This window comes from Calonectris borealis, unplaced genomic scaffold, assembly GCF_964195595.1.
Source record: "Calonectris borealis unplaced genomic scaffold, bCalBor7.hap1.2 HAP1_SCAFFOLD_35, whole genome shotgun sequence".
NCBI lineage: Eukaryota > Metazoa > Chordata > Aves > Procellariiformes > Procellariidae > Calonectris > Calonectris borealis.
Window position 1 is genome coordinate 1253161 of NW_027441451.1, and position 69710 is coordinate 1322870.

General features: G+C 52.5%; 5 protein-coding genes across 5 annotated transcripts in view; 1 reads left to right on the plus strand and 4 right to left on the minus strand.

Annotated features, from left to right (window-relative positions):
- Positions 1 to 7221: 7221 nt before the first annotated feature.
- LOC142076143 (olfactory receptor 14J1-like) lies at positions 7222 to 8250 on the minus strand. The gene has a single exon (XM_075138522.1). It carries the CDS (start codon positions 8179 to 8181, stop codon positions 7222 to 7224), a length of 960 nt encoding a protein of 319 aa, XP_074994623.1. The 5' UTR covers positions 8182 to 8250.
- A 13503-nt stretch (positions 8251 to 21753) lies between these two features.
- LOC142076198 (olfactory receptor 14A16-like) lies at positions 21754 to 32973 on the minus strand. Its single transcript, XM_075138578.1, has 2 exons — positions 32967 to 32973; positions 21754 to 22547 (listed from the first exon to the last, which is right to left on the minus strand). Exons 1-2 carry the CDS (start codon positions 32971 to 32973, stop codon positions 21754 to 21756), a joined length of 801 nt encoding a protein of 266 aa, XP_074994679.1.
- A 913-nt stretch (positions 32974 to 33886) lies between these two features.
- On the minus strand, positions 33887 to 34477 carry LOC142076199 (olfactory receptor 14J1-like). The gene has a single exon (XM_075138579.1). The coding sequence runs from the start codon at positions 34475 to 34477 to the stop codon at positions 33887 to 33889; it is 591 nt and encodes a 196-aa protein (XP_074994680.1).
- A 10889-nt stretch (positions 34478 to 45366) lies between these two features.
- Positions 45367 to 46302, plus strand: LOC142076200 (olfactory receptor 14A16-like). The gene has a single exon (XM_075138581.1). The coding sequence runs from the start codon at positions 45367 to 45369 to the stop codon at positions 46300 to 46302; it is 936 nt and encodes a 311-aa protein (XP_074994682.1).
- A 23390-nt stretch (positions 46303 to 69692) lies between these two features.
- The window catches only part of LOC142076201 (olfactory receptor 14A16-like), a 939-nt gene continuing 921 nt past the window's right edge, over positions 69693 to 69710 (minus strand). The window contains exon 1 of the mRNA XM_075138582.1: positions 69693 to 69710. This exon is cut by the window's right edge and continues 921 nt beyond it. Within this exon, the coding sequence (XP_074994683.1) occupies positions 69693 to 69710 (18 nt within the window).

Consider the following 69710-nt stretch of genomic DNA (forward strand, 5'->3'; position numbering starts at 1 on the left):
GATGAAGATGTAGGGAAGTCAAGACCCTGTATGTCAGACTGGCAGTCTTTGTCCCTACCTCCAACCCCACCATTTCTCCCATCAGCCCCCTGGGACTTACAGCACCTTTGTTCAAACCTGAGCTTTCTCCACTACAGTCCGTAGCTGCGTGTTTCAGCCCATTGGCACCAACTCCCACCCGCTTTGCTTGGAGAATGAGCTGCACGCAGACACAGAAGGATGTTTCTTAATTCCAGCAAACAAAACCAAATGAAGGTATGGTTCAATAAAAAATAAACCACACTCCTCTGCTGTCTATTCAGTCCACCTTACCTCCTCTGACGTCCACTTTCCACCGTGGATGGCCTTAGACCAATAGAAAACACATTTTTCTGTCATGCACACATCCCAAAACCCCCAGAGCGCTCCCTGGCCCAGACTGTGTTTGTCCATATTTGCTCACAAGAAGTCACACGCTGAGGTCATGAGCTCCCTCGATTCACCGAGGGAAGCAAAGAGGCAAAGTGAATGGAATGCCTTTTTTGAATAGCCAAATCTGCACTAGTCCCAACATAGCGGGGTTACAAGAGCGTCTTCAAGTAGACTCTGCAGCACCTAGACCCACTCATTTCTCATTCTCCTCCAGTGCTGGACACCTCAGGTGGATTTCTCCAGGCTTCCCTTCCTACTCAAGGGAGAGAAAGGAGTTGTCTCAACTGAGATACTTTGGCCTACCCTGCCTGTCCACAGCTCCTGCTCCAGAAAGGCTCCAGCCCTGAGTCACATTTCCGAGTCCGATGTGGGGGCTTCAGAACTTTGAGGGTTGTCTATAAATTCTTATGACTTTTTTCCTAGGACATGGACATGGACTGGCAAGATGATGACACTTTCCCTTCCCCTATGTAAATTTAGATTTATGCAGACATTTCCGAAAATGCATTTTCTCCCAACACTTGGAATGGAGAAGCTGACTTCAAAGGATATATTTGTATGAGTACACTTGACATCTACATTTCCTATCTAAAAATAGCTGGGAGCAGTGAAAGCTGGTGAAGTTGGATAGATCCCCCTGTTATTTCTTTGCTATCAAGCAATGGCTACACCTGCTAGCACTTCCCTCCTGTCATCCCAAATATTTATGGGGTTTACAGTGCCACAAAACCATGGCCCTCCAAGAATCAGACCCCAGCTGCAACACAGAGGCCCAGGGCACAGCCATATCACTGCAGGGCTTCTGCAGCCGGGCCCAGAGGGTGCTCACCATGCCAAGGCCCAAATTGGGCAGCTGGACCCTTCAGCTGATGCATGATCTTTGCCAGGAATGGGATTCATCCCGCCTGATTTTAAGGGTTGGATTAAGTTGCCCAAACTGAAAGATTTACATTTATGTGGTTGTTTATCAAAGCCTCCCTACACGGGTTAATGCCTTGAGCCATCCAACTGTGAGCTGCAGCTTGGACAGAAACTGTCCTGTGCAGCGGGGAATAACCACTTCCCCTGGCTGTGCTCCTGCTCATACAGCTGAGGATGCTGTTGGACTTCTTTGCTGATAGCTCAGGTTTTGTTCAGCATAACCTAAGGACCACAGGGTTATTGCATGCGGTCCATCCACCAAAAGGACAGGGCTTTTGATTTGTCCTTGTTGGATATTGTGAGGATCCTGTTGGCCCATCCTTCCAGCCTCTTTGTTCTTGGAAACAAAAATAATGTGGGGGATGGCGTTGAAAGCCTTGCTGGTGTCCTGGAGAACGACAGAGCTCTCCACTCACCCAGAGATGCGGTTCTTTCACCATAGGAAGCAATGAGGATGCTCAAGCATGATCAGCCCTGGGGTCATCCAGTCACTTGCTCCTTCAGATGCTCAGAAATTCAATCCAAGAGGACTCCCTCTGGGAGACGTTCCTCATCCAAAGTGCAGCTAAGCAGCCTTTAGCTCCCCAGCTCATCCTCTGGGTCCTTTTGAAAGATGCACGCAATATTTGCTTTTTGGCAGTTGTCGGGGAGTCCCCCCAACCTCCATGACTTTTCAGAGATGATGGGGACTGGCCTCACTGTGACATTGTCTTGCAGTCTCAGCATCCATGGATGGCCCCTGATATGATTCCTATCCACTTTTGGCTTTTCTACTCCAGAGTATTGCCTTGAGGCATCCGTTGGGCATTTTTGAAAAGTGTATGCAACATTTGGGTGCTGCCAGTTGTCAGGGAGTTCCCCCAGTCTCCATGGTCTTTCAAAGATGATGGAGAGTGATCTTCCTGTGACATCGGCCTGCTCTCTCAACTCCCTGGGATGCCGCCCCTTCAGTCCCACAGACTGTAAAAGCCTGAGTTTGCTTAAATAACCCCTGATTACTTCACCATCACTGGCTTCTACTCCAGAGTCCTGCCTTGAGGCACAAAGGTCTGTGAGACCTTGCTAGTGAAGGTTGAGGCAAAGTGAACATAGAGTATCTCAGATCTCTCTACACCTGCTCTTACTAAATTCAGCACTAGTCCCATATGATCTTTGTGTCTTCATTGACTGTTCCCGAAGTAGTGACAGATCTTTATGGTGCCCTTGAATTCCCTTTCTAGATTCAACTGAGTTTCTATCTGGACCATTGCTGAGCTTGGAGGATGCTGTCCTTGAAGACAAGCTGTGCTGAGCCCTTCTGCCCTTCAGTGCTGCTGACCATTGGATCCCCAGAAAACTCCCCAGAATAGGCCAAAGTCTGCTTCTCTGATGCTAAGACAAATCCTCAAAACCACAGACCTAGAACAGTAATTGTCACTTTTTCTGACACTTAAATATTGCTTGAGACATATCTCCAATGATCTGGCCAACCTGCATCAGTCTAGACCAAAATACATGACAAAAATATTTTCTATTCCTTCAAGCGAGTGGCAGCATGAAAAATCTCAAAAAAACGAAGAGAGAATCTTGACTCCAGCATTGCTACGCTGTGCACAGGTGTGGTGGGTTGGCCCAAGGCAGCAACTAAGCACAAACCCATTGCTCACTCGTCTCCTCCAGCAGGATGGGGAAGAGCAAAAACGACAGAACTTGTGCGTCTAGCTGAAAAGCAATTTATTAAGTGAAGCAAAGCTGAGCGATCAAGCAAAGTGAAATACGGAATTCATTCCCTACTTCCCATCAGCAGACAGATGTTTAGCCTTTTCCATAAACCAGGGCCTCAGCAGTTACTTGAGAAGACAAATGCCATAACCACAAACATCCTCCCCTCCCATGTCCTTTTCCTCAGCTTTTATTGGTGAGCATGCTGTCATACGATGACATTCTCTGGGCATAGTTTTTCTTAATTCCTCAGTTCTTATGTGGTTAATTAGAGTGGTTCCAGGCGTGTAGTCAAAGTGACAAGATTTCAATAATAAATAACAATAAGAAAGGCTTTTTCTAGTTTTCCTATTTTTTCTGCTTACAGAATAAGTGATATCAACAGTCTCTGATTGATGTTGTTCCTGAGGGTTTCTTAATGGAGTATGAACACGTACAGAAGTCAAGAACTGTTGGGGAATTTCTATTGTACCCCTTGAGGCAAATTAAACACACATTTGTGCTTAAATGTATATATATATAAAATAAATTAATGAACAATGCTTTGGGCAGAGTGCTATGACCAGGAGCGGTTCTTCAAGGAGTCTGCAAAGATGCATCCCAAACTGATTCCTTATATACACTTGCACCAGCACGAATCCTCTGGGTGTCCGAACCGGGCACCTCAGCCCAGCCTTGGGTCCATCCCCCAGCGCAGCTCTGCTGCCCAAAGGTGGTCCCTGAGTGCTCACATTCCAGGATGGCTACAAGGCAATACTGTGGCTTCTCATCTCGTCACCAAGGGAAACTTTATTCCCTTACAGGGAGTCCTTCTGTCCCTGGCATTCCCGCTTCCAGCCAGTTTAACCCCTTCTGCAGTTGGGCCTTCTTGCCCTCCGTGCCAGATTATTCCTTGGTCACAAATTACCAGTGCTGAGCAGTCACAATTTGAATTTCCCCTTCAGGTCTCCTGGACATGGCGCACCCTGTTACAGATAGGATCTGGCAGGAAAGCTCTCAGGGTTTCTTTAGTGTGGAGAAGGATGTGCTGCAGAGCAGGGCTTCCCTGCTGCACGGTCAGAGGGACAGGGCATGAGGGCTGCCTTCTGCTGGGGGGGACTGCAGGGGTGTGCGGGCAGGGGTGCCCAGGGCTGTCCTTGCGAGCAGGGTCCCTGCACCCCAGGGGCTGTGTGCTGGGGCAGGGACTCTGCCGCCTGCCAGGTTCAGCACTCAGCCTGCCCGGGGAGCTCCCCACGGCGCTGTGGGGAGAAGCTGTGGGTGGAAGGAGCGAGCCCCAGCAGGGCAGGGTCCTTCTGCTGTCCAGAGGGTGCTGCCTGGGTCAGGGCTGCTCACAGCTCCAGCTCACCACAGGACATTTCCAGGGGGACTTTTCAAGAAGTCTTTTCAAGGCAGGGGCTACCTGGAAGGAAAGGTGCTTTCCAGGGTCTGTGCTTTCAATTTCCTGCTGTGGTTGTGGGGGGAAATAGCAGATGTCAGTGTGTGTGTCAGTGGGTGAAACCACCAGCAAACATGAAACCAAAGCAGCCAGCTAGTATAAAAAGAGGCCCAGGAGCCAGTTATATGAGAGACCTTAAGTCTGGAGTGGATATTGGAGAGCCCAGAGAGTCTGCGAGTTGGCTACTGGATGGATAATGTGGCCTAAACCACCTCCTGGAGAAGCTGTGGGGTCTTGTGGGTCAGGTGCTGATAAAGCCATTGGTCTGAGCCTGGAGGGGAAGCTGCCCTTTGTGTGAGAGAGCAGCAGGAATGCGTGGAGCACTGCTGGATACGGACAGTCAGACAGTCGGCATGAGAGGGCAGAACGGTGTGAGCAACACTGGGGCGGGTGGATGTGTGCTGCAGACCTCAGGAAGGTGTGGTCAGGAGGAAGAAGTAGATGACGCCTTCTTCAGACAACTGGAAGAAGTCTCATGTTTCCAGGCCTTGGTCCTCATGGCGGGCCTAAGCTATCTCAGTATCTGCTGAAGGGGCAACATAGCAAGGTGCAAGCCAGCCAGAAGGTTTTTGGAGCTTATTTACAAAGTCTTCTTGACAAGGGTGACTGAGGAGCCCGTGAGGGGAGGTGTCCTGCAGGACATCATAGGTCAGGGATGTAACAGTCAGGGGTGAGAAAGTAGAGTTGGGGTTTCTGAGAGAAGGGAACAAGGCAAAGAGCAGGGCTTCAGGAGAGCAGGCTTTGGCCTGCTGAGGGACCTGCTTGATAGAATCCCACGGGACATGACACTGAAGAGAATTGGGGAGAGCTGTTTGATGGTCAAGGATGTCTTCTTCAGGCTCCAGAACAGTACACCTGGACACGCAGGGAATCAAGTAACATTGCAGGAGGCTGGTATGGATGAGAAAGGAACTCCTGACAAAAATCATGCCTGAAGAGGAAGCCCAGAGAAGGTGGAAGCTGGCTGCTTTCCAGCCTCAATGGCTCTGTGTTTCTGGGCTGGAGGGAGCCATTTGTGTGTGTGTGTGTGTTTGTCTGTGCGTGGGGGAACTGGAGGGATGAGGGGGTGCCAGGGCCAGCTCCTGGATAGATGGAGAGTCTAAGGTCAGCTTCTGGAGTGATCACTACTGTATGTGTGCCTATATAGGTGTATGTTTTCCACTAACACAGCCTAGCATCCAAACAGCCCAACCCTTGTTTCTCTTTTCTCCACTGACAGTGGTTTTACTTGGCCTAGAGACCTCTCCAGGTCCCTTCCAGGATGAGCGATTGTGCATTTTCTTCCACCACAGGTCTTTCCTTGATGACGGTAGGGAGAGCACTCAGGTTCCCCAGGACCATGGAAGCAAGCAGACATAAATTTAGAGCGATCAACCGTGGCTTTTTTGTCCCACTGAAGTCATTGACGCAGGGCTGCTAGGCAGGTAACCCCAAGCAGGTCTCATCGTATCTGAGCTTAACCTTTGGATTCCTTTTTCCTTCTTTTCCCTCCCAAATTCTTCTCTTTGATCATCCCCAGCTCTGCTCTTTCCCCACTGGCCCTGGCTTTGCTTGCTTTGTGCCTTCCTATAGTGTTTCTAAGAGGGTTGTCGTGCTGATTCCTACATCGGTCAGTACACAACTAGTAAGTCCTTGTATTAGCTGTAGTGTCCTGCAATTTCTTAGGCTGTGTTGATGGTTCACCACAATCAGGGTTAGCCATCTGCACACTAACATTAACAGGTGGCAAAATGGAGCTTCAGTCCAGGGTGACTTGGAGAAACTCTGGGATTCAGCCAACAGAAGCTTCTAAAGTTTTTCAAGGAGAAGTGGCCAGTCCTGCTTCAGGGGGAAGAATAATCCCATATATCAGGGCAGGCTGGGTCCTAACTGGCTGAGCAGTGACCCTGCGGAGAAGGACCTGGGCACTACGAGAGATACCATATGAGCCAGTGGTGCATGCTCACCAGGAACAAGGTCAACTGCATATGGGGCTGCATTAGGAGGAGCATGGCCACCCCAGACATCTTGAGTTTTCATCCCCCTCCAGTGAGCCGTGCTGTGGCCACACCTGGACTAGTGTGTCCCTCTGTGGGAATTCCTGCTCTAGACAGGTGGGGAGGAACTGGAGAGTGCCCAGAGGAGGTCTGCACATGTCCTACACTTTAGGCCCCAAACCCCGTCTTTGCAGACCTCTTCCATACCTACTGAATCCAAGGAACGTGCTGTCCCTGGAGAACCACTGTGCTCTTCAGGCAGCTCCAGATTCCCCTCCTAGAGGACGGGTGTCCTTAATGTCACCTCTGTGAAAGCCCTAGGTACATCCCTCAGTTACACTCACCATCTTACCTAGCATCAGACACCAGCTGGTGACTCATAAATCCAGTCCTGTGTCTCTAAAAGGTCACAAACAGACACTAAACTTTTTAGTTCTGAACACATGGAGGAAAAGGAGCTTCAGGGGTGCAGTTCCTCAGGCCTCTTTGGAGAAAGAGCCCAGCCTGAAAGCACTGCACCAGCGAGATCCCACTTTATTACAGAGATGACACGAGAGAGGCTAACTCTGAGCCAGTGTTAAACATACTTTTATCAGGGCACCAGGTGCACTTACGCATGCAAAGCAGGTACATGACTCAGATGTAGTGACGCAAATGCAAACATTTGTGTAGAAACATAATAACAATGAACAACAATAACAGCAGCAATAATGATAAATATAATGATTAAAAATACCAAACAAACAAGAAAAAGGGATGGAATCTGGTCTCTGGGAGTCATTTATGGAGAGAGGTCGTAAATTTCTCACTCTTGAAAAATGTCCATGAAATCAGTTTCCTAATGGCATCCTTGAGCTCCTGGTTCCTCATGCTGTAGATGAGGGGGTTCACTACTGGAGGCACCATTGAGTACAGCACCGCCATCGCTAGGTCTGAAAATGGGGATGAGATGGAGGGGGGCTTCAGGTAGGCAAACATGCCAGTGCTGATAAAGAGGGAGACCACGGCCAGGTGAGGGAGGCACGTGGAAAAGGCTTTGTGCCGTCCCTGCTCAGAGGGGATCCTCAGCACGGCCCTGAAGATCTGCACGTAGGACACCACAATGAAAACAAAACATCCAAAGACTAAACAGGCACTAACCGCAATAAGCCCAACCTCCCTGAGGTAGGAGTGTGAGCAGGAGAGCTTGAGGATCTGGGGGATTTCACAGAAGAACTGGTCCACAGCATTGCCATGGCAGAGGGGTAGTGACAATGTATTGGCCGTGTGCAGGAGAGCATAGAGGAAATTGCTGCCCCAGGTAGCTGCTGCCATGTGGACACAAGCTCTGCTGCCCAGGAGGGTCCCGTAGTGCAGGGGGTTGCAGATGGCAACGTAGCGGTCGTAGGCCATGACAGTGAGGAGAGAATACTCTGCTGTCATCAAGAAGAGAAAGAAAAAGACCTGTGCAGCACATCCTGCATAGGAGATGTCCCTGGTGTCCCAGAGGGAATTGGCCATGGCTTTGGGAACAGTGGTGGAGATGGAGCCCAGGTCGAGGAGGGAGAGGTTGAGGAGGAAGAAGTACATGGGGGTGTGCAGGCGGTGGTCGCAGGCTATGGCGGTGATGATGAGGCCGTTGCCCAGGAGGGCAGCCAGGTAGATGCCCAGGAAGAGCCACAAGTGCAAGAGCTGCAGCTCCCGCGTGTCTGCGAAGGCCAGGAGGAGGAACTGGGTGATGGAGCTGCCGTTGGACATTTGGTCCCTCTGGACATGGGGACCTGTCCATGGAAGAAAAGCCAGTGAGAAGTTAGGGGAGACATCTCAGAGAAAAAATCTATTCAATTGCCATAGAGACCCACCAAACCAGCTCTCCTCTTTCAGGAAGACCTTGGCAGGTTCTTTCTGTGCATTCTGTTGCTGGCTGTGGGTGCCCCATGGAGCAGGGGGCTCTGCTGTGGGCTCTGCAGGAGTCAGTCCTGCCCTACAGCAATAGGTAAATAGGAACACGGGGTGATCTCGGATTACGGCCAAATATTGAAGAAATTTTCAGCGTTGTCCCTCCCAATTCACCAAGCTGCAGAGCAGAGCTCTTGGGCTTTTGTTGTGTTTATTCTGTTCTAGTTGCCCCACCACACCTGAGGAGTGTTTCTAAGGCAGAAACACCTGGCATGTCTGCTGCACTCCAGGTGGGTGCTGAGAGGCAAAGGACTGTCCCTTAGTGCCAAGTGAGGACAGTCCGTCTGCCCATCAGTCCTGGTCTCAGCTGCCCTGTGCTGGCAGCTCTTTCAGCTGGGGGATGATCACACCCAGAGATTTCTCCAGAAAAGAAACTGGACACTGCTGAGAGCAGTGGATTCCAGTTTCCAAGTGCAGATCTTTAATCTCCTCACCTTGTTTCATCATACCTGAGGAGGATCTCAGCTCTCCCCTCCCAGTGAGGGACACTTGGGCTCCTTATAGCCACCCACATAGAGCTGCCCAGCAGCATTTCCACGGCCTTAGCACTGAGGTGTCTTCTCCACGAGGCTCTTGGGTAACAGAGAGATGCCATGGGACAGCTGCGTGGCTCTGTAGCCCAGCAGGACCCCCGAGGGAAAGAGTCAAATGTCTTACAGATGGTGTGTCCTGACAGGAGAGTCAGATCATTGCAAGCCCCACACACTGCAGCACCCAGAACCCCCCAAATTAGGAAGGGATTTGTATGCTTTTCATCCATGGATACATCTACAGAAGACCCGCAGCATCGGTGTGTGAGCTGCACGTGAAACCTCATCCCCACCAGCAGTGAGTCCAAGGGGAAGAACAGGGGCAGCAGGGACAATAGGAAACATGCCAAAGTATTCCTGCCAAGAGAGGCAGGACAGGGAGACACAGTCAGACACTCCAGCAGTTCTCCGCTTCGGTAGTCGAGCTGCTGGGAGGTAAACTCACGACAAAATCCCCGTGACATTAAGGGTGGGGTGCTCTCCTGGAAGGGAGAGGAGACCAGGGGGGTTCTCCAGGGAAGACGTCTCCACTGCAGGGGATGGCAGGGAAGTGCCCGAATGGGGGGATTCCCACGGCATTTCTGGGAGCAGCTCCCTCTCCCTCCCTGCCCAGGTCTCTGCTGCCTGGAGCTCTCCTTGCTGGGAGCTCTTTCTCTGTCCCCGTCTCCTCCCTGTCGGTGCTCCCAGACCCCGTCCCACCCGCTGTGTGCTCAGCTCTGCCCTGCAGACCCCTCCTGGCAGCCGGGCACGGCCCAGGGGCACCTCTGTGTGTGCAGAGGCTCAGGAGCAGCTCAGAGAAGTGCAAACTAGGACTGAGATCTCAGTGCCTTCTCTGGAATGGAGAAATAAATTTCCACCTCACACTGCCCACCCAGCCCACCAAGAGTGGAAAACTCAAAGCGCAGGCTCCTTCCCTTTCAGGTAGATGCTGCCTCTATGTACTACTTCAAAATGCACCCCCTCTGCAAATGTCCTGGGGGTGATGTGGACCTGTGAGCAGCCAGGACGGCCCTTGGCAGCCCTGCTTGCACACCCGGCTTCACACCCTTGGAGTCGTCCCTGGAAGAAGGGAGACATCATGCCCTGTTGCTCTGGTGGTGCAGCAGGGAAGCCCTGCTCTGCAGAATGTCCTTCTCTACACTATAGAGAAACTGTGCGAGTCTTGCTTACAGACCCCATAGGCTGTTGGATGTGCCAGCTTTAAGAGACCCCTCCAAACACTGCAGCTTCTTTGCCCTGCACCCGGAGACTTACTGTGTCGAGGGCTGTGAAGATTTCTCCTCCAGAGAGCTCTCTTCTGTCCTCCCACTCCTGACTGCTTTTAACCTCTCTCTGCCTCGCTCCTCTCCCGTCGGTGCCTGCAGGCAGTGCCCCCAGCCCTGCTGCGCTTTGCAGAGGAGCTGCTCCTGGGCAGAGCTGTCTCTCTGCAGCGCTGCCCGCTTGCCAGGAGCTCCCTCCATCCCAGGAGCCCAGCCCAGCTCAGCAGCAGAGGACCAGCCCAAGGCACCACTTGCTCTGCCCCCTCGGGGCTCCCTCCACGTGTCCCTGCGCCTCCAGGGAACCTGCTGGGAACAGCCTGAAGCCATCACTCATGGTCCCTCCCTCAGCTGCGGAGAGACACTTCTTTCCAGCAGGGACATTTCTCCCATCTGAAGAGGAGTCAGCTCCAGGAATCACCTTTTCATTGGCCCTTCTGTAGACAGGACACCCGGACAGGGACAGGGAAGGATCTCATTTAGCAGTGCCGGGGGAAGGGATTCAGCCCCCATTCCATGGTTGTGGCCCTGGGGCTAGAAGTGGGCTCAGCTGCCCCCCACGCACAGCACAAGCCCACAGGAGGTGGGATTCCTCTGGCCTCAGCTCAGGTGTGCACACAGCAGACACCTGCATGTCAGCTCCTTCTCTCAGCTCCCTGCTAATTAATGGAGATGGAGGCCAGGGCTGACGTGGTCACATGCAAAGACCTGGGGACATCTGGAGTGCCAGAGGTGGTCCAAGATACCTGGAGCTAGCTGCAAGCTCTAGTGGAGCAATGCTGAGAGACAGGGCAGCATCTGGGGGCATCTCCTTGGACGCTGGAGGTGAATTTCTTTGGCCAGTGGAAATGGCATCAGATGCCCACATTTAGGATGATGGAGCCTGTCTCTCTTCTTTATGTTCTGGGCGGCCTACGCAGGGATTCATCTGGTGGAGTCATGTACCACAGGGACAGCTAAGTTCCTCTCTGTCTTTTCCATCCGCCAGGTTGACTAGATCTCCATTGACTCTAATGGCGGTGGTGTCCTGAACATTCTCGCATTGCCCAATCCACTTCAGGGCAGTTATTCCATGTAAGGCCAGTTACAGGCCTGTAATGGTAGGTGAGGTGCCAAGGCTCTCACACACAGCGACATGCAGTTGGCAGGGACAGCGATGGTCCTACACAGGAAAGCCATCCCCATGCAGAGCGAGGGTGTGACAGACACCCAGGCAGCATTGCGACAGATCCAGTGCCTTTGGGCCAGAAACTGATTGCCACCCCTGCAGCGTGGCAAGGTCCGTCCCTTCTCTCTCCAGTAGAGGTAGGGCACTCCATGGATAGGAAGCCCATCACACCAGGGTCACCACGCGTGTGCCTACACCTTCAGACTTCTGGTTTTTCTCTCCACCAACCTTCACTCACCCCCTGGAGAACACAGTCAAGGACCAGACCAACAGTTGTCACAGTGGGCCTGTCAGGAGCACCTTGTCATTCCTGGAGATCAGCTTCGCCTCCACCAAAGGCCCTCGGGGACAGCAGAGACCCCACCGACAGCAAACCCATGTCTTGCCAGGGCTGCCCTTCCCAGCCCTGGTCCTCTCTGCCCTTGGGGACAGCAGGGTTTGCTCACTCTCTTGGCACCCAGGTTCAGCTTTCTGTTTCCACCTGCTCTCCACCCCGGCATGTCTCTGCTGTGAAGCAAAGCCTTTGCACACACGGGGGCTTGGACACTTGGTCCCAGGTTTGCTTAAGACAAGTGAGAGCTTGGCCTGGGGCTGCACCTGCAGTGCTACAGCCCAAATGTGCACTGATGGCCTCAGCCAGGGGCACAGCCAGGACGAGCTTGGGCCTGTGGTTTTTGACATGCATGGAGGAAGTGCCATGGCATGGTGGGACAAGTGACACAGCTTGGGGTGCTGCAATGGATGGGTACAGGCTTTTCAGGAGAGACAGGCTGGAAGGCTCAGGAGTGGGGTTCCCTCAAAGTGAAGAAGTTGTTTGGATGTGTGGAGCTCCTTCATGGGGCCAGTGAGATGTCGGGTGAGCCCTTGTGAGTGTGGGTCAGAGGAGAGGCCAGTAAAGGTGACATCGTGGTTGGAGATAAAGAACCCACAGTCAGGGTGGGGAAGTTGGCATAGTCTTTTCTGAGCTCCCCAAGGAAGTCTCTGGCTGCAGAAGCCTGGGTCTCATGGGGGACTTGAATGGCCTTGGCATTTTCTGGAAGGGGAACACAGCAGGATGCAAACAGTCCAGGCGGTTTATGTCTGGGGAACCACTTCTTAGCACAGCTGCCAGATGGGCCAACAAGGGCAATCCAAACCCGGACTTGAGACTCACAAGCAGTACAGAGCTGGTCAGGGATGTGAAGGTGGATGTAAGCCTTGGCCGTGGTGACCCTGAAATAGTGGGGTCCCAGCTCCCTAGGGGCGTGCGGAAGGAGAGTTAAAGACTGCACATGGTGGACATGGAGGAGAAGACTTTGGCCTGTTCCGGGGAGTTTTCGTGGGGATCCAATGGTCAGCAGCACCGAAGGGCAGCAGAGCTCAGTACAGCTGGTCTTCAAGGTCAGCATCCTCCAAGCTCGGCAATGGTCCATATCAAAACTCAGTTGAAACTTGAATGGGATTTCCAGGGCACCACGATGAGCTGTGACTACTTCAGGGACAGGTCAAGAAGAGTATGTGTGGCCACTGCTCCATTGAGTAAAGCAGGTGTGGATGGAGCTGAGATACTCGATGTCCTCTGTGCCTCAGTCTTCACCAGCAAGGTCTCCCAGGCCTCTGTGCCTCGAGGCAGGACTCTGGAGGGGAACAGTCAGGGCTGGATAGGAATCAAGTCCTGGCTTGCTTGAGCAACCTCAAATGTTACCAGTCCATGAGAATGGAGGGGCTGCATCCAAGGGTGCTGAGAGAGCAAGATGATGTCAGAGCGAGGCCAGTCTCCATCATCTTTGACAGGTCATGGAGACTGGGGGGACTCCCTGACGACTGGCAAAAGCAAAAGTTGCATGCCTGTTTCAAAAAGTGCCAGAGGATGAACTGGGGAGGGAAAGGCTGGTTAGCTTCGCTTTGGGTGAATAACATGTCCCAGAGGTTGTTCTGGATTGCATTTCTGGGGCGGACGAGCCCCTCCAAGTGACACAGCTTCGGGACTCCCTGGATGTCTTGCAGCTCTGCAGAATAATTTCTTCATTCAAAGCCTTGGGAGGAAATGTATTTTTGGAAATGGCTGTAGAAATCTGTATTTCCATAGAGGGAGAGAAAGGGTCGTCGTCTTGCTTGTCCATGGCCATGGCCATGGCCTATGACAAAAATCAGGAGAATTTATAGACCAACCTCAAAGTTCTGAAAATGAAGACTTCTCAACAGTCATTACACAGACCTCTTCTCTGGACATGTTTCAACTTTTGCCTAACATCTTCTTTCAGGGATTGATGCAGCTGCCAGCACAGAGGTGGCCACTGCCTCCAAGGTACATGGGGGTAGCTGAAGCCCTTCCGTGGGACAGGGAAATGTGACCCAGGACCTACAGGAGCCTTTCTGAAGCAGGAGCTGGTGGCCAGGCAGAGAAGGCCAAGGCACCTCGGTTGAGACACCTCATTTCTCTCTCTTGACTAGAAAGGGACCTCTCAGCAGTTGCACTCGAGGTGTCCAACATTAGAGATCACTCTCATCCCTCTCTTCACCTGCAGTGAAGTCATATGTAATTTACCTGCAGGCAATGAAAACTGAGTGGGTCTAGATGCTGCAGAGTCTACTTGAAGATGCTCCTGTAAGCATTACAGGTTCAGATTTATGCCGATTTCCATGTTCAGAAGAAAGCTTTTCATTCGCTTTGTCTCTTTGCTTCTCCCTGTGGCTCGAGGGAGTTTGTGACTCCAGTGTGTGACTGACGGGGTGCAAAGAGCAAATATGGGCAGAGTCAGGGGCAGGGAGTGCTTTGAGGTGTCTTGGCATGTGTGCTGGAGACAATAATGTGTTTTCCACTGGTGTATGGTCATCCACAGTGGGAAGTGGACTTCGGTGGAGGTAACATGGACTTGATATACAGCTGAGGAATGTCTTTTGGGTTTTTAATGAGCTGTGCTTGACTTTGGTTCTGCTTGTTGGCAATTAAGAAACACCTTTCTGTGCCTGTGTGCAGGTCGTTCTCCAAGTAAAGCAAGTGGGAATTGGTGCCAATGGGCTGAAACGCGCAGCTACAGACTGTAGTGGAGAAAGGTCTGATTTGAACAAGGCTGCTCTAAATCTCAGGTGGCTGATGGGAGAAATGGGGGGTGTTGGGGTAGGGACAAACACTTCCCATGGAGTGTCTGACATAAAGGGCCTTGGCTTCCCTGTATGTCCATACTCAATTAGGAGATGCTCAGGACCAGTATCAATTGGGGACTGCTGATATCCCTTAATGTGTAAGCAGAAAAAGGAAGAAAAGTTGAAAAAGAAGAAATCCTTTCTTATTGTGATTTTTTATAAAAATCTTTTTACTTTGACTACCCTTCTGAAATCTCTCTGATTAACCACATAAGAACTGAGGAATTAAGGAAAATTGTGCCCAGAGACTTGGCTTGTTAGGGAATTTTGCATGTTCAGGAGCCCTCTTGTGCCAAGCTCCTGAACTGCAGATACTGAAAGCAGATTGAACAAGGCTCTGGAGATCTAAAAGTCAGCACCAAGCCTCCAAGTTTCTGAGGGTGTCAGCGGGCCCCACTGAGGGCCATCACTGAAGAGACCATGGAGGGAACGACCAGACAAGGTGACTGTCCCTGGGGGCTGGTGAAGCAGGAGCTCAGAGGCCCTGGATACAGGTAGAAAAATGAACGTGTAAGTGGCTGTGAAAGGCCTTGATGTGTTTCCTTAAGGAGGATGGCCAAGCCCTGAGCCCAGTGCCCTAGGAATGGGGATTCTTCCCTCATGGGTGTCTCAGGGCGTTTTCTGGGGGCAGTGAGATGCGAGGGTTTGCGATGCTGAGTGCAGGTCAGTGGTAGGACTCCTCCCAGGCTCTACCAAGGGTGAGGAGGCAAGAAAGCACAGGGGCTGTATGGAACTGGTGTCCTCCCGTGGGCCTCAGCGGAAGAGACAGCAGCCATAGGCAAGAGGACATGGACCTCAGTTCTGTTGGGGGTCCCAGCCCTACCAAAGTCCTCAGCCATGCCCACCACAGACTCTTTTACACTGTCCTATGGCTGTGCCAGGGTCCCTGCAGATTTCAACCACCCTCCTGATCCCCTGACTCCCTCTGACCCCATGATGTCCCAAACTTTCCCAATTACTCTCTGTCCTCATTGACTATTTCTTCAAACACAAAGCTGTGGTTTTCCGAGGATTTGCCAATGTCTGTGAGTTCCCCACAACCCATCCGGCTACTTCCAAAGCCCTATTGTTCCTCTAGCACCCAAGACGACCTACCCCAGACTTGCTTGAATCCACGATTTCTCTTCATATCCCAGCACTGAAACGCACATCCTCTTGCTTCTGCGTCCTTCAAAGTCAACACTCAACCTTCTCCACCTCAGCATGACAGCCCCCCCACACCCAGCTGCTATTTCAGGCCTTGGTCCTGCCTTTATCACACTCACTGCCACACACGCACCGCTATCGCCCTGCACGCCCACGTGTCTCACAAAGCCTTCCCTCTTCCCCTGCAGTGATGGGACCTCACCCCAGGAGGTCTGTGTATCCTCCACACTCATGGATGTTTCCTGAGGTCCATCAAAGTTTGGGGAGTGAAGGAGGAAAAGAGAGCAAGGTCAGCTCCTGGGGCATGACCGAGGATGGCCACCCCCAGCAGCAGGCGTTCCCCGTCTCTAGGCTGAGGCATGCACACAACATCATAGAAATGTCTCTGTCACCCCTGATTTGCACGAGGGCCTTCCCTCCTGACACCTTCCCAGGACAAACCTCCTCCTCTTCCCCACCCACAGACACCCACTGCTTTCCATTTGGGGCTCAGATGTGGTTTCACAATTTGCTAAAGCCATCAGGCATCACTTTGCTTCTCACTGACATCCCCCACCCTCTCTCCCAGACCTACCCAGGGCCAATCCCTGCTGCTCGGGGCCACTCATCTTCAGAAGAGGCCTTGAGCTTCCTGGTGTTTATTAACTACCTTCCTGTCTCCATCTAGAGCTCATGGCAAACTTTTTTGTCTATAGCAGGGCCTTTATGACCATCACTTCTGAAACGGTTGTCTTCTTATGATCTTCTGTGCAGAAAGAAGAGTCACGGAAAAGCATCAAACACACCAAAAGGGGTGCCAAGTGAAGTGCCAGTAAGAACCAGTGAGCAACAGCCAGGGCTGTGGCTTCCTGGCAAGGAGTCTGTCCTGGGAAGGGGATCCAGCCTCTGCCACCTGGGGACACAGAAGGTGGCTCTTGCAAGATCTCCCTTCATCTGAACTGCCCTGGGTATGTCACTGAGGGTGCAATGTCATGACTTACATGGCAAATACTGACTCAAGTTGGCACTGCCCGGTGTTGCTACCACAGATACAGGGTGTTCTGTTCCAGACGTTTATGCTGAGGCAGAATAATGTTTATTTTTGGTAAATAATGATACTCTTGGGGAAATAGAAAAAAAAACGCACCTGAAGAATTATTGTAAGATTATTGACAGAAGCCCCAGCAGATTTGATTCTCAAGAAATGGGACGCCAGAGCCCAAGGGAAGGATGCTTTCGACTCTTTCATTGCATTTGGGAAACTGAAATATGCTCCCCTCTCCCCAACTCCCTGTTCTCCTCAGCGAGCTGTGTGAGAAACTCTGCCAACTAGGTCTGAACTCACAGTCGCGTCAAGTAGTTTATGTCTAACTTCAGCCAATGTTGTCCCAACAGCTCAGGATCTGAGCTTCCATTTGAGTCCAAATAATTTCAGGCCACACTACCTCCAGCTTCCCTCTGAGGGTGGCTGTTGTGTGACACAACTCTCCTGGATCTCCAGGAAGGACGGGCAAAAATTTGATGCCTGAACCGTACTGGAAATGTGAATGCAGCAGGCTGTATTCAGAAACCAACCTTCCCACAGGACCACCTAATAAAACATCCCACAGGCTGTGGGACTTTCTCTTTACTGACAGAGAGTTTGTGAGTCCGGGCGATACAGCTTCACCTATTTTTTCCTCTCTCTTTGTAACTTGTCTCTCAGCATTTATGGATTTCAGCTGCTTTGCCACTTTGCAACACTCTCTGAAATGTTCTGGTTTTTTTTTTTTTCATCCCAAATGTATGTGCAGCACAGAAGTGGGTTTCCATGTATGGAGCAGCTTTGCACACCGCGTGCTCCAAGAGGGGAAATATCTCAGCCTGCAATGGGAAATGGGTGAAGCTGTGGGGGATAAATGTGCTGCTTCAGAGTGTATTTGGTATGCATACAATACAAAAAGTTGTGAAGGTGAATGTGCATGAAAGAAACAGGAAAACTGCCCATCCAATGGAGATTTGCTGAAGGGAGATGGAACAGTACATAGCATGAGGTGATACAAGCGTGATCAGAGAAGACTCTCGATGGGACGGCTGTGCGAAGGAGCACCCTGACTTCACCCGGCTGAGAAAATAGAGACTGGGCAGTGTGCTGAAGTGACGGGGAGAAGTGGCCTGGCACTGGAAAAGAGCGTGGATGAGAGAAGGTTGGAGAGATTTTGGTTGCGGAGATTTGAGGTAGTCCTTTCATGATCTGAGCAGGCTGAGCTTTGGATCTGAGGAAAAATAAGGAATCTCTCAAGGGTGTTTTGGAATTAGTGGTGCTATCACTGATGACAGTAACAGGACAGTGTCCTAAGGGAATTCTTTCTTATTCTCGGTGATGATGAAATACAGGTCTTAAATTTCATCCCCAACTGTCATTCTTACTTGACAAAACAGCTGGATGTTTCCCAGTAGCTCACCTCCAGCATGAATTTTTTAGAACAATGTGTTTTCTCTCACTGCTAACGCTTTGTTATCATTTAAAGATTACCCCTCTTACACAGGATTGCCCTTACATCATCCCTCCTCCATATTTTTTCTCCGTATTTTGTGGAGGAGAGGGAGGTGGAATAGGGGGTTGTTTTGGTTTTAGCAAAGAAGACCAAGGGACATATCCCAGCGTATTGGGAAGGTACAAAGGAAGGCAAAACTTCCATGTGGGGTACCCTGACCCAGCCCCTTTACCTGCATTTCCAGTCTCTCAAGTGCTAACTCTGCAGCAGGGATCGAGGAAGCTCTGAGGTCCCTTCACCTGCCCTGCATGTCCGCATGCAACATGAACCTCACCTCCTCAAAGAGTTGGTGTGGATTCTCTGCAGAGCCTAAAGCACCACACAGGCCAGGGGACAGGCCAGGCATCAGAAGAGGACTCACTCTTCTCTGCACATAAAGCTCAGGTGTTCCCAGGAACGTCAGGGGGCATGGCATGCCGATTCCTGGTTTCAAGGAGCTGGTCAAGTGCCTCCTTTCTATTTCTGTAATGGTGGCTTTGATCCCTGGCTCATGCTGACATCCATTGTAACTCCATGCCCTTCTGCCCAGGACACTCCTCAGCCACTCAGGTCCCAGCCTGTCCTGATGCACGGGGTTATTCTGCCCCCAGTGCAGACCTTGACCCCTTCGCCTTGTAGAACTCCAGGAGGTTTCTCTTGGCCAAATCCACAAGTGTGTCAAGGTCCCTCCAGACTGAAACTCCAACACATCAGCAGTTAAGGTTTGTGGGCAGTGCCTCAAGCAAGATAAGAATATGGGGAATTGCAGGACACTACAGGGAAAGAAAGAAAATGATCTGCTGAATGGAATTGCTACCCAAGGTGGAAAATACCACAGAAACTATTTCAGAAATGCCATCAGAGGTCACAAAACAAGAACTGCATGGCCAATGGGGAAAGAATTAAGAGGGTAGGAAGTTCTTTTTGGAGGGCATTACAACAGTAAGAGAGGAGATCTTGGGTAGGGGGAAATAAAAACAGAAGCAAAGGATGTGGTCAGGGCTGTTTGGGGGCACCTGTGAAGCAGCCCTCTGCCTGATATGCATTACTGCTCTGGTCAGGGAGAACCTGAGAGCTTTGCCTAATTTGAAACCATGAAGAGGAAGGAAGGACAGCATCATTGAGGCTGGAATGGACCTCGGGAGGTGTCTGCACCAACCTCCTGCTCAAAGCAGGGTCAGACCAGATTACTCAGGGCTTTATCCAAACATGTCGTGGTCACTTTCTGGGATAGAGCCGATGCACACTCCCTGGGAAACAGCTTCCAGCATTTGACTATCCTCATGTTGGAAAACTTTCTCCCTATAGGTAGCCTGACTCTCTCTTGTTTCAGCCCATTGCCTCTTGGCCTTGTGTCTTCTATCACGGACATGAGCCTGACTCAGCCTTCCTGAAACAGTGCAACGCTGCTGCATGTTCCCCCCAAGATCTTCCTTCCTCCAGGCTGGACAAGCCCAGCTCCCTCAGCCTCTCCTCACAGGCACAGTGTTCCAGCCCTGACCATCTTGGAGGCCCTTTGCTAAACCTCTTCCAGTCTGGAAATCTGGACACGGTAACCTGCATCATCCCTTCCCTCCATCTCCTGGCCGTGCTCCTGGTCGTCCAGCCCAGGGCCCTGCGGTCCTCCCTTGTGCCAGGGCACACGGCTGCCTCCTGTCCAGCTCCCTGCCCACCAAGACCTTTCCCACAGGGCTGCTCCCAGCCAGGCAGCCCCCAGCCTGTGCCATTGCCAGGGTGAGTCCCCTGCCGGGACAGACACTGGCATCTGTCCTTGTGGGACTTCATGAGGTTCCTGCCAATACGTGCTCTCCTCCTCCTTGAACCCCTTCATTGAGCACAGAGGCCTGGAGACCTTTTCAGTGAAGACTCAGGCAAAGAAGGCATTGAGTCCCTCAGCTCCACCTGTGTCTGCTGTTATTAAATCACCCTCCCCACTCAGCAGCAGCCCTGCATTTTCCTTGGTCAGCCTTGGTTTCTAACGCAGCAATCAATGTTGTCTTTTTACACTTGACATTCCTTGCAGGCACCAACAGCAAATGTCCTTTGCCTTTCCTTCAAAAGTGCCTCTACCACACAGGCAATATATAGAAGTTCCTTCTTTGCAGCCCGTCCTTGTTGTCACCTCCTGGCAGCTGCTTCATGGCCCCTGTAAACCCCCTCTCCTTGTGCTGACCCAGCCCTACTGCCCCACACATGGTCCCACAGCCCCTCTGTGCAGGCACAGCGTGGGAAAGGGTACATTCCGGGGTGCGGAAAGTTCCCCCAGTTATGATTCCAAAGACAGCCTTCAGTTCAATGTCCCCCCAGAACCCCAACAAAGCATAACCCCATCACATAACTTTTGCAGCCTCCCCCAGTACCCGACCCTCTCCCAGCCCCAGCTATGTCCCACGTGGGGCTTTGCAGACAGCCCTGCCCTGGGGTCTGCTGGGGCATGGGCCAGGAGAGAGGCTGGGCAGGGCTGGCTGTTCCCCTGAACTGGCACTGAGCCCAGCAGGAGGATGGAGGTGGCTTTGCAGCAAGACTCACCCATGAACGTGAGGGGAGCAGCCAGTGCTGGACAGAGCTGCTGAGAGAGGCTGGGGGGTGACAGAGGTCCTGGGCCACCTCCCCAGCCTGTCCATGCCACCGAGAGCACAGACCGGCACCCTCTCTCCTGCGCCTGCATGTCTTTGGTCCCTTCCATGAGCCCTGGCTCTGCACCAGAAACCCCCTGGTGTCAGTGCTCACCCTGCATGCTCATGCAGCACAAGCTCTACACTGGTGATTTTCTCTCCCAGACACTTTCCTGCCCAGCCCAGCTCCTCCCCAGCTCTCCCCACCTCCACCGCCCCCTCCTCAGCCCCGCAGAGCAGCCCAGCCTGGGCTGGTCCCACGGCAATGCCCACCACAGGGTGCTGCAGAGCTCTGGGCACTCACCCCACGGCCCCAGCCCCTCTGAGGGGCACAGCAGCTCCTGGGGCAGAGAGGGGTCTCAGCCTCCCCATCAGCCCCAGGCCTGGGGCCAGCCATGGCATGAGGAGACGGAGGCCAGCGTCTCCCTGTGTCTGCTGCTCTTCTCTCAAAGAGATCCTTATTGCCCAATGCTGGCAGCCCCTCTGTGCCAGTCCCTCTACCGAGCACAAGAGCCCTGGCCTGGGGTCTCCCCAGGCAGCTCCTGCTGCACCAGTGAGAGAAAAGCCTGCCCCAACTGGTGCATGCAGAAATAGCTCTGATCTTGTCCAGGGATGTCACCTCGGGCCATCCCTGAGCTGGCAGGGCTGCTCTGCAGGGCAGTGGTGCCTGAAAGCCACAGGGACACAGTCCCAGGTCAATCCCTGCGGATCATCCATCATTTCCATTGGCACTGGGCACCCACATGTGAAGGGTCAGCACAGGCCCATTCCCTAAGACATCGCCCCATGTCCTCCCACCCTGAGCCCATGGAGAACCCAAGCACAGCATCACGGCTTCGTGGGGGCAATTTCTTCAGCCTATTCCTGACCTCAGCTTTGGAAGAAGAGCCCAAGCTCCAGACACAAGCACTGAGGAAATCCATTTTATTACAGAGATGCGACACAGGAGGCCAACTGGGCCATCCTGCCAGACACACGGACAAAGGCCCCTGGGTCAGACAGGCTGGGTTCATACCTTTGGAGAAGTGGAGGGGCTTATTGCTGCTGAAAGACAAGTGATTGAATCAGCTTCTTCAGTGCGTCCTTGAGCTCCTGGTTCCTCATGCTGTAGATGAGGGGGTTCACTGCTGGAGGCACCACCGAGTACAGCATTGCCACCACCAGATCCAGGGATGGGGAGGAGATGGAGGGGGCCTTCAGGTAGGCAAATATGCCAGTGCTGAGAAAGAGGGAGACCACAGCCAGGTGAGGGAGGCACGTGGAAAAGGCTTTGTGCCGTCCCTGCTCAGAGGGGATCCTCAGCACGGCCCTGAAGATCTCCACGTAGGACACCACAATGAAAACAAAACATCCAAATAGTAAACAGGCACTAACCACGAGAAGCCCAACCTCCCTGAGGTAGGAGTGTGAGCAGGAGAGCTTGAGGATCTGGGGGATTTCACAGAAGAACTGGTCCACAGCATTGCCGTGGCAGAGGGGTAGTGACAATGTATTGGCCGTGTGCAGGAGAGAAGTGAGAAACCCACTGGCCCAGGCAGCTGCTGCCATGTGGACACAAGCTCTGCTGCCCAGGAGGGTCCCGTAGTGCAGGGGTTGGCAGATGGCAACGTAGCGGTCATAGGCCATGACAGTGAGGAGAAAATACTCTGCTGAAATGAAACAGGCTAAAAGAAAGAGCTGTGCAGCACATCCTGCGTAGGAGATGTCCCTGGTGTCCCAGAGGGAATTGGCCATGGCTTTGGGGAGAGTGGTGGAGATGGAGCCCAGGTCGAGGAGGGAGAGGTTGAGGAGGAAGAAGTACATGGGGGTGTGCAGGCGGTGGTCGCAGGCTATGGCGGTGATGATGAGGCCGTTGCCCAGCAGGGCAGCCAGGTAGATGCCCAGGAAGAGCCAGAAGTGCAAGAGCTGCAGCTCCCGCGTGTCTGCGAAGGCCAGGAGGAGGAACTGGGTGATGGAACTGCTGTTTCTTGGCATAGGGGTACTGTTCAAAACTGGAATAGACAAGGAAAAAGTATGACAGACTTCTCCAAGCAAAGCCACTCCTTTTTTCATAGAAATCCAGCCCCCCTAAAATCGAAATGCATTTCCTTCTCTGGTTTGTGCTGGCTGAGTGTGCTGTGAGGAGCAGGACCTCTGTCCACGGCCAAGGAGCCAGCTTTTCTCTGCTGCAGTGGGTACCTGGCAGCTGGTTTGTGACAGCTCCAATGTTCCCAAGGGATGTCACATGTCATCCGCCCTTAATGGAAAAGATCAGTATCTGCACTCATGACTCTCAAGAGCGTGGGCTGCAGAAGAGAGGCGTAGTGTGTCCTTATAAGAATTTTGTCTCTGTTTTTTATTTTCCACCATCACATCTGGTGAGTGTTCTTTTTAGGGGTAGAAATGCTCATTTCTATGACTGAAAATGTGAAGAGTCTTGAGACAGGACAGGCAAAAGGGCTCAGCTCTCTGTGGCTTAGTGCAGTCAGGTGAGCTGCAGTGTCCATCAGTCTGTTACCCAGCTGCCCTGCTCTTTCCCTTGTGCTGCCTCAAAGATGACTTCACACACAAATTACTCACTAAAAGAAACCAAACCAAACCACTGGACTCTGATGAAAGCAGGGGAGCACTGTTGCAGAGGGCAGGTCTGCACACTCTTCTCTTTCCCACCCCAGAGGTGGAGTTGTGATGGAGAAGGACACCGTCCCTCACAAGAGAAGCAAAGGACCCTGAGCGGAGAGTACTGACCTCCAAGGGAAAGCTCAGCCCTCCCTGGGATCCTGCAGGAGAGCTGTGCCTTTCTGGAGGGCAGCTCGCAAGCCCGGCATGACAGGCAAAGCAGAGGGTCAGGGGTCCTGAAGATGGGATGTCCTAAAGGGAGAGTCAGCTCATTGCCCAGCAGACAATGCCCAGAAGACATCCACAGTGAAGGACCGAATGAGAGCTGCCTTAACGGAGCCTACCCCGGTGCTTGTTTGCAGCTTCCTCCCACCCCCTGCCCAGGTCTCTGCTGCCTGGAGCTGTCCCTGCCGAGAGCTGGTTCCCTGTCCCCACCTCTCCTCCCTGTCGGTGCTCACAGACCCCATCCCACCCGCTGTGTGCTCAGCTCTGCCCTGCAGACCCCTCCTGGCAGCCGGGCACTGCGCAATGTCTTCTCTGTCCATGCAGGCTCTGATGGGATCATCAGACCAACCCTGATGAGCCTGGAGAAGTTGTACTGCTGCTGTCTGTAAGCCATGGTGTGTTGATTTCTCATACTCCCTGCTTTATTCACCTCCAAGAGTAACAGATTTGGAAATTCAGTGCCTCCTCTTGACATGAAACATTAATTTCTATGTCCCATTGCCCACCCAGAAATCCCAGAGTAGAAGATAGAAAGAACAGGATACTTGCTTTTCAGGTAGCCCCTGCCTTGCTGTTCTTCTTTAAAAGTCTTCTGGGAAAGCCCTGTAGTGATCTGAAGATGTGAGCAGGGCTGACGCAGGCAGCAGCCTCTCGACAGCAGAAGGACCCTGCCCTGCTGGGGCTCGCTCCTTCCACCCACAGCTTCTCCCCACAGCGCCGTGGGGAGCTCCCCGGGCAGGCTGAGTGCTGACCCTGGCAGGCGGCAGAGTCCCTGCCCCAGCACACAGCCCCTGGGGTACAGGGACCCTGCTCGCAAGGACAGCCCTGGGCACCCCTGCCTGCACACCCCTGCAGTCCCCCCAGCAGAAGGCAGCCCTCATGCCCTGTCCCTCTGACCGTGCGGCAGGGAAGCCCTGCTCTGCACCATGTCCTCCTCCTCCACACCAGAGAAGGTGGGAGAGACCTCCGGAAATGTCCCACAGGCTGTGGCATGTGCCAGCTTTTGGAGATCTCTCCAGGCACTGCAGCTTCTTTGCCCTGCACCCAGAGACTTACCGTGTCAAGGGCTGTGAAGGTTTCTCCTCCCGTTCATTCTCAGCATCCTCCCAGCCCAGACTGCCTCTAACCTCTCTCAGCCTCGCTCCTCTCCCCTCAGTGCCTGCAGGCAGTGCCCCCAGCCCTGCTCCTGGGCAGAGCTGTCTCTCTGCAGCGCTGCCCGCTTGCCATGAGCTCCCTCCATCCCAGGAGCCCAGCCCAGCTCAGCAGCAGAGGACCAGCCCAAGGCACCACTTGCTCTGCCCCCTCGGGGCTCCCTCCACGTGTCCCTGCGCCTCCAGGGAACCTGCTGGGAACAGCCTGAAGCCATCACTGATGGTCCCTCCCTCAGCTGCGGAGAGACACTTCTTTCCAGCAGGGGCATTTCTCCCATCTGAAGAAGAGTCAGCTCCAGGAATCACCTTTTCATTGGCCCATCTGTACACAGGACACCCGGACAGGGACAGGGAAGGACCTCATTTAGCAGTGCCGAGGGAAGGGATTCAGCCCCCATTCCATGGTTGTGGCCCTGGGGCTAGCAGTGGGCTCAGCTGCCCCCCACGCACAGCACAAGCCCACAGGAGGTGGGATTCCTCTGGCCTCAGCTCAGGTGTGCACACAGCAGACACCTGCATGTCAGCTCCTTCTCTCAGCTCCCTGCTAATTAATGGAGATGGAGGCCAGGGCTGACGTGGTCACATGCAAAGACCTGGGGACATCTGCAGTGCCAGAGGTGGTCCAAGATACATGGAGCTAGCTGCAAGCTCTAGTGGAGCAATGCTGAGAGACAGGGCAGCATCTGGGGGCATCTTCTTGGACGCTGGAGGTGAATCTCTTTGGCCAGTGGAAATGGCATCAGATGCCCACATTTAGGATGATGGAGCCTGTCTCTCTTCTTTATGTTCTGGGCAGCCTACGCAGGGATTCATCTGATGGAGTCATGTACCACAGGGACAGCTAAGTTCCTCTCTGTCTTTTCCATCCGCCAGGTTGACTAGATCTCCATTGACTCTAATGGCGGTGGTGTCCTGGACATTCTCCCATTGCCCAATCAACTTCAGGGCAGTTATTCCATGTAAGGCCAATTGCAGGCCTGTAATGGTAGGTGAGGTGCCAAGGCTCTCACACACAGCGACATGCAGTTGGCAGGGACAGCGATGGTCCTACACAGGAAAGCCATCCCCATGCAGAGCGAGGGTGTGACAGACACCCAGACAGCATTGCGACAGATCCAGTGCCTTTGGGCCAGAAACTGATTGCCACCCCTGCAGCGTGGCAAGGTCCGTCCCTTCTCTCTCCAGTAGAGGTAGGGCACTCCATGAATGGGAAGCCCATCACACCAGGGTCACCACGCGTGTGCCTACACCTTCAGACTTCTGGTTTTTCTCTCCACCAACCTTCCCTCACTCCCTGCAGAACACAGTCAAGGACCAGACCAACAGTTGTCACAGTGGGCCTCTCAGTAGCACCTTGTCATTCCTGGAGATCAGCTTCACCTCCACCAAAGGTCCTCGGGGACAGCAGAGACCCCACCGACAGCAAAGCCATGTCTTGCCAGGGCTGCCCTTCCCAGCCCTGGTCCTCTCTGCCCTTAGGGACAGCAGGGTTTGCTCACTCTCTTGGCACCCAGGTTCAGCTTTCTGTTTCCACCTGCTCTCCACCCCGGCATGTCTCTGCTGTGAAGCAAAGCCTTTGCACACACGGGGGCTTGGACACTTGGTCCCAGGTTTGCCTAAGACAAGTGAGAGCTTGGCCTGGGGCTGCACCTGCAGTGCTACAGCCCAAATGTGCACTGATGGCCTCAGCCAGGGGCACAGCCAGGACGAGCTGGAGCCTGTGCTTTTTGACATGCATGGAGGAAGTGCCATGGCATGGTGGGACAAGTGACACAGCTTGGGGTGCTGCAATGGCTGGGTAGAGGCTTTTCAGGAGAGCCAGGCTGGAAGGCTCAGCAGTGGGGTTCCCTCAAAGTGAAGAAATTCACTGCATGTATGGAGCTCATCAATGGGGAAGTGACAAGTTGAGTGAATGTCAGAGGAGGGGCCAGTAAAGGTGACATCATGGTGGGAGATGAGGAACCCACTGTCAGGGTGGGGAAGTTGGCTTAGTCTTTTCTAAGCACCCCAAGGAAGTCTCTGGCTGCAGAAGCCTGGGTCTCATGGAAAATTGTAATGGCCTTGGCATCTTCTGGAAGGGGAACACAGCAGGATGCAAACAGTCCAGGCGGTTTATGTCTGGGGAACCACTTCTCAGCACAGCTGCCAGATGGGCCAACAAGGGCAATCCAAACCCGGATTTGGGACTCACAAGCAGTACAGAGCTGGTCAGGGATGTGAAGGTCGATGTAAGCCTTGGCCGTTGTGACTCTGAAATAACCTCAGATGTTACCATGAGAATGGAGGGGCTGCATCCAAGGGTGCTGAGAGAGCAAGATGATGTCAGAGCGAGGCCAGTCTCCATCATCTTTGACAGGTCATGGAGACTGGGGGGACTCCCTGACGACTGGCAAAAGCAAAAGTTGCATGCCTGTTTCAAAAAGTGCCAGAGGATGAACTGGGGAGGGAAAGGCTGGTTAGCTTCGCTTTGGGTGAATAACATGTCCCAGAGGTTGTTCTGGATTGCATTTCTGGGGCGGACGAGCCCCTCCAGGTGACACAGCTTCGGGACTCCCTGGATGTCTTGCAGCTCTGCAGAATAATTTCTTCATTCAAAGCCTTGGGAGGAAATGTATTTTTGGAAATGGCTGTAGAAATCTGTATTTCCATAGAGGGAGAGAAAGGGTCGTCGTCTTGCTTGTCCATGGCCATGGCCATGGCCTATGACAAAAATCAGGAGAATTTATAGACCAACCTCAAAGTTCTGAAAATGAAGACTTCTCAACAGTCATTACACAGACCTCTTCTCTGGACATGTTTCAACTTTTGCCTAACATCTTCTTTCAGGGATTGATGTAGCTGCCAGCACAGAGGTGGCCACTGCCTCCAAGATACATGGGGGTAGCTGAAGGCCTTCCTTAGGACAGGGAAATGTGACCCAGGACCTACAGGATCCTTTCTGAAGCAGGAGCTGGTGGCCAGGCAGAGAAGGCCAAGGCACCTCGGTTGAGACACCTCATTTTTCTCTCTTGACTAGAAAGGGACCTCTCAGCAATTGCACTCGAGGTGTCCAACATTAGAGATCACTCTCATCCCTCTCTTCACCTGCAGTGAAGTCATACGTAATTTACCTGCAGGCAATGAAAACTGAGTGGGTCTAGATGCTGCAGAGTCTACTTGAAGATGCTCCTGTAAGCATTACAGGTTCAGATTTATGCCGATTTCCATGCTCAGAACAAAGCTTTTCATTCGCTTTGTCTCTTTGCTTCTCCCTGTGGCTCGAGGGAGTTTGTGACTCCAGTGTGTGACTGACTGGGTGCAAAGAGCAAATATGGGCAGAGTCAGGGGCAGGGAGTGCTTTGAGGTGTCTTGGGATGTGTGCTGGAGACAATAATGTGTTTTCCACTGGTGTATGGTCATCCACAGCGGGAAGTGGACTTCAGTGGAGGTAACATGGACTTGACATACAGTTGAGGAATGTCTTTTGGGTTTTTATGAACTGTGCTTGACTTTGGTTCTGCTTGTTGGCAATTAAGAAACACCTTTCTGTGCCTGTGTGCAGCTCGTTCTCCAAGTAAAGCAGGTGGGAATTGGTGCCAATGGGCTGAAACACGCAGCTACAGACTGTAGTGGAGAAAGGTCTGATTTGAACAAGGCTGCTCTAAATCTCAGGTGGGTGATGGGAGAAATGGGGGGGGTTGGGGTAGGGACAAACACTTCCCATGGAGTGTCTGACATAAAGGGCCTTGGCTTCCCTGTATGTCCATACTCAATTAGGAGATGCTCAGGACCAGTATCAATTGGGGACTGCTGATATCCCTTAATGTGGAAGCAGAAAAAGGCAGAAAGGTTGAAAAAGAAGAAATCCTTTCTTATTGTGATTTTTTATGAAAATCTTTTTACTTTGACAACCCTTCTGAAATCTCTCTAATTAACCACATAAGAACTGAGGAATGAAGGAAAATTATGCCCAGAGACTTGGCTTGTTAGGGAATTTTGCATGCTCAGGAGCCCTCTTGTGCCAAGTTCCTGAACTGCAGATACTGAAAGCAGATTGAACAAGGCTCTGGAGATCTAAAAGTCAGCACCAAGCCTCCAAGTTTCTGAGGGTGTTAGCGGGCCCCACTGAGGGCCATCACTGAAGAGACCATGGAGGGAACGACCAGACAAGGTGACTGTCCCTGGGGGCTGGTGAAGCAGGAACTCAGAGGCCCTGGATACAGGTAGAAAAATGAACGTGTAAGTGGCTGTGAAAGGCCTTGATGTGTTTCCTTAAGGAGGATGGCCAAGCTCTGAGCCCAGTGCCCTAGGAATGGGGATTCTTCCCTCATGGGTGTCTCAGGGCGTTTTCTGGGGGCAGTGAGATGCGAGGGTTTGCGATGCTGAGTGCAGGTCAGTGGTAGGACCCCTCCCAGGCTCTGTCAAGGGTGAGGAGGCAAGAAAGCACAGGGGCTGTATGGAACTGGTGTCCTCCCGTGGGCCTCAGCGGAAGAGACAGCAGCCATAGCCAAGAGGACACGGACCTCAGTCCTGTTGGGGGTCCCAGCCCTACCAAAGTCCTCAGCCATCCCCACCACAGACTCTTTTACACTGTCCTATGGCTGTGCCAGGGTCCCTGCAGATTTTAACCACCCTCCTGATCCCCTGACTCCCTCTGACCCCATCATGTTCCAAACTTTCCCGATTACTCTCTGTCCTCACTGACTATTTCTTCAAACACAAAGCTGTGGTTTTCAGAGGTTCTGCCAATGTCTGTGAGTCCCCCACAACCCATCCGGCTACTTCCAAAGCCCTATTGTTCCTCTAGCACCCAAGACGACCTACCCCAGACTTGCTTGGATCCACGATTTCTCTTCATATCCCAGCACGGAAATGCACATCCTCTTGCTTCTGCATCCTTCAAAGTCAACACTCAACCTTCTCCACCTCAGCATGACAGCCCCCCACACCCAGCTGCTATTTCAGGCCTGGGTCCTGCCTTTAACACACTCACTGCCACACACGCACCGCTATCGCCCTGCACGCCCACGTGTCTCACAAAGCCTTCCCTCTTCCCTGCAGTGATGGGACCTCACCCCAGGAGGTCTGTGTGTCCTCCACGCTCACGGATGTTTCCTGAGGTCCATCAAAGTTTGGGGAGTGAAGGAGGAAAAGAGAGCGAGGTCAGCTCTGAGCTCCCGTCACCTGCCCTGCATGTCAGCATGGAACATGAAACTCACCTCCTCAAAGAGTTGGTGTGGATTCTCTGCAGAGCCTAAAGCACCACACAGGCCAGGGGACAGGCCAGGCATCAGAAGAGGACTCACTCTTCTCCGCACATAAAGCTCAGGTGTTCCCAGGAACGTCAGGGGGCATGGCATGCCGATTCCTGGTTTCAAGGAGCCGGTCAAGTGACTCCTTTCTGTTTCTGTAATGGTGGCTTCGACGCCTGGCTCATGTGCAGACTCTGCACATGGATGCTGACACTTACTGAGCAACGTGCTCAAACCTCAGGGCTGGCCCTTCTTGGAACCAAAGGGAGGACTAGGGACCTCCTGAGCACGCACAATTGCTCCCGGAATCGTCCCCTGTGTCTCTGCTGTAGCTCCCCTCACCTCCAGCTGAACCCCTTCTCCTGGGGCACACTGCAAGGCACACGCTCGTGGAAGGTTTGTGGGAAAGGGTCTGCTGGGGTCTGCGGTCCAGCCTGCCAGCAAAGGATGGGGAATAACCCACCCTAGAGTCTGGCTGGCTGCGACTTTGTGGAGCTGCAATCTGAAAACCTCCAAAGACGGAGATCAAAGATCCTCTCTCAGTGTCTACCTGCAGTGCAGCACCACCCTTCTAGGCAGTTTTCCCTAATGCCCAGGGTGAAGCTCCCAGGAGGACGTTGGTGGCCGTTGCCTCTTCCATACCATCTGCCACCTCTCCAGGTGGGTGCCACCTGCTTTTAGAGTGCCCTGTGCCTCCCCTTCAGCAGATTAACGAGGCCCGGCTCCCCCAGCCTCTCCACACAGCTCATGTGCTTTAGGCTCCTAACCCCATCATGACAGACTTCCTCTGGGCCTTCCCAGTCTCCACATCCTCCTTTCAGAATGGGAAACCCACTGACTCATATGACATCCATCGTAACTCCATGCCCTTCTCCCCAGGACACTCCTCAGCCACTCAGGTCCCAGCCTGTCCTGATGCACGGGGTTATTCTGCCCCCAGTGCAGACCTTGACCCCTTTGCCTTGTAGAACTCCAGGAGATTTCTCTTGCCCAAATCCGCAAGTGTGTCAAGGTCCCTCCAGACTGAAACTCCAACACATCAGCAGTTAAGGTTTGTGGGCAGTGCCTCAAGCAAGATAAGAATATGGGGAATTGCAGGACACCACAGGGAAAGAAAGAAAATGATGTGCTGAATGGAATTGCTACCCAAGGTGGAAAATACCACAGAAACTATTTCAGAAATGCCATCAGAGGTCACAAAACAAGAACTGCATGGCCAATGGGGAAAGAATTAAGAGGGTAGGAAGTTCTTTTTGGAGGGTATTACAACAGTAACAGAGGAGATCTTGGGTAGGGGGAAATAAAAACAGAAGCAAAGGATGTGGTCAGGGCTGTTTGGGGGCACCTGTGAAGCAGCCCTATGCCTGATATGCATCACTGCTCTGGTCAGGGAGAACCTGAGAGCTTTGCCTAATTTGAAACCATGAAGAGGAGGGAAGGACAGCATCATTGAGGCTGGAAGGGACCTCGGGTGGTGTCTCGACCAACCTCCTGCTCAATTATGCAGGGCTTTATCCAAACATGTCGTGGTCACTTTCTGGGATAGAGCCGATGCACACTCCCTGGGAAACAGCTTCCAGCATTTGACTATCCTCCTGTTGGAAAACTTTCTGCCTGTATGCAGCCTGACCCTCTCTTGTTTCAGCCCATTGCCTCTTGGCCTTGTGTCTTCTGTCACGGACATGAGCCTGACTCAGCCTTCCTGAAACAGTGCAACACTGCTGCATGTTCCCCCCAAGATCTTCCTTCCTCCAGGCTGGACAAGCCCAGCTCCCTCAGCCTCTCCTCACAGGCACAGTGCTCCAGCCCTGACCATCTTGGAGGCCCTTTGCTAAACCTCTTCCAGTTTGGAAATCTGGACACGGTAACCTGGATCATCCCTTCCCTCCATCTCCTGGCTGTGCTCCTGGTCGTGCAGCCCAGGGCCCTGCTGTCCTCCCTTGTGCCAGGGCACACGGCTGCCTCCTGTCCAGCTCCCTGCCCACCAAGACCTTTCCCACAGGGCTGCTCCCAGCCAGGCAGCCCCCAGCCTGTGCCATTGCCAGGGTGAGTCCCCTGCCGGGGCAGACACTGGCATCTGTCCTTGTGGGCCTTCATGAGGTTCCTGCCAATACGTGCTCTCCTCCTCCTTGAACACCTTCATTGAGCATAGAGGCCTGGAGACCATTTCAATAAAGACTCAAGCAAAGAAGGCATTGAGTCCCTCAGCTCCACCTGTGTCCTCTGTTATTAAATCCCCCTCCCCACTCAGCAGCAGCCCTGCATTTTCCTTGGTCAGCCTTGGTTTCTAACACAACAATCAAAGTCGTCTTTTTGCACTTGACATTCCTTGCAGCCACTGACTGCAAATGTCCTTTGCCTTTCCTTCAAAAGTGCCTCTACCACACAGGCAATATATAGAAGTTCCTTCTTTGCAGCCCGTCCTTGTTGTCACCTCCTGGCAGCTGCTTCATGGCCCCTGTAAACACCCTCTCCTTGTGCTGACCCAGCCCTACTGCCCCACACATGGTCCCACAGCCCCTCTGTGCAGGCACAGCGTGGGAAAGGGTACATTCCGGGGTGCAGAAAGTTCCCCCAGTTATGGTTCCAAAGACAGCCTTCAGTTCAATGTCCCCCCAGAACCCCAACAAAGCATAACCCCATCACATAACTTTTGCAGCCTCCCCCAGTACCCGACCCTCTCCCAGCCCCAGCTATGTCCCACGTGGGGCTTTGCAGACAGCCCTGCCCTGGGGTCTGCTGGGGCATGGGCCAGGGGAGAGGCTGGGCAGGGCTGGCTGTTCCCCTGATACTGGCACTGAGCCCAGCAGGAGGATGGAGGTGGCTTTGCAGCAAGACTCACCCATGAACCTGAGGGGAGCAGCCAGTGCTGGACAGAGCTGCTGAGAGAGGCTGGGGGGTGACAAAGGTCCTGGGCCACCTCCCCAGCCTGTCCATGCCACCGAGAGCACAGACCGGCAGCCTCTCTCCTGCGCCTGCATGTCTTTGGTCCCTTCCATGAGCCCTGGCTCTGCACCAGAAACCCCCTGGTGTCAGTGCTCACCCTGCATGCTCATGCAGCACAAGCTCTACACTGGTGATTTTCTCTCCCAGACACTTTCCTGCCCAGCCCAGCTCCTCCCCAGCTCTCCCCACCTCCACCGCCCCCTCCTCAGCCCCGCAGACCAGCCTAGCCTGGGCTGGCCCCACAGCAGCGCCCACCACAGGGTGCTGCAGAGCTCTGGGCACTCACCCCACGGCCCCAGCCCCTCTGAGGGGCACAGCAGCTCCTGGGGCAGAGAGGGGTCTCAGCCTCCCCATCAGCCCCAGGGCTGGGGCCAGCCATGGCATGAGGAGACGGAGGCCAGCGTCTCCCTGTGTCTGCTGCTCTTCTCTCAAAGAGATCCTTATTGCCCAATGCTGGCAGCCCCTCTGTGCCAGTCCCTCTACCGAGCACAAGAGCCCTGGCCTGGGGTCTCCCCAGGCAGCTCCTGCTGCACCAGTGAGAGAAAAGCCTGCCCCAACTGGTGCATGCAGAAATAGCTCTGATCTTGTCCAGGGATGTCACCTCGGGCCATCCCTGAGCTGGCAGGGCTGCTCCGCAGGGCAGTGGTGCCTGAAAGCCACAGTGAAACAGTCCCAGGCAGATCCCTGCAGATCATCCATCATTTCCACTGGCACTGGGCACCCACACGTGAAGGGTCAGCACATGCCCATTCCCTAACACATCACCCCATGTCCTCCCACCCTGAGCCCATGGAGAACCCAAGCACAGCATCACGGCTTCGTGGGGGCAATTTCTTCAGCCTATTCCTGACCTCAGCTTTGGAAGAAGAGCCCAAGCTCCAGACACGAGCACTGAGGAAATCCATTTTATTACAGAGATGCGACACAGGAGGCCAGCTGTGCCATCCTGCCAGACACACGGACAAAGGCCTCTGGGTCAGACAGGTTGGGTTCATACCTTTGGAGAAGTGGAGGGGCTTATTGCTGCTGAAAGACAAGTGATTGAATCAGCTTCTTCAGTGCGTCCTTGAGCTCCTGGTTCCTCATGCTGTAGATGAGGGGGTTCACTGCTGGAGGCACCACTGAGTACAGCACTGCCACCACCAGATCCAGGGATGGGGAGGAGATGGAGGGGGGCTTCAAGTAGGCAAACATGGCAGTGCTGACAAAGAGGGAGACCACGGCCAGGTGAGGGAGGCACGTGGAAAAGGCTTTGTGCCGTCCCTGCTCAGAGGGGATCCTCAGCACGGCCCTGAAGATCTCCACATAGGACACCACAATGAAAACAAAACACCCAAATGCTAAACAGACACTAACCACGAGAAGCCCAACCTCCCTGAGGTAGGAGTGTGAGCAGGAGAGCTTGAGGATCTGGGGGATTTCACAGAAGAACTGGTCCACAGCATTGCCGTGGCAGAGGGGTAGTGACAATGTATTGGCCGTGTGCAGGAGAGCATAGAGGAAATTGCTGCCCCAGGCAGCTGCTGCCATGTGGACACAAGCTCTGCTGCCCAGGAGGGTCCCGTAGTGCAGGGGGTGGCAGATGGCAACGTAGCGGTCGTAGGCCATGACAGTGAGAAGACAATACTCTGCTGTGATGAAAAAGGCTAACAGAAAGAGCTGTGCAGCACATCCTGAATAGGAGATGTCCCTGGTGTCCCAGAGGGAATTGGCCATGGCTTTGGGGAGAGTGGTGGAGATGGAGCCCAGGTCGAGGAGGGAGAGGTTGAGGAGGAAGAAGTACATGGGGGTGTGCAGGCGGTGGTCGCAGGCTATGGCGGTGATGATGAGGCCGTTGCCCAGCAGGGCAGCCAGGTAGATGCCCAGGAAGAGCCAGAAGTGCAAGAGCTGCAGCTCCCGCGTGTCTGCAAACGCCAGGAGGAGGAACTGGGTGATGGAGCTGCCGTTGGACATTTGGTCCCTCTGGGCATGGGGACCTGTTGGAGGAGGAAAACACAAGAAGTTAGGGGAGACTTCTCTGAGCAAAATCCAAGCCATTTCCCACACCCCCGCCCCTGCTGCACACCCCCCTTTGCATTTTCCAGGAATCCTTCCTCAGCTGCGGGGCTGAAGCTCTGGTGGGTGCTGGCTGAATGTGGCGTGAGGAGCAGGCCCTGGATGGACACCCCAAGGAGGTAGCCAAGCGTCCTAACCATGGCAACTTATGAAGGGAGAGTCAGCTCATCCCCAGCCTCACAGACTGCATTGCCCAGAGCTGCACAGGTTAGAGGAAAGCTGGGACACCTCCTTGCTGTGGACACATCTGCATAGGAGGACCCACAAGGTCTGTGCCTGACTCTGCAGCTGAAACTGCCATTCCCAGGAGCCTGTCAGCAATACCAAGAGCATCTGAGCAAGGCAAGGAGAGAGACAGATGGGCACTGAGGGGAGCCTTTCCCTTACCCAGCTCTGCACACCCCTCCCAGACAACAGCAATGCAGGACAGTCGCCCTCAGGCCCTGCTCAGCGGGAAATGGGCACGTGGCAGGAGAGATGTGCTTCATCTCTTCTGCTGGTCTGCTGGACGAGGAGGTGACTAACGGCCTAGAGCCCACGGGCTAAGGGCTGTGCTGGGTGGAGAGGAGACAAGAGGGGTGCTGCCCAGGGAAGGAGTCTGCACTGCAGGGCATGGCTGGCAGGTGCCCGTATCTCCCCTGCAACAGGGTTTCCAGCAGCATTTCCCTCCCTCCCTGCTCATGTCTCTGCTGCCTGGAGCTGCCTCCCCAGCTGGGAGCTGTTTCTTTGGCCCCATGGTTCTTCCCTGCCAGTGCTCACAGAGCCCATCCCAGTCCCCGTCTGCACAGCTCTGCCCTGCAGCCACGCTGTGTGTGCAGGGCTCAAAGAACAGGTCACACAAACCCTGAGGAAAATGCAAAGGTGGTGCTGGTTTTATCTGTAGGCTGGTGGGGGGTGAAGGCACTTGCCGAGGTTCCTAGTAAACCTCAGCGTGACAGTTTAAGAGTCTCAGACCCTGCTCTAACCTGCATTGGTCTCCATTCCCACCAAGCTGAGCCAGAGAAAAGTGGAAGCGCAGGTTCAGGAAAGCACAGACTGCAGCAGGAAACCCCTGCCCTGAACGTACTCATGAAAAGTCCCCTCAGAAATGCCCGGGGCTGAGCTGGAGCTGTGAGCAAACCTGACCCAGGCAGCACCCTCTCGACAGCAGAAGGACCCTGCCCTGCTGGGGCTCGCTCCTTCCACCCACAGCTTCTCCCCACAGCGCCGTGGGGAGCTCCCCGGGCAGGCTGAGTGCTGAGCCTGGCAGGCGGCAGAGTCCCTGCCCCAGCACACAGCCCCTGGGGTGCAGGGACCCTGCTCGCAAGGACAGCCCTGGGCACCCCTGCCTGCACACCCCTGCAGTCCCCCCCAGCAGAAGGCAGCCCTCATGCCCTGTCCCTCTGACCGTGCAGCAGGGAAGCCCTGCTCTGCACCATGTCCTCCTCCTCCACACCAGAGAAGGTGGGAGAGACCTCCGGAAATGGAGGCTGTGGCATGTGCCAGCTTTTGGAGATCTCACCAGGCACTGCAGCTTCTTTGCCCTGCACCCGGAGACTTACCGTGTCAAGGGCTGTGAAGGTTTCTCCTCCCGTTCATTCTCAGCACCCTCCCAGCCCAGACTGCCTCTAAGCTCTCTCTGCCTCGCTCCTCTCCCCTCGGTGCCTGCAGGCAGTGCCCCCAGCCCTGCTCCTGGGCAGAGCTGTCTCTCTGCAGCGCTGCCCGCTTGCCAGGAGCTCCCTCCATCCCAGGAGCCCAGCCCAGCTCAGCAGCAGAGGACCAGCCCAAGGCACCACTTGCTCTGCCCCCTCAGGGCTCCCTCCATGTGTCCCTGCGCCTCCAGGGAACCTGCTGGGAACAGCCTGAAGCCATCACTGATGGTCCCTCTCTCACCTCTGCAGACACGCTTCTTGACAGCAGGGGCATTTCTCCTATTAGAAAAAGATTTGGGCATGAGAAATTTGGGCATTTCTTGTCCCATTACAAAGGACACCAGGAAAGTTACACCGAAGGATCTAAGTTCTCCAAGCTGGGAGGGATGTCTTCACTTGAGTGAATTTAGGCATTGCATTCTGGGTTTGTAGTCCTAGGCCTCCAAAGACATTCAGCAATCTTTTGTCCTTGCCACAGCTCTGCTCTGAAACAAAGCCTTTGCACACACGGGGTCGAGGACACTTGGTACCAGGACCCCTTATGGCAAGTCAGAGCTTGCCTGGTTCCACAGCGTATGTGCTTCAGCCCTAATGTGCAGCAATGCCCTCAGCCAGGGCCACAGACACGGTGAGCTGGAGCCGTTCATGTCAGAGACCGAGCTGTGACACTGATGGAATGAACTGCCAAGGCATGGTGGCAGAGCTCAGTGCAGCTGCTCTTCAAGGACAGCATCCTCCAGGCACAGCAATAGTCCCGATCGAAACTGAGTCTAGACCTGTAAGGCAACTCAAGGGCACCATAAGGAGTGTTGACTCCTTGAGCAAGAGTTAAAGAAGAAACAAAGACCCTGTGTGGCCACTGCTGAATTTCATAGGGTTAGAGGAGAGATTCTCCATGTCCTCTCATCCTCCGTCTTCACGAGCAACGTCTCCCAGGCCTCAGTGACTCGAGGTAGGAATCTGGAGAAGAACAGCCAGCAGTGGATGGGGATTACGTCGGGGTCACTTGGACTAATGAAATCTTTACCAGTCTCTGGGACAGGAGGGGCGGCATCCCAGGGAGCTGAGCGAGCAGGCTGGTGGCACAGTGAGGCCACTCTCCACCATCTCTGAAAGCTCACGGAGACTGGGAGAACTCCTTGACGCCTGGCAGCACCCAAATGTGGTCTGCACTTTTCAGAAATGGCCAATGCCTGAGCAGTGGAACTAAAGGCTGTGCCCCAGAGCAAGTCCACTCAGATCCCATCTCTGGAGGTCTGGAAGAGAAGGTGACTGCATTTACCCAGGGTAGATTGTGCCTGGCCGGCCTCTTTGCCTTCTGTGATGAAAGGACAGGATTGCTGGACTTTGGGAGAGCGGTGGTGGTCTTTTCCCTGGAAGTCAGCAAGGCATTAGCAACATCCCCCACGATATTCTTGTGGCCAGGAGAGGATATTATGGTCTGCATGGGTGTATAAACAGATGGGTAAAAAAGAAGCTGGATGGTTGGGCTTGGAAGGATGCTAGATATAGGGAGAAACTTTTCAGTCATGAGGAAAGTCAAACTCTGGAAGCTGTTTCCCAGGGAGCGTGCACCAGCTCTGTCCTGGAATGTGATCAAGATGTGTTTGGATAAAGGCCTGAGTAATCCGGTCTGACCCTGCTTGGAGCAGGAGGTTGGTGGAGACACCTCCCGAGGTCCCTTCCAGCCTGAAGGATGCTGTCCTTCCTTCCCCTTCATGGTTTCAAATTAGAGGAAGCTCTCAGGTTCTCCCTGACCCCAGAAATAATTCACATCAGGTGCGGGGCTGCCTTACAAGTACCCCCAAACAGCCCTGACCACATCTTTGGCATCCCTTTTCATTTGCCCCAAGCCACGTTCTTCCTTTTTACTCTCCTAATACCCTTCCAAAAAGAACAGCCTACCTTGGTAATCCTTTCAGAGCAGGTTTCGCAATAGGTGTCAGCAACCATGTACAGAGTCTGCACATCAGCCAGGCATCAAAGCCACCATCACAGAAATGGAGACGAGGCACTTGACCAGCTCCTTCAAACCAGGAATCGGTATGCCATGCCACCTGAGATTCCCTGGAACCCTAAGCTTTAAGTGCAGAGAAGTGTGAGTCCTCATCAGGTATCCTGGCTTGTCTCCTGACCCACGTGGTGCTTCAGGCTGTGGACAGAACCAAACCCAACTCTGTGACTAGGTTAGTTCCATTTCACATGCTGACATGCAGGGCAGATGAAGGGAGCTCACAACTCCAGGCTCTCTGCTGCACAGGTAGGACTTTGGGAACTGGAAGTGCAGGTACTGGTGGTGTACCACTAATTCAAAAACACCCTTGAGAGCTGCTCTATTTTTCCTTGGCTCCAAAGCTCACCCTGCTCAGATTTTGAAAGGACTACTTCAAACCTCTGCAACCCAAATCTCTACAGCCTTCTCTCATCGAGGGTCTTGTACCCCAGGAAGAGGAAAACTTCCAATTCAGGCATCAACCCATGGCCCAGCCTGCCTGGAGAGCCGGGACAGTTGTGCCACACAACAGCCAGCCTCAGAGGGAAGCTGGAGGTAGTGTGAACTGAAAGGGTTTTGACTCAGATGGAAGCTCAAATCCTGAGCTGGCAGGACAACGTTGGCTGCAGGTAGACATATGATACTTGTCACGACTGTGAGCTCAGACCTCGTTGGCAGAGGTTCTCACACGCCTCACTGAGGAGGGCAGGGTGTCGGGGAGGTGGGAGCACACTTCTGTTTCCCTGATCCCAGGACAGTGCCCAAACCATCCATCCCTTGGCCTCTGGCATCCTATTACATGCAAAGCTGGTGGGCCTTTTGTCCATAATCATGTTAAAATGCATCAATAATCATCCAAGTGTCTGTGTGATTTCCCAAAGGGTATCAGTATTTTAGAAAAATAAATACCAATTTCAAAAGGGTTAATCTGCCTAAATATAAACACCTGCAACATAGCAGTCTGCATCTGTGGGTGCCCTTCTGGGCAGTGCCCATCAGATCGGTGTTTGCACTCTAAGGCATGATACCCCATGCCCAAGTACATATCTAAGTGGTCCAGATGAAGGGCGGTCTTGCACAAGTCACCCTTTTTCTCCCCAGGTGGCATGGACGCTGCTGGTTTGCCTCTCCAGAGAGTGGCAGAGGCTGGATCCCCTTCTCAGGACAGACTCCTTGCCAGAAAGACACAGCCGCGGGGGGAACTCAGCAGGTTTTTATGGCATTTCACGCAGCATCCGTTTTGATCCATTTGGTGCTTTTCTGTGACTGCTCTTTCTGCACAGACGATCATAAACAGAAAACGGTTTCATAAGAGATGGTCAAAAAGGCCCTGTTGTGGACAAGAAAGTTCACCATGAGCTCTGGAGCGAGCGAGGAAGTTTATAATGAGCACCAGGAAGAACCAAAAAGCTCAAGGCCTCTTCTGAAGAGCGAGAGGCCCTGAGCAGCAGTGATTGGCCATGGGCAGGTCTGGGAGAGAGGGTCGGGGGATGTCCGGGAGAAGCAAGGGGATGGCTGATGGCTTTAGCAAATCCTTACAACCATGCCTGAGCCCAGCAATGGACAGCAGTTGATGCCTGCAGGTGGGGGAGGAAGAAGAGGAGGATTGTCCTGGGCATATGGCAGGAAGAAAGGCCCTTCTTGTACAAACAGGGATGATAGAGACATTTCCACCCTGTGTGCACGGCTCAGCCTGGCAGAAGGGGAATGCCCACTGCTGGGGGGGAATGTGCTCAGTAGTGGCCAATGAGCTGACCTTGATCTCTTTTTTTCCTTCACTGCCCACGCTTGGATGGGCCTCAGGCAAACATCCATGAGCCTGGAGAATGCAGAAACCTCCTGGGCTGTTGTCCCATCACATCTTGGGTGACTGAGGAGCATTAGCAAGGCTTTGGAAGAAGCTGCACAGTGTGTGGGGACTCACAGCCATTGGCAGAACCTCAGAAAACCACAGCTTTGTGTTGATGAAACACATCAAGGCCTTTCACAGTTGCCTGCACATCTGATCTTCAACCTGTAAGCAGTGTCTCTGCATTCCTGCTTCACCAGCCCCCAGAGACAGTCGCCTTGTCATCTCATTCCCTCCATGATCTCTTCAGTGATGGCCCTCAGGGGGACTAAATAACACCTGCAGAAACTTGAAGACGTGCTGCTGACTTTTCCTTCTCCAGAGGCCAGTTCAATCTTCTTTCAGTATCTGCAGTTCAGGAACTTGGCACCAGAGGGCTCATTAACATGCAAAATGCCCTACCCAGCCAAGTCTCTGCGCATAACTTTCCTTCATTCCTCTGTTCTTATGTGGTTAATGTGAGAGGTTTCAGGAGTGTAGTCAAAGTTTTCAATACTAAATATCAGTAAGAAACCATTTCTTCTTTTTCCCCTTCTTTTTCTGCTTACACATTCCTGATACCAGAAAACTCCAACTGATATTGATCCTCAGCATCTCCTAACGGAGGATGAAGATGTAGGGAAGTCAAGGCCCTGTATGTCAGACTGGCAGCCTTTGTCCCTACCTCCAACCCCACCATTTCTCCCATCAGCCCCCTGGGACTTACAGCACCTTTGTTCAAACCTGAGCTTTCTCCACTACAGTCCGTAGCTGCGTGTTTCAGCCCATTGGCACCAACTCCCACCCGCTTTGCTTGGAGAACGAGCTGCACGCAGACACAGAAGGATGTTTCTTAGTTCCAGCAAACAAAACCAAATGAAGGCATGGTTCAATAAAAAATAAACCACTCTCCTCTGCTGTATATTAACACCTTACCTCCTCTGAAGTCCACTTCCCACAGTGGATGGCCTTAGACCAACAGAAAACACGTTTGTGTCAAGCACAAACCCCAAGAACCCCCAAAGCACTCCCTGCCCCAGACTCTGTTTCTCCACACTCACTCAGAGCGAGTCACACGCTGAAGTCATGAGCTCCCTTAATCCACAGAAGGAAGCAAAGAGGCAAAGTGCATGGAATGCTCTCTTTTGAATAGCCAAATCTGCACTAGTCCCAACATAGCGGGGTTACAGGAGCATCTTCAAGTAGACTCTGCAGCACCTAGACCCACTCATTTCTCATTCTTCTCCAGTGCTGGACACCTTGGGGGCAATTGTCCAGGCTTCCCTTTCTACTCAAGGGAGAGAAATTAGTTGTCTGAACTGAGATGCTTTGGTCTACCTGCCTGTCCACCAGCTCCTGCTCCAGAAAGGCTCCTGTCAGCCCTGGGTAACATTTCCCAGTACCATGTGGGGTCTTCAGCTACCCCTGGGAATCTCGGTGGCCACCTCGGTGTGGGCAAGTGCATCAACCCCTGAAGGAAGATGTTAGGCAGAAGTTGAAACATATGCAGAAACGACCTCGGTGTAATAAGTGTGTAAGAAGGCTTCATCTTGACAGCTTTGACACTGGTCTGTAAATTCTCATTATTTTATCTCAGACCATGGATATGGACAAGCAAGGCTGATGACACTTTCTCTCCCTCGATGTAAATACAGATTTCTACATCCGGTCCCTTTTCACTGGTAACATTTGAGTTTGCTCAAGCAGCTACTGCTTTGATTCCTGTCCACTGAAGGCTGTTTTCCTCTAGAGTCCTGCCTTGAGGCACAAAGGCTTGGGAGACCTTGCTGGTGATAAGAGCACATCAAATATCTCAGATCTATCCATGCCTACTCTTACTAGATTTAGGAGTGATCCCATATTATCCTTGCTTCTTCTTGAACTGTCCCTGAAGTAGTAACAGCTCATTATGGTGCCCTTGAATTTATTTTCAAGTATCAACTGAGTTTTGATAGAGACCATTTCTGCGCTTGGAGGATGCTGTCCTTGAAGACCAGCTGTAACTGGCGTTAAATGGAATAACTGCCCTGAAGTGGATTGGGCAATGCGAGAATGTTCAGGACACCACCGCCATTAGAGTCAATGGAGATCTAGTCAACCTGGCGGATGGAAAAGACAGAGAGGAACTGAGCTCTCCCTGTGGTACATGACTCCATCAGATGAATCCCTGCGTAGGCTGCCCAGAACATAAAGAAGAGAGACAGGCTCCATCATCCTAAATGTGGGCATCTGATGCCATTTCCACTGGCCAAAGAGATTCACCTCCAGCCTCCAAGAAGATGCCCCCAGATGCTGCCCTGTCTCTCAGCATTGCTCCACTAGAGCTTGCAGCTAGCTCCAGGTATCTTGGACCACCTCTGGCACTCCAGATGTCCCCAGGTCTTTGCATGTGACCACGTCAGCCCTGGCCTCCATCTCCATTAATTAGCAGGGAGCTGAGAGAAGGAGCTGACATGCAGGTGTCTGCTGTGTGCACACGTGAGCTGAGGCCAGAGGAATCCCACCTCCTGTGGGCTTGTGCTGTGCGTGGGGGGCAGCTGAGCCCACTTCTAGCCCCAGGGCCACAACCATGGAATGGGGGCTGAATCCCTTCCCTGGGCAGTGCTAAATGAGATCCTTCCCTGTCCCTGTCCGGGTGTCCTGTCCACAGATGGGCCAATGAAAAGGTGATTCCTGAAGCTGACTCTTCTTCAGATGGGAGAAATGCCCCTGCTGGAAAGAAGTGTCTCTCCGCAGCTGAGGGAGGGACCATGAGTGATGGCTTCACGCTGTTTCCAGCAGGTTCCCTGGAGGCGCAGGGACACGTGGAGGGAGCCCCGAGGGGGCAGAGCAAGTGGTGCCTTGGGCTGGTCCTCTGCTGCTGAGCTGGGCTGGGCTCCTGGGATGGAGGGAGCTCCTGGCAAGCGGGCAGCGCTGCAGAGAGACAGCTCTGCCCAGGAGCAGGGCTGGGGGCACTGCCTGCAGGCACCGAGAGGAGACCTGCGAGGCTGAGAGAGCTTAAAGGCAGTGGGGAGTGGGAGGATGCTGAGAGCTCACTGGGGGAGAATCTTCACAGCCCTCTACGTGGTAAGTCTCTGGGTGCGGGGCAATGCAGCTTCAGTTCCTGGAGGGATCTCCTAGAACTGCTCCATCTGACAGTTTGTTGGTTCTGTCAGGAGGACTCACTCAGTTTCTGTAATGTAGAGGAGGAGGAGGTGCTCCAGAGCAGGGCTTCCCTGCTGCACGGTCAGAGGGACAGGGCATGAGGGCTGCCTTCTGGTGGGGGGGACTGCAGGGGTGTGCAGGCAGGGGTGCCCAGGGCTGTCCTTGCGAGCAGGGTCCCTGCACCCCAGGGGCTGTGTGCTGGGGCAGGGACTCTGCCGCCTGCCAGGGTCAGCACTCAGCCTGCCCGGGGAGCTCCCCACGGCGCTGTGGGGAGAAGCTGTGGGTGGAAGGAGCGAGCCCCAGCAGGGCAGGGTCCTTCTGCTGTCCAGAGGGTGCTGCCTGGGTCAGCCCTGCTCACATCTTCAGATCACTACAGGACATTCCTAGAAGACTTTTGAAGAAGCACAGCAAGGCAGGGGCTACCTGAAAAGGAAGGATCCTGTTCTATCTTCTACTCTGGGTTGCCTGGGTGGGCAATGGGACATAGAAATTAATGTCTCATGTCAAGAGGAGGCACTGGATTTCCAAATCTGTTACTCTTGGAGGTGAATAAAGCAGGGAGTATGAAAAATCAACACACTGTGGCTTACAGACAGCATCAGTACAACTTCTCCAGCCTCATCAGGGTTGGTCTGATGATCCCATCAGAGCCTGCATGGACAGAGAAGACATTGCGCAGTGCCCGGCTGCTGGGAGGGGTCTGCAGGGCAGAGCTGAGCACACAGCGGGTGGGATGGGGTCTGTGAGCACCGACAGGGAGGAGAGGTGGGGACAGGGAACCAGCTCTCGGCAGGGACAGCTCCAGGCAGCAGAGACCTGGGCAGGGGGTGGGAGGAAGCTGCAAACAAGCACCGGGGTAGGCTCCGTTAAGGCAGCTCTCATTCGGTCCTTCACTGTGGATGTCTTCTGGGCATTGTCTGCTGGGCAATGAGCTGACTCTCCCTTTAGGACATCCCTTCTTCAGGACCCCTGACCCTCCGCTTTGCCTGTACTGCAGGGCTTGCGAGCTGCCCTCCAGAAAGGCACAGCTCTCCTGTAGGATCCCAGGGAGGGCTGAGCTTTCCCTTGGAGGTCAGTACTCTCCGCTCAGAGTCCTTTGCTTCTCTTGTGAGGGACGGTGTCCTTCTCCATCACAACTCCACCTCTGGGGTGGGAAAGAGAAGAGTGTGCAGATCTGCCCTCTGCAACAGTGCTCCCCTGCTTTCATCAGAGCCCAGTGCTTTGGTTTGGTTTCTTTTAATGAGTAATTTGTGTGTGAAGTCATCTTTGAGGCAGCACAAGGGAAAGAGCAGGGCAGCTGGGTAACAGACTGATGGACACTGCAGCTCACCTGACTGCACTAAGCCACAGAGAGCTGAGCCCTTTTGCCTGTCCTGTCTCAAGACTCTTCACATTTTCAGTCATAGAAATGAGCATTTCTACCCCTAAAAAGAACACTCACCAGATGTGATGGTGGAAAATAAAAAACAGAGAGAAAAATTCTTATAAGGACACGCTAAGCCTCTCTTCTGCAGCCCACGCTCTTGAGAGTCATGAGTGCAGATACTGATTTTTTCCATTAAGGGCGGATGACATCTGACATCCCTTGGGAAAATTGGAGCTGTCACAAACCAGCTGCCAGGTACCCACTGCAGCAGAGAAAAGCTGGCTCCTTGGCCATGAACAGAGGTCCTGCTCCTCAGAGCACACTCAGCCAGCACAAACCAGAGAAGGAAATGCGTTTCAATTTTGGGGAGGGGGGGTGGATTTCTATGAAAAAAGGAATGGCTTTGCTTGGAGAAGTCTGTCATACTTTTTCCTTGTCTATTCCAGTTTTGAACAGTACCCCTATGCCAAGAAAGAGCAAATGTCCAACGGCAGTTCCATCACCCAGTTCCTCCTCCTGGCCTTCGCAGACACGCGGGAGCTGCAGCTCTTGCACTTCTGGCTCTTCCTGGGCATCTACCTGGCTGCTCTCCTGGGCAACGGCCTCATCATCACCGCCATAGCCTGCGACCACCGCCTGCACACCCCCATGTACTTCTTCCTCCTCAACCTCTCCCTCCTCGACCTGGGCTCCATCTCCACCACTGTTCCCAAAGCCATGGCCAATTCTCTCTGGGACACCAGGGACATCTCCTACGCAGGATGTGCTGCACAGCTCTTTCTATTTGTCTTTTTCATTTCAGCAGAGTATTGTCTTCTCACTGTCATGGCCTACGACCGCTACGTTGCCATCTGCCAACCCCTGCACTACGGGACCCTCCTGGGCAGCAGAGCTTGTGTCCACGTGGCAGCAGCTGCCTGGGCCAGTGGGTTTCTCAATGCTCTCCTGCACACGGCCAATACATTTTCGCTACCCCTCTGCCATGGCAATGCTGTGGACCAGTTCTTCTGTGAAATCCCCCAGATCCTCAAGCTCTCCTGCTCACACTCCTACCTCAGGGAGGTTGGGCTTCTCGTGGTTAGTGCCTGTTTAGCATTTGGATGTTTTGTTTTCATTGTGGTGTCCTATGTGGAGATCTTCAGGGCCGTGCTGAGGATCCCCTCTGAGCAGGGACGGCACAAAGCCTTTTCCACGTGCCTCCCTCACCTGGCTGTGGTCTCCCTCTTTGTCAGCACTGGCATATTTGCCTACCTGAAGCCCCCCTCCATCTCCTCCACATCCCTGGATCTGGTGGTGGCAGTGCTGTACTCAGTGGTGCCTCCAGCAGTGAACCCCCTCATCTACAGCATGAGGAACCAGGAGCTCAAGGATGCCCTATGGAAACTGGCCCAGTGGATGCTGTTTCACCGACAATAACCTGCCTCCCCTTCTCTGCACATTCCCCAGAGTTTATCTTAGTCCATGGCTCTATTTTTTCTCTTGTGATAATCCTTATTATATATAATTTTCTGGCTTTATACTACTTGTCATATTATTCATACTATTGTGTCTGTCTCTTGCCCAACACTCTGTCAGATGTGGCATGTGCAAAAGCAGCTCTTCAATAAAAGGGGATCTCCCAGGTGCAGTGCCTGAAGGCTGGGCTCTTCCTCCAAAGTTGCCTTGATGAAAATATCCAAGGAATTGGTCTTTCAGAAAGCTTCTTCTCCTTTTGTTCTCAATGGTTTGGGAGTCAAGCTGCATTCCACTGGAGGAAATGGTCTGGATTTAAGAGTTCTCTCCTTGGTGTCCAATGGCAGGGGACACGGTCCATGAACTCCCATTATCTTCTCAGTTTCCTTCATGGATGACAAGACTGATGGCACATACCAGAGTCTCTGGAAATGGATTTGGAGGGGTGAGGAGAGGAGAGGATGGGGACTCACCCCGGGCCCTGGGGTTGCAATGAATGGAGACTCAGAAGGTGAAACACCCTCAAAGGTGAAGTCCCCCAAAAGGAAAGCACCAAATCGACGTATCCATGGACAAGGACTCTGCAGTGCCATGGGAGTGAGTGGGGACCCAGCAGGCAGAGGGAGGGGAGACTGGAGAGATGCAGGAGGTGCCGGAGGAGGCCCAGGGCCAGGACTGTCGTGCTGTCGTGGGGAGTGGGGCAGGTGGGAGCAGAGGAGGGGGCAAATTCAGTGAGGGTTGGGCACCACCTGCAATATGAATTCAGGAGAGCCAGCGAGTGAGTAGCCTCCATTTCCTCGTGGCCTTGGGGCCAGCAGCATCCCTGGGGCTGATGGGGAGGCTGAGCTCCCTGTGTGCCCCCCAGCAGCTGCTGTGCCCCTCAGAGGGGCTGGGGCCGTGGGGTGAGTGCCCAGAGCTCTGCAGCACCCTGCCGTGGGCACTGCCGTGGGACCAGCCCAGGCTGGGCTGCTCTGCTGGGCTGGGCTGGGGAGAGGGCAGGGGTGGTGGGGAGAGCTGGGGAGGGGCTGGGCTGGGCTGGGAAGTGCCCGGGAGAGGAAAGCACCAGTGTAGAGCTCAGCTGTGTGAGTGTGCAGGGTGGGGGCACACAGCAGGGTGCTCACAGTGCAGAGTCAGGCGTCATGGAGAAGGAAGCAAGGCACCAAAGGTGCAGAAGGGAGAGGCCCAGTCTGTGCCATGTTCCCTGGACACCCCAGGGAAGCTGTCCTGGGAAAACCTACCCAGACCAGTCCCACACACTGGCCATTTCCATCTCTGGTCGTACCCCCCAGCCCTGAGGAGGGACCTTTGCTGCTTGGTCACCTCTGTCCTCCTCTGGGGCTCAGTGATACCCAACTCCACTGCCAGTATTAATAAAAAGGGAACCAGTTTCCTACTGCACTTCTTACACACAAGTCCCAGAGCTCCTGCCACAGCTGGTCTCTCACCAAGCCCATTCTCAGACAGCCCCAGCTTGATCAGGTGCTCATGGCCTTGTCTCAACAAACATTGAAAATCTCCATTGATTGAGGTCCCACCAACTGGCCTGGGTCCTTGCCCCAGTGGTTGGCTCTGAGGGATTTCTCAGAAAATCCCAGCTCTCTCAGCCTCTCCTTGGCCAAAATGTGCTCCAGGCCCAAACATCCTTCTGGCTTCTGCAGGACTCGCTCCAGTCTGTCAGGGTCTTTCTTGTGCTGGGGAGCCCCAAACTGGACACAGCGGTCCTGTGGTGGGTTAGCCTTGGCCAGCAGCCAGACACCCACCCAGCTGCTCACTCACTCACACCCCCGGTTCAACAGGACAAAGGGAGAAAATAAACCAGAAATGTCATGGGTGAAGAGAGAATCAAGGAGATCAGTTACCAATTACTGTCACGGGCAAAGACATGTTGACTTGCCGAGGATCAATTTAATTTACTGCCAATTAAAAAAGATCGGGATTGTGAGAATCAATGACAAAAATATTAAAGGCCATTCTCCTCAGACTTTCTCCTTGCTCAAATGTCTCCATTGCTCCCAATTCATCTACCCACCCACACACCAAGAGGAGCAGGGGGGATGGTGAAGAGGGGGTTAACAGTCAGTAAAGAATATCGCTTCGTCTCCTTCCTCCTCACACTTTTCCCCTGCTCCACCTTGGATCCTCTCCTCCATGGATCCCACCATATTTACAATCAAGGCCATGTGTTGTTCATTTCTTTCTGCCTCTCTTTTCTCCTTTATACTCCCAGAATCACAGAAATGTTGACCTCTGAGATCATTTAGTCTAACTCCCCAGCTGAGGCAGGGTCAGCTAGAGCAGGTTGCTCAGCACCTTGTCCAGGTGGGTTTCGAATATCTCCATGGATGGAGACTCCACAACCTCTCTGGGCAATCTGTTCCAGTGATTGACCACCCTCACAGTCAAAAAGTGTTTTCTTGGGTTCAGGTTGTACTTTATAACATTATATAAGACCCTTCCAAACCTTTTCTTCTCCAGACTGAACAGTCCCACATCTCCCAGCCTTTCCTCCTGTGAAAGATGCTCCAGTCCCTTAAAGCAGCTTTGTGGCCCCTTGCTGGACTTGCTTTAGCAGGTCAACCACTGTCTTGCACTGGGCAGCCCAGCACTGGACACAGCACTGCAGATGGGGCCTCACCAGTGCTGAGGAGAGGGGAAGGGTCACCTCCCTCCACCTGCCAGCAATGCTTCTCCTAATGCAGCCCAGGAGGCTGTTGGCCTTGGCCGCGGGGGTGCACTGCTGGCTCCTGCTCAGCTGCTTCTCCTCTGGGACCCCAAGGTCCTTCTCTGCGGAGCTGCTGTCTAGCTGGTTGGTCCCCAGCATGATGTCCCCCCAGGGACATTCTCAGCAGCACCTTGTCCTTCGTGGAGATCAGCTCCACCTCTGGCACAGGCCCCACGGTGCTGCAGAGTCACCTGGGACAGCAAACCCCTCTCCTGCCGGGGCTGCACAGCCCTCGCCTCTTTCTCTCTGGCCTTGGGCACTGCAGCTTTTGCTCTCGGGGTGGCAACCTCATCCACCATTCTGTTGCCACCTGCCACCCACTCCAGCATGCCTCTGCTGGGAAACAAAGCCTTTCCACACACGGGGTCCCATCTCTGGGTAACAGGTTTGATTGGGACAAGTCTGCCCTTGGCCCTGGTGCCCCATCGGAGGGGCTGCAGCCCAAATGGGCACCAAAGCCCACAGCCTGGGCCACAGAGAGCAGGAGCCGCGGGTGCCATCACAGAGCTGTGACTTCAGTGGAACAAGAGCTGAGGTGGGGAAGGACAGCTCCCACGGCTTTTGTTGTAATGGAGACAGAACATCTTTAGGAGAGCCCGATGGGGAAGATGAGGAGTGGGGGCTGCCTTGTGTGGTGTCAGGGCAGCTCAGATATATGGAGGGTCTCTATGGGACCCGTAACAGGTCAGGTGGCGGCTTGTGTGTGGGTCAGCTTCTGAATGGGCCACCCAGCTCACACTACTGGGTTTTGTTTTTCCTTCTGTCTCCAGCACCACCAGGACCTTTTCTGTAGAGCTGCTCCCTCTGCCACTGCAGGGTGTCAGTCTATCGCAGGTGCAGGACCTGGCCTTTGTCCTTTGTCTATCTCATGAAGTTCTTGAGAGGACAGTGGATACAGGTGCTAAACTGCACAGGGCTCAGCAGAGTCCCCTGTGCCGCCTCACCAAACCCCAGTACGTCCCCTGGCCTCCAGGTAGAGCACGGCCCCTTCACCAATGCTCTCTCAGCCTCATCATCCAACTGGTGTTTTGCTCATCTGTTTGTCTCCCTCTCCAGACTGGAATGGCCTAACTTGGGTACAAGAATATTGAGGGAGACCACGCCAAAAGTCTTGCTGAAGTGGAGGTCAACGACATCAACTGTTGTCCCCTCATGCACAAATGCAGCTACTTCATCATGAAGGCAACCCGGTTGGCGAGGCATGATTTACCCTTGGTAAGTCCATGGCGATGCTCTTCTCTTTCAGGTGCCCACAAATGTCACCCAGGAGCACTCATGCAATGGCTCACCCCCCACCAAAGTGAGCTTGTGCAGCCTGTGGTTCCCTGGGTTGCACTTTTGGCCACTTTCAAAGATGAGTGCAACTCTTGCTTGTCCTCACTCACAAGAGACCTCTACCAATCCAATGACCTTTCAAAAGGGATATTCCAAAGAAATATTGGTCTTGCCCTGTAACTTCATTACCACTGTTCTTCCTGTTATACGGTGTATTCAGTTTCTCTAATCTTTCATATAATTTCACCTGTCCTCATACAATGACCATTTCTGATGTCACCTTTGCGCATGCAGACTCTCTAGACAAAGGCCCATTCCATCAGTCTCTAATTTTCTCTGGACGTTATTCTTTGTTCATTCAGATAACTCTCACCTACTCAGTTGCTGCTTTGAGCTTCAGGGAGTTAAAAGCTTGCCTGTCTTTCAGTAGTCTCATTGGCTCTTTAGCCAATTCTTTAATCATGGTTATATCTAACTTTTTTGTATCTATCTCAAACATTTCTCATAAGATTATCCCTTGTAGAAAGGCAACCTCATTAGAGACAGCTTGTACTTAGCATATGGTTGAGGAGTGTGTTTTATTGTTTATGAAACTTTATCATGCTTTGCTTTTCTTTGCTTGCAAATAGAAAAAAATTCTTATGTGGCCTGTGTGCAGCCAGTTCTCTGAGGAGAGCAGGTGGGAGATGGTGCCATGGAGCTGTAACACCCAGCTGCAGAGATCAGTGGAGAAGCCTGATGCAAGGAAGAGTGATGTAAGGTCAATGAGAGAAATGGTGAGGTTTGGGAGGTGAGGAGCAAAGTTCTCCATACAGAGTCACACCTCAAGGGACTGCTTCTCCTGCCTGTCCAGACCTCCTGAGGAGACACCCTGGATCACTATCACTTGGAGAATGCTCCTATCACCTCTTCTCTAAATTGAAAAGTAATAAAATAGAAACTTTAATTAAAAAAAATATTTTTATTAGGTGCACTTTGAAATCTTCCTCTTTCACTACACTATGAAATGACTCCAATTAGCTGTACAAGCCTGGAAGACCTAAAGAAAACTACAGGAAGAGAAAGAGCTCCTTAAGGCTTTCTGTATTTTAATGAGACCCATGGTGGTTTTGGTGCTGAGTCCTTGAACCTCCCATGATGAGAGGAGAAAGAACAAACCTCTCAAGAAGTCAAAGTCAGAAGCAAAACTCAAAGTTCCTTGAAGTATTAATGGGTCCCACCGAGGGCCATTACTGACAAAGCCTCCCCATGGCCTCGTTAGAGCAGATCATTGGAGGCCATGATTGCAGGTAGGCAAAGGCACTGTGCAGGTGGCTGTAATGCTGAGAAAACCCTTGGTTTATTTTGTGAAGCAGAAAGGCCAAGCCCTCACCCCCAAGCCCTGGGAAGGCAGATCCTGTCCCTCATGCGTGGCTCAGGGCTCTTCCCGGGGTCAGTGGGATGTGGGGGTGAGCAATGCCAAGGGTAGAACAATTGTACCACACTTCCTGGCCTCCCCAAGCAGGGGCAAGGAAGAAATGCAGAGCCTCAAAAGAAAGTTCCTCCTTGTAGCCATTGGTGGCAGAGGCAACTACCTTAGCCAAGGGGACAAAGACCTCGGTTTTGATGGGCCTTTCAGAATTGCCAGAGGCCTAGGCCATCTCTGCTGCAGGCTGTCCTACACTGTCCCATGCCTGCACCTCTTGCCCTTCAGGCTGTAGACACCCATCTTGCTTCCCTACCTAGCTCTGACCCCAGCATTTCTAGACCTTCACTGATGTCTCTGCACCCATCGCTGGCTTTTCCTTGAAACACAAAGCCATGGGCTGATCCAGACTCCCTCTGGGTAACCTCTTACACCACAAGGCTACCCTTTGAGTGAGATTTCTTCTTCCTCATGTCAAGTTTGAACTTTCCAAGCTGCACTTTGTGGAGGTTGCCATGTCTTCCAACTACCAAGAAAAGCTCCATTATCTCGGAAACCACCTGTCAAGACATTGCAGGCTACTACTAGAGAGCCCTGAGCCTCCACTTCACCAGGCTAAAGAACCCCAGATCCCTCAGCCCCTCCACAGAGGCCACAAACCACATCCTGGCAGGTGTCCTCTGGGGCCACTCCAGTTCATCCCCATTCCTCTAGCGAGGCCCAGGTTTTCCATTTCTTCTTTCTAAGAAGAAATTCTGTTCCATTCTGTTCTGTTCTATTCTATTCTTTTCTATTCCTTTCCATTCCTTTCCATTCCATTCTGTTCCATTCCATTTTCTTCTGGCCACAAAGGTATGGGAAGGCTGTCATTAGGTCTCCCCAAAGCCTTCTCCTCTCCTGCCTTTGCACCTTTGCAGCAAAGGCAGACAACGGCACCCTGGCCTGCATTAGGCAGAGCACTGCCAGCAGGTGGGTGGAGGTGATCCTTCCTCTCCACTCAGCCCTGCTACAAGTTGTCTTGCTGACTTCCCTCAAGGGTTTCTACATCCCCACCTCACTCCCACTGCAGCCAAAGCTGCCCTCCACATCTTCCACCAGCTTCTTGTGAGAAACAAGTCCAGGAGAGCATCCCCCCATGGCAGATCAGGGATCACCTTCCACCTTCCCTCTGACTGAGGCCTTCTAGCAGAGGTCCATGGCCTTCAAAGTCCCCAGTGACTACCAAGTCCTTTGTGTCCCTTCCTCCAGCTTTCTAAAGGAGCCCTCATCCTCTTCCTAACCTTCCTCAGGCGGTTCGGTGATCCCGACCATAAGAGCATTGTACATGGAGGAGTTAGTGATCCCCCTAACAGTAAACCTGAAAAGACCCTGGCCTGCATGTGCCGCGCTGTGCTGGGCTCCACGTACAGCTTGGTCTTCAGGCTGTGTTGTGCTGAGCATATCCCTGGGTCACAGGAGAAACTTGACTGCAACAGAGGAATCTGCAGGAAGCTCCCACCTGGTACTGGTGATGAGGCCAACTGCATGTCCTTACCTTTACCAAACACTGCAGCAACAAATTTGCATGTGAACATCACTGCTTAGGGCAGGAGAAATGACGACTAGACTTTGTTTCCCTGTTAGAAAACATGGAAAGAGATCACAGGGGCAGATTCCACAGATGGAAGCTGCACAACTTTCTGCCCCACTGACAAAGGCTCTGGCATCTGAAGGAACCTAATATTGCCTCCATGATCTGCTCTTTGTTTATGGTGTTTCTCTAACAAACGGCATTTTAAACACCACCTCACAGCGTCTGCGTGCCTTTCTTAGTGGGGACATAACAAACCAGAACCTCCGGGTACAAAACAGCCACCAAGTCACGTGCCTGCTGCTGCCTATCACGTTCTCAGCAGAAGGGAATGTCAGAGCCAATACATTGTCACTACCCCTCTGCCACGGCAATGCTGTGGACCAGGTCTTCTGTGAAATCCCCCCAGTCCTCAAGCTCTCCTGCTCAGACTCAGACTACCTCAGGGAAGTTGTGGTCAGTGTTTGTTTTGCATTTGGGTGTTTTATTTCTATCATGCTGTCCTATGTGGTTATCTTCAGGGCTGTGCTGAGGATAAACTCTGAGCAGGGACAGCTCGAATCTTTTTCCACGTGCCTCCCTCACCTGCCCATGGTCTGTGTGTTTTTAAGCACCTTCAACTTTGCCCACCTGAAGCCCCTCTCCATCTCCTCCCCATCCCCGCACCTGGATGGCTGTTGTGTGCTCCATGGTGCCTCTGACAGTGAACATCCTCATTTACAGCATGAGAAACCTGCAGCTCAAAGATGCCCTATGGAAAGTGATTCCATGGAAATGTTTTAATAGTGATAAAATTACCACCTCTCTCCACAAATGACTCCCACAGTATCTGATTCCATTGGGTTTTGTTTGGTATTTTTTACCATTATATATGTCTTTGTTGCTGTTGTTATTGTCCTTCATGGTTATGATGTTCCTACACAAATGTTTACATTTTTATCACTATATCTGAGGCATGTTCCTCATGGGGCCTTAAGTACAGGACATATGCAGACCTCCTCCGGGCACTTCCAGTTCCTCCCCACCTGTCATTTAATTTCAGCTTTATATTTCCAGATGCCGTCCAGTTGGTCATGTCTCTGCTGTGAAGCAAAGCCTTTCCACACAGAAGGACTGGGACGCTTGGTACCAGGTTTCCTTTAAGACAAGTCAGAGCTTGGCCTGGAGCCACACCTGAGATGCCACAGCCCAGATGTGCACCGATGCCCTCAGCCAGGGCAACAGACAAGTTGAGCGAGAGCCTGTGCTTTTTGACATCGATAGAGTAACAACCAAGGCGTGGTGGGACAAGTGACACAGCTTGGAGTGCTGCAATGGATGGGAACCGGCTTTTCAGGAGAGACAGGCTGGAAGGATCAGGATTGAGGTTCCTTCAAAGTGAAGACTTTAACTGGATGTATGGAGCTCCTCTGTGGGGCAGGTGAAGAGTTTGGTGAGCCCTTGTGTGGGAGAGGGTCAGAGCAGAGGCCAGTAAAAGTGTGGGAGCTGAGGAACCCACAGTCAGGGTGAGGAAGTGGGCAGAGTCTTTTCGAAGCCCCCCAAGGAAGTCCCTGGCTGTAGAAGCCTGGGTCTCACTGGGGACTGCAATGACCCTGGCATTTTCTGGAAGGGGACCTCAGCAGCGTGCACAGCCCAGGTGGTTTTGGGAGTGTCTTAGGACAACGTCTTAGCACAGCTGCCGGATGGGCCAACAAAAATAATGCCAACCTGGATGTGATACTTGCAAGCAAGGAAGAGCTGGTCAGAGATGTGAAGATTGGCTGTCGTGACCCTGAAATAGTGAGGTCCCAGCACCCGCGGGGAGTGAGGAAGCAGAATAGAAGACTGCAGACATTGGACCTCAGAGTAGCAGACTTCTGCCTCTTCTGGGGAGTTTCAGTGGGGATCCAATGGCCAGTCCCACTGGAGGGCAGCAGAGCTCAGCACAGCTGGTCTTCAAGGACAGCATCCTCCAAGCAGAATACTTGTCTGTATCAAAAATCAGTTTGAGAGCTGAAAGTGAATGCAAGGGAATCACAATGAGCTTTTCCTACTTCAGGAACACTTAAAGAAGAAAACAAAGACATTGATTGGACAATGCTGAATTTAGTAAGAGTAGGTGAAGACAGATCTGAGATACTCTATGTCCTTTTTGCCTCAGACTTCACCAGCAAGGTCTCTCAGGCCTTTGTGCCTCAAGGCAGGACCCTGGAGAACAGCCAACAGAGGATAGGAATCAAATCAGGGGCTCCTTGAGCAAACTCAACCATTACCAGTACATGGGAATGGACAGGTTACATCCAGAGGTGCTGAGCAAGTAAGACAATGTCACAGTGAGGCCACTCTGTCATCTCTGAAAGGCCATGGAGACTGGCGGGACTCCCTGACATCTGGCAGAAAGTAAATGGTGCACACATCTTTCAAAAAGGGCCAGAGAATGAGCTGGGGAGCTCAAGGCTGCTTAGCTTCACTTTGGATGAGGAACATGTCCCAGAGCATGTCCTCTTGGATCGCATTTCTGGGTGCCTGAAAGAGAAGGTCTCTGGGTGAACTCAGGGCATATGTACCCCAGTGGCGGCCTGGCACTTGGAGGGCCATGGTGTTATGCCATTGTACAACCCCATAAAGATTTGGCCATCTCAAAAAAAGGACGATAGGAGGGAAGTGCTAGCAGGTGGGGCCATTGCTTGGCAGCAAAGAGATAAAGGCAGGATCTATCCCACTTCCCAACCTTCATTGCTCCCAGCTCCATTTAGATATGAAATGTAGATGTGAAATGTATGAAAATAAACACGTCCTCCAAACACAGCTTCTCCATTCAAAGTGTTGGGACAAAATGTGGTTTTGGAAATGGCCGCATAAATCTATATTTACAAAGGAGGTGAGAAAGTTGTCATCAGCTTGCGGGTCCATGTCCACGTCCTATGAAAAAATCCATGAGAATTTACAGACCAGCGTCAAAAATCTGAAAATGAAGACTTCCTGACCACTTATTACACCGAGGCCTTTTCTGCATGTTTCAACTTCTGCCTAACATCTTCATCCAGGGGCTGATTCAGTTGCTCACACAGAGGGGGCAACTTCCTCCAGGATACATGGGGGCAGCTGAAGCCTCCACAAGGGACTGGGAAATGTGACCCAGGAGCAACACGAGCCTTTCTGGAGCAGGAGCTGGTGGACAGACAGGGTAGGCCAGGGCATCTCAGTTGAGACAACTGATTTCTCTCCTCTGACTAGAAAGGGAAGCCTGGGCAATTGTACCCAAGGTGTCCAATGTTGTAGCAGATCACTCTCATCCCTGTCTTCACCTACAACGGAGTCCCATGTAATTTACCCTGCAGCGAATGAAAGGTGAGTGGCGCTAGATGTTGCGGAGTCTACCTGAAGATGCTCCTGAAACCCTGACATTTTGGGATTAGTGCAGTTTTCGCTATCCAAAAGAGAGCATCTCATTCACTCTTGTGACTTCAACATGTGACTCACTGTGTGCAAAGAGCGAATATGGACAGAGTGCAGGGCAGGGCGTCTTTTGGGGGGTCTTGGGATCTGGGCTTGACACACAAATGTGTTTTGTTTTAGTCTAAGGCCATCCAGAATGGAGAGTGCACTTCAGTGGAGGTAATGTGGACTTAACCTCCAGCTGAGGAATGTCTTTTGTTTCTTGAACTCTGCCTTCCTTTGTTTCTCTGTGTTGGCTATTAAGAAACATCCTTCTGTGTCAGCTCGTTCTCCAAGTAAAGCCCCAGGTGGGAACTGGTGCCAACGCGCAGAACCATGCAGCTACAGACTTCAGTGGAGAAAGCTCAGATTTGAACCGGCTGCTAAGTCCTAGTTGCCTGATGAGAGAAATGGTGGGGCTGGGACAAAGACTGTCCGTAGAGTGTCTGACATAAAGGGTTTTGACTTCTATATTCAGACTCCATGAGGAGACATTCAGGATCAATATTGTCTGGAGACTGCTGACATCACTTAATGTGTAAGAAGACAAATGAAGAAAAAATTAAAAAAGAAGGAATGCTATCTTGTTGCTGTTTAGTATTGAAATCTATTGACTTCTGAAATCTAATTAACCACATAAGAAGTGAGGAATTAAAGAAAACTATGCACAGAGACTTGGCTTGTTGGGGTGTTTTGCATGTTAATGAGCCCTCTAGTGCCAAGATCCTGCAGATCCTGAAAGACTGAACAAGCCTCTAGAGAAGTAAAAGTCAGCAGCAAACCTCCAAGTTTCTGAGGGTGTTAGCAGGCCCCACTGATGTCCATCACTGGAGAGACCACGGAGGGAATGACCAGACAAGATTCCCATCCCTGGGGACTGGTGAAGCAGGAAGTCAGAACCACTGGTTCCAGGTGGAAAATCAAAAGTGGAGGTGCCTCTGATGCACCTGTGATGCATTTCATCAATCAAGAGAGCAAAGCCCTGACCCCTGTTCCCTGGGAAAGGGGATTCTTCCCTCCTGGGAGTCTCAGGGCTTTTCCTGGGGGCAGTGAGAGGTGGGGGTGTGCCATGTGGAGTGAGGACAGCGGTAGGACACCCCCAGCCTCCATGGAGGTGAGGAGGCAACAAGGCACTGGGAACATCAGGAACTGCTGTCCTCTCATGGGCCCCAGCGGAAGAGACAGCAGCCATAGCCGAGAGGACAAGGATCTCAGTTCTGTTGGGGGGGTGTCCCCGCCCCCCCATGGCCCTTGGTTGTCCCCACCACCGGCTGTCCTACACTGTCTTCTACCTGTGCTTGTTTCCTTGAAAACTTTAACCACCCTGTTGGTCGCCTGCGTCACTCTGACCCAGGATCTCCCAAGATTTACTGGTATTCCTCTATCCTCACTGGTTGTGTCTTCAAACACAAAGTTTTCTGAGGATTTGCCAGTGCCTCTGAGTTTCTAACAACTCACCCAGCTTCTTCCAAAGTTCTGCTAATGCTCCTCTGGCACCCAAGCTGTCCTAGCCCCCAGACTTGCTTGAATCTTCACTCCATATGCCAGCACTGATCTGTACATCCTCCTTCTTCTGCTGCCTCAAATTAAAAAAATCAACCTCTTTCAATTAAGCACAACATCCCCCCGCCCCTTGCCCATGCTGTTTCAGGTCTTCTTCGTACCTGTAGCGCACTTATTGCTACACATACACCGCTCTGTTACCTGCACCCCCATGTGTCTCACAAGTCCTTCCCTCTTCCCCTGCAGTGATGGAACCTCATCCCAGGAGGTCTGTGCATCCTCCAGGCTCATGGATGTTTCCTGAGGTCCATCCAAGCGTGGGGAGTGAAGGAGGAAAAGACAGCAAGGTCCTTCCTGCCGTATTCCCAGGATGACCATTCTCCTTATCCCCTCTGCCAACAGACGTCAACTTCCTTCCCTTTCTGGGCTCTGACATGCTTGTAAGGATTTGCTAAAGCCATCAGTCATCACTTTGATTCTCACTGGTGTGCCCCAACTCTCTCTCCCAGACCTCCACAGGGGCAATCACTGCTGCTCAAGGCTGCTTACTCTTCAGAAGAGGCCTTGAGCTTCCTGGATCTTCCTGGTGCTTATTAGCTATCTTCCTGACTCCCTCCAGAGCTCATGGTGAGCTTTCTTGTCCATAACAGGGCCCTTATGACCAGCTTTTATGAAATCATTGCCTTTTATGACTTCTGTGCACAAAGAGTAGTCACAGAAAAGCATCAAATACACCAAAAGGGATGCCAGGTGAAGTGCCAGTAAGAACCAGGTGAGCAACACCCACGGCTGCGGCTTCCTTGCAGGGAGTCCTTGCTCAGAAGGGGACCCAGCCTCTGCCAATCTGGGGAGGGAAATCAGCAGTGGCCGTGCCACCTGGGAACACAAAGGGTGACTTTTGCAAGACCGCCCTTCAGCTGAACCGCTTTAGATGTGTACTTTTGGATTGGGTATCATGCTGTACATTGCAAATACTGATTCAATTGGCATTGCCCAAAGTGGCTACCACAGGTGCAGAGTGCTCCTCTGCAGGTGTTTATATTTAGGCAGATTAATGCTTTTGTGGTGGTGGTGGTTGTTGCAGATACTGATATTCTTGGGGAAATCACACAAACACTTGAAGGATAATGAAAGGATTACCATCTTAGTGGCCCCCTGGTGAAGTGGTTCCTGTTTGCCAATGTCTCGCTGTCATTGCACAGGGTCCAAACCTGGGCAAGTATTGTGGATGTGGTGTAAAAAGTGCTGAGCAGAGGGGGATAATCACTTCTTCTGGCTGTGGTCCTGCTCATAGGCCCAGGATTCTCTGCTGGGTCATGTTTTGCCTAATGAAACTCAAGGACCACCAGAGCCATTTCCACAGAGCTGCTGCCCAGCCACGCAGCCCCTGGCCTCTGTCACTACCACCTATAATTCCCCTGCTAAGGGCTTGGGTCTTTTTAGAAGACGTACGCAAGATTTGCCTTTTGCTTGCTCCAGTCATGATAACCTTCCAAAATGTATCAGAGCAGCCTTGCTATGACATTGGCCTGGTCTCTCATCATGCTTGGATTCATCCCATCTGGTCCAATGCACTATTAAAGGTTGACCTTACCTAAGAAACCCCTGACTTGATCTCCATCCACTGCTGGATTTTGCCTGGGGTTCTCCCTCTTAGGCACATGGAACTGGAATACATTGCTGGTGAAGACAAAGGCCAAGAGAACCTCACACCTATCTACACCTACTCTTACTAACGTCAGCAGTGGCCACACATTGTCTTCATTTCTTCTTTAACTGTTCCTGAAGTAGGAACATTGTGCCCTTGAACTCCCTTGCAAGTGTCAACTCTACGGGAGCTCTGGCTTTCCTAAAACCAACCGTATTTCTGAGCTCCTCCTTTGTTTCAATCCTTGCATCCACCTCTTGTACGCTTCCTTTTTTCTATGGAGCGTCCCCATGAGTTTCCTGTTTCCCCAAGCTTCTGTTTCCCCAAGCTTCTCTCCTGACATCTCTGCTTGTTTTCCTGACTATTGGTATGCACACTCTCGCGCTTGAAAGACACTGTCCTTGAAGACCAGCTGTACTGAGCTCTGCTGCTCTTCTGTGTGCTCACATGGGATCCCCCACTTAAAGTCGCAAGACTTGGCCAAAGTCTGCTCCTCTGCGGTCTAGCATCTGCACTCTTCTCTTCTCCTTTCCCTTGGGAGGTGAGACCCACTATTTCATGGTCACGACAGCCAAGGCTGACACTGCTTGTCCCATCCGTGTCCAGCTCTTCCTTCTTTGAGAGTAACAGATGCGGATCAGTGTCCTCAGTTTAGGCCAATCTGGCAGCTGTGCTATAAAGGCCTGTGTCCCAAGCTGTGTCCTAAGCCCCTCCAGAAACCTCCAGGACTGTTTGCACACTGTTGTGGTCTCCGTCCTGTGAATGCCAGGGTAATTAAAGTCCCCAAGGGGACTTCAATGGGTTCTTCGTCTCCCACCATAAGGTCACCCTTACCAGTCTCTCCTCTGACCCTCACCCACAAGGGCTCACCCAGTTCGTTCATCCCGAAGAGGAGCTTAACACATCTAAGCAGCTTCTTCACACTGAGGACACCTCCCTCCTGATCTTTCTGGCCTGTCTCTCCTGATGATCCTGTACCCACCCAGCACAGCACCCCAATCATGTGAGCTGTCCCAACACACCTCAGCTGTTATTCCCTCAAAGTGGAATGAAGAGATTGCACGCAGAGCTCCAGCTCCTCCTGTCTGTGCCCCAGGCTGAGGGCATCGGTGCAGGTCTGGGCTGCAGCACCTCAGCTGTGGCACATTTGGGCTGAGAGCAGACTCACAACAGCAAAACCTGCTACAAGCCCCCAAGACCTCAGGTGTGCAGAGGCTTTGCTTCAGAGCAGAGAGATGGTGGAGTGCACAGCAGATGGCAATGTAAAGAAGAAATGAGGTGCCCACAAGGAAGGCAAACCCTGCTCTCTGCAAGGCCAAAGAGAAACAGAGCTGGGCTGTGCAGTCTGAGCAGGAGATGGGTTTGCTGTCTGTGGTGTCTCTGCATCCTCTGAGGGCTTGTGGTGGAGGTGAAGCTGATCTAGGAAGGAAGAGATGATGTTGCAAATGTTCTTGGGTGTGGACACCCTGTGGTACCGGCACGACGAAAATCACTGGCCTGATGCATGATTGTGACATCGAGGGGATGGTTAAACAATGGGGGAGAGAAGAACTAGCAGCGATTGAGGGGGAATGCACATGAGTGGGGACCCAGGTGTGATGTGCTTGGTATTCATGCACTGCCCAGCATCTCCTGGATAGAGAAGGGACAGACCTCATGTCACTGCAGTGGTAGGATTCAGTCATTCGCCAAAGGCACCAAATCTGTGGTGCCTGTCACACAACCAGTCTGAGTGGGGATGGGGTTCTTGTATAGGACCTGTGCTGTCCATGTCAGCTGCACGCAGTTGTGCTGGAGCACCCTGGCATTTCACATAGCACAACAGGCCTGTGCTTGGGTATTAAATTAAGATTCAGCTGCCTTAAATTAGTTTAGACAATTAGAGTGCAAGGGATGCGTGTGACAAAACTGCCATTGTACTCGAAGGACATGTAGGAAATACAGCTGATGGAGAACAGAAAGAGAGAGTGATGCCCCAAGAGTCGGGCCACTGAAGAACATCAAAACAACCAGCAGGTGGACCAGGCTGCTAAGATGGGAGTGGTTCAGGTGGATCTGGACTGGCAACATAAGGGTGAATTATTTATAGCTTGGTGGGCCCGTGACGCGTCAGGCCATCAAGGAAGAGATGCAACATATAGATGGGCTCGTGATCAAGGGGTGGACTTGACCATGGACGCTATTGCACAGGTTATTCGTGAATGTGAAACATGCGCTGCAATCAAGCAAGCCAAGCGAGTAAAGCCTCTTTGGTATGGAGGACGATGGTTGAAATACAAATATGGGGAGGCCTGGCAGATTGATTATATCACACTCCCACAAACCTGCCACGGCAAGCGCCATGTGCTCACCATGGTAGAAGTAACCACCGGCTGGCTGGAAACATACCCTGTGCCCCATGCCACTGCCCGGAAGACCATCCTGGGCCTTGAAAAGCAAGTCCTATGGCGACATGGCACCCCAGAAAGAATTGAGTCAGACAATGGGACTCATTTCCGAAACACCCTCATAGACACCTGGGCCAAAGAGCACGTCATTGAGTGGCTCTATCACATCCCCTACCATGCACCAGCCTCCGGGAAAATCGAACGATACAACGGGCTGCTAAAGACAACACTGAGGGCAATGGGTGGTGGGACATTCAAGCATTGGGACACACATTTAGCAAAGGCCACCTGGTTAGTCAACACCAGGGGGTCTGTTAATCGAGCTGGCCCTGCCCAATCAAGACTCTTACGTACTGTAGATGGGGATAAAGTCCCTGTCATGCACATAAGAAATATGCTGGGGAAGACAGTCTGGGTTACTCCTGCCTCTGGCAAGGGAAAACCCATCCGTGGGATTGCTTTTGCTCAAGGACCTGGGTGCACTTGGTGGGTGATGCGAAAGGATGGGGAAGTCCGGTGTGTACCTCAAGGGGATTTGATTTTGGGTGAAAACAGCCAATGAACTGAATTGCATGATGTTAATTGTTATATGATATTGTATATCATTATTTCTATGGTTGCTATCAATGGTGTAGCAGTAAAAATCACCCAGATTAGTGAAGAATGAGCTAACTCCGATGAAACCGAGCAAAGTGCAACGATGATAGAACTGGATGAGCGCAGCAATACTGGAATCAGAACTGGCTTCAGGATGCAACAGCCCAACACCACACACCATCTCTCCGGCTCTGAAAGACTGTTATGACAGATGGAGCTCAAAGTCATGGACTAAATGAACTCAATGGACATTTTAGAGGGATGGCCCACAGACCAAGGGAATGATATCTGTGCGTGCATATATATATATGTGTGTATATATAAAGAAAGATAGTGGTGGTTAATTGAAATGTATTAAAAAAAGATGTGAGACCTAAGCACGACGTAAATGGTATGGAATAAGGGGTGGATACTGTCCTGGTTTCGGCTGGGATAGGGTTAAATTTCTTCCTAGTGCTGTGTTTTGGATCTAGTATGAGGAGAATGTTGATAACACACTGATGTTTTCAGTTGTTGCTAAGTGCCCTCCTAGCCCAAGGACAGCTCCCGTGCCTACTGACTGAGCTAGGTACACAAGATGGGAGGGAACATAATCAGGACAGCCAGCCCCGCTGGCCAATGGGGTATTCCATACCATGTGATGTCATGCTCAGTATATGAACGGTAGGCGTGATCCAGGAAGTACCGATCACTACTTGGTTATTGGTCAGCACGAGTGGTGAGCAATTGCATTGTGCATCACTCATTTTGTATATTCTATCATTATCATTATTATTTTCCCTTTTTCTGTTCTATTAAACTGTTTTTATCTCAACACATGAGTTTTTCTCACTCTTACCCTTCCAATTCTCTCCCCGTCCCGCTGAGGGGCGGGGGGAGTGAGTGAGGGGCTGCGTGGTATTTGGCTACCTGCCAGGTTAAACCACGACAAGGAGGAAAAGAGAGCAAGGTCAGCTCCTGGGGCATGACCGAGGATGGCCGCCCCCAGCAGCAGGCGTTCCCCGTCTCTAGGCTGAGGCATGCACACAACATCATAGAAATGTCTTTGTCACCCCTGATTTGCACAAGAGGGCCTTCCCTCCTGACACCTTCCCAGGACAAACCTCCTCCTCTTCCCCACCCACAGACACCCACTGCTTTCCATTTGGGGCTCAAATGTGGTTTCACAATTTGCTAAAGCCATCAGGCATCACTTTGCTTCTCACTGACATCCCCCACCCTCTCTCCCAGACCTACCCAGGGCCAATCCCTGCTGCTCGGGGCCACTCATCTTCAGAAGAGGCCTTGAGCTTCCTGGTGCTTATTAACTACCTTCCTGTCTCCATCTAGAGCTCATGGCAAACTTTTTTGTCTATAGCAGGGCCTTTATGACCATCACTTCTGAAACAGTTGTCTTCTTACGATCTTCTCTGCAGAAAGAAGAGTCACGGAAAAGCATCAAACACACCAAAAGGGGTGCCAAGTGAAGTGCCAGTAAGAACCAGTGAGCAACAGCCAGGGCTGTGGCTTCCTGGCAAGGAGTCTGTCCTGGGAAGGGGATCCAGCCTCTGCCACCTGGGGACACAGAAGGTGGCTCTTGCAAGATCTCCCTTCATCTGAACCGCCCTGGGTATGTCACTGAGGGTGCAGTGTCATGACTTACATGGCAAATACTGACTCAGTTGGCACTGCCCGGTGTTGCTACCACAGATACAGGGTGTTCTGTTCCAGACATTTATGTTGAGGCAGAAAAATGTTTATTTTTGGTAAATAATGATACTCTTGGGGAAATAGAAAAAAAAACGCACCTGAAGAATTATTGTAAGATTATTGACAGAAGCCCCAGCAGATTTGATTCTCAAGAAATGGGACGCCAGAGCCCAAGGGAAGGATGCTTTCGACTCTTTCCTTGCATTTGGGAAAGTGAATTATGCTCCCCTCTCCCCAACTCCCTGTCCTCAGTGAGCTGTGTGAGAAACTCTGCCAACTAGGTCTGAACTCACAGATGTGTCAAGTAGTTTATGTCTAACTTCAGCCAATGTTGTCCCAACAGCTCAGGATCTGAGCTTCCATTTGAGTCCAAATAATTTCAGGCCACACTACCTGCAGCCTCCCTCTGAGGGTGGCTGTTGTGTGACACAACCGTCCTGGATCTCCAGGCAGGACGGGCAAAAATTTGATGCCTGAACCGTACTGGAAATGTGAATGCAGCAGGCTGTATTCAGAAATCAACCTTCCCACAGGACCAGCTAATAAAACATCCCACAGGCTGTGGGACTTTCTCTTTACTGACAGAGAGTTTGTGAGTCCGGGCGATACAGCTTCACCTGTTTTTTCCTCTCTCTTTGTAACTTGTCTCTCAGCATTTATGGATTTCAGCTGCTTTGCCACTTTGCAACACTCTCTGAAATGTTCTGTTTTTTTTTTTTTTTTTTAACCCAAATGTATGTGCAGCACAGAAGTGGGTTTCCATGTATGGAGCAGCTTTGCACACCGCGTGCTCCAAGAGGGGAAATATCTCAGCCTGCAATGGGAAATGGGTGAAGCTGTGGGGGATAAATGTGCTGCTTCAGAGTGTATTTGGTATGCATACAATACAAAAAGGTTGTGAAGGTGAATGTGCATGAAAGAAACAGGAAAACTGCCCATCCAATGGAGATTTGCTGAAGGGAGATGGAACAGTACATAGCATGAGGTGATACAAGTGTGATCAGAGAAGACTCTCGATGGGACGGCTGTGCGAAGGAGCACCCTGACTTCACCCGGCTGAGAAAATAGAGACTGGGCAGTGTGCTGAAGTGACGGGGAGAAGTGTCCTGGCACTGGAAAAGAGCGTGGATGAGAGAAGGTTGGAGAGACTTGGGTTGCGGAGATTTGAGGTAGTCCTTTCATGATCTGAGCAGGCTGAGCTTTGGATCTGAGGAAAAATAAGGAATCTCTCAAGGGTGTTTTGGAATTAGTGGTGCTATCACTGATGACAGTAACAGGACAGTGCCCTAAGGGAATTCTTTCTTATTCTCGGTGATGATGAAATAAAGGTCTTAAATTTCATCCCCAACTGTCATTCTTACTTGACAAAACAGCTGGATGTTTCCCAGTAGCTCACCTCCAGCATGAATTTTTTAGAACAATGTGTTTTCTCTCACTGCTAACGCTTTGTTATCATTTAAAGATTACCCCTCTTACACAGAATTGCCCTTAAATCATCCCTCCTCCATATTTTTTCTCCCTATTTTGTGGAGGAGAGGGAGGTGGAATAGGGGGTTGTTTTGGTTTTAGCAAAGAAGACCAAGGGACATATCCCAGGGTATTGGGAAGGTACAAAGGAAGGCAAAACTTCATGTGGGGTACCCTGACCCAGCACCTTTACCTGCATTTCCAGTCTCTCAAGTGCTAACTCTGCAGCAGGGATCGAGGAAGCTCTGAGGTCCCTTCACCTGCCCTGCATGTCCGCATGTAACATGAACCTCACCTCCTCAAAGAGTTGGTGTGGATTCTCTGCAGAGCCTAAAGCACCACACAGGCCAGGGGACAGGCCAGGCATCAGAAGAGGACTCACTCTTCTCTGCACATAAAGCTCAGGTGTTCCCAGGAACGTCAGGGGGCATGGCATGCCGATTCCTGGTTTCAAGGGGCCGGTCAAGTGCCTCCTTTCTATTTCTGTAATGGTGGCTTTGATCCCTGGCTCATGCTGACATCCATTGTAACTCCATGCCCTTCTCCCCAGGACACTCCTCAGCCACTCAGGTCCCAGCCTGTCCTGATGCACGGGGTTATTCTGCCCCCAGTGCAGACCTTGACCCCTTCGCCTTGTAGAACTCCAGGAGGTTTCTCTTGGCCAAATCCACAAGTGTGTCAAGGTCCCTCCAGAGTGAAACTCCAACACATCAGCATTTAAGGTTTGTGGGCAGTGCCTCAAGCAAGATAAGAATATGGGGAATTGCAGGACACTACAGGGAAAGAAAGAAAATGATCTGCTGAATGGAATTGCTACCCAAGGTGGAAAATACCACAGAAACTATTTCAGAAATGCCATCAGAGGTCACAAAACAAGAACTGCATGGCCAATGGGGAAAGAATTAAGAGGGTAGGATGTTCTTTTTGGAGGGCATTACAACAGTAAGAGAGGAGATCTTGGGTAGGGGGAAATAAAAACAGAAGCAAAGGATGTGGTCAGGGCTGTTTGGGGGCACCTGTGAAGCAGCCCTGTGCCTGATATGCATTACTGCTCTGGTCAGGGAGAACCTGAGAGCTTTGCCTAATTTGAAACCATGAAGAGGAAGGAAGGACTGCATCATTGAGGCTGGAAGGGACCTCGGGAGGTGTCTGCACCAACCTCCTGCTCAAAGCAGGGTCAGACCAGATTACTCAGGGCTTTATCCAAACATGTCGTGGTCACTTTCTGGGATAGAGCCGATGCACACTCCCTGGGAAACAGCTTCCAGCATTTGACTATCCTCATGTTGGAAAACTTTCTCCCTATAGGTAGCCTGACTCTCTCTTGTTTCAGCCCATTGCCTCTTGGCCTTGTGTCTTCTGTCACGGACATGAGCCTGACTCAGCCTTCCTGAAACAGTGCAACGCTGCTGCATGTTCCCCCCAAGATCTTCCTTCCTCCAGGCTGGACAAGCCCAGCTCCCTCAGCCTCTCCTCACAGGCACAGTGCTCCAGCCCTGACCATCTTGGAGGCCCTTTGCTAAACCTGTTCCAGTTTGGAAATCTGGACACGGTAACCTGCATCATCCCTTCCCTCCATCTCCTGGCCGTGCTCCTGGTCATCCAGCCCAGGGCCCTGCTGTCCTCCCTTGTGCCAGGGCACACGGCTGCCTCCTGTCCAGCTCCCTGCCCACCAAGACCTTTCCCACAGGGCTGCTTCCAGCCAGGCAGCCCCCAGCCTGTGCCATTGCCAGGGTGAGTCCCCTGCCGGGGCAGACACTGGCATCTGTCCTTGTGGGACTTGATGAGGTTCCTGCCAATACGTGCTCTCCTCCTCCTTGAACCCCTTCATTGAGCACAGAGGCCTGGAGACCTTTTCAGTGAAGACTCAGGCAAAGAAGGCATTGAGTCCCTCAGCCCCACCTGTGTCTGCTGTTATTAAATCCCCCTCCCCACTCAGCAGCAGCCCTGCATTTTCCTTTGTCAGCCTTGGTTTCTAACGCAGCAATCAAATTTCTCTTTTTGCGCTTGACATTCCTTGCAGGCACCAACAGCAAATGTCCTTTGCCTTTCCTTCAAAAGTGCCTCTACCACACAGGCAATATATAGAAGTTCCTTCTTTGCAGTCCGTCCTTGTTGTCACCTCCTGGCAGCTGCTTCATGGCCCCTGTAAACCCCCTCTCCTTGTGCTGACCCAGCCCTACTGCCCCACACATGGTCCCACAGCCCCTCTGTGCAGGCACAGCGTGGGAAAGGGTACATTCCGGGGTGCGGAAAGTTCCCCCAATTATGGTTCCAAAGACAGCCTTCAGTTCAATGTCCCCCCAGAACCCCAACAAAGCATAACCCCATCACATAACTTTTGCAGCCTCCCCCAGTACCCGAGCCTCTCCCAGCCCCAGCTATGTCCCACGTGGGGCTTTGCAGACAGCCCTGCCCTGGGGTCTGCTGGGGCATGGGCCAGGGGAGAGGCTGGGCAGGGCTGGCTGTTCCCCTGAACCGGCACTGAGCCCAGCAGGAGGATGGAGGTGGCTTTGCAGCAAGACTCACCCATGAACCTGAGGGGAGCAGCCAGTGCTGGACAGAGCTGCTGAGAGAGGCTGGGGGGTGACAGAGGTCCTGGGCCACCTCCCCAGCCTGTCCATGCCACCAAGAGCACAGACCGGCAGCCTCTCTCCTGCGCCTGCATGTCTTTGGTCCCTTCCATGAGCCCTGGCTCTGCACCACAAACCCCCTGGTGTCAGTGCTCACCCTGCATGCTCATGCAGCACAAGCTCTACACTGGTGATTTTCTCTCCCAGACACTTTCCTGCCCAGCCCAGCTCCTCCCCAGCTCTCCCCACCTCCACCGCCCCCTCCTCAGCCCCGCAGAGCAGCCCAGCCTGGGCTGGTCCCACGGCAGTGCCCACCACAGGGTGCTGCAGAGCTCTGGGCACTCACCCCACGGCCCCAGCTCCTCTGAGGGGCACAGCAGCTCCTGGGGCAGAGAGGGGTCTCAGCCTCCCCATCAGCCCCAGGCCTGGGGCCAGCCATGGCACGAGGAGACGGAGACCAGCGTCTCCCTGTGTCTGCTGCTCTTCTCTCAAAGAGATCCTTATTGCCCAATGCTGGCAGCCCCTCTGTGCCAGTCCCTCTACCGAGCACAAGAGCCCTGGCCTGGGGTCTCCCCAGGCAGCTCCTGCTGCACCAGTGAGAGAAAAGCCTGCCCCAACCGGTGCATGCAGAAATAGCTCTGATCTTGTCCAGGGATGTCACCTCGGGCCATCCCTGAGCTGGCAGGGCTGCTCTGCAGGGCAGTGGTGCCTGAAAGCCACAGGGACACAGTCCCAGGTCAATCCCTGCGGATCATCCATCATTTCCATTGGCACTGGGCACCCACATATGAAGGGTCAGCACAGGCCCATTCCCTAAGACATCGCCCCATGCCCTCCCACCCTGAGCCCATGGAGAACCCAAGCACAGCATCACGGCTTCGTGGGGGCAATTTCTTCAGCCTATTCCTGACCTCAGCTTTGGAAGAAGAGCCCAAGCTCCAGACACAAGCACTGAGGAAATCCATTTTATTACAGAGATGCGACACAGGAGGCCAGCTGGGCCATCCTGCCAGACAGACGGACAAAGGCCCCTGGGTCAGACAGGCTGGGTCTGACCTTTGGTCTGACCTGGGTCTCTCACCTTTGGAGAAGTGGAGGGGCTTATTGCTGCTGAAAGAC

What these genes read in the sequence shown, in the direction of transcription:
- LOC142076143 (XM_075138522.1), bottom strand. Translation starts at nt 8,181, where the DNA reads ATGTCCAACGGCAGCTCCATCACCCAGTTCCTCCTCCTGGCCTTCGCA.
- LOC142076199 (XM_075138579.1), bottom strand. Translation starts at nt 34,477, where the DNA reads ATGGCCTACGACCGCTACGTTGCCATCTGCCACCCCCTGCACTACGGG.
- LOC142076200 (XM_075138581.1), top strand. Translation starts at nt 45,367, where the DNA reads ATGTCCAACGGCAGTTCCATCACCCAGTTCCTCCTCCTGGCCTTCGCA.